Source organism: Physeter macrocephalus, chromosome 11 (assembly GCF_002837175.3).
Source record: "Physeter macrocephalus isolate SW-GA chromosome 11, ASM283717v5, whole genome shotgun sequence".
Lineage (NCBI taxonomy): Eukaryota > Metazoa > Chordata > Mammalia > Artiodactyla > Physeteridae > Physeter > Physeter macrocephalus.
This window is the reverse complement of record NC_041224.1, coordinates 43024224-43091689: the sequence shown is the minus strand read 5'-3', so window position 1 is coordinate 43091689 and position 67466 is coordinate 43024224. Positions and strand designations below refer to the sequence as shown.

Below are 67466 nucleotides of genomic sequence, written 5' to 3'. Positions count from 1 at the left end.
GACAACCCTCAGAATGGGAGAAAATATTTGCAAATGAAGCAACAGACAAAGGATTAATCTCCAAAATATACAAACAGCTCATGGAGCTCAATATCAAAAAAGAACCCAATGAAAAAATGGGCGGAAGACCTAAATAGCCATTCCTCCAAAGAAGACATACAGATGGCCAAAAAGCACATGAAAGATGCTTGACATCGTTAATTAGTAGAGAAACACAAATCAAAACTACAATGAGGGGCTTCCCTGGTGGCGCAGTGGTTGAGAGTCCACCTGCTGATGCAGGGGACACGGGTTTGTGCCCCGGTCTGGGAAGATCCCACATGCCGTGGAGCAGCTAGGCCTGTGAGCCATGGCCGCTGAGCCTGTGCGTCCGGAGCCTGTGCTCCGCAACGGGAGAGGCCACAACAGTGAGAGGCCCGCGTACTGCAAAAAAAAAAACAAAAAACAACAACAACAAAAAAAACAAACTACAATGAGGTAACACCTCACACTGGTAAGAATGGCCATCATCAAAAAATCTACAAAAAAAAATAAAAATCTACAAATAATAAATGCTGGAGAGGGGGTGGAGAAAAGGGAACCCTCCTACACTGTTAGTGGGAATGTAAACTGGTACAACCATTATGGAGAACAGTATGGAGGTTCCTTAAAAAACTAAATATAGAACTACCATATGATCCAGCAATCCCACTCCCAGGCATATATCTGGGGAAAACTATAATTCAAAAAGATACATGCACCCCAATGTTCACTGCAGCACTATTCACAATAGCCAAGACATGGAAGCAACCTAAATGTCCATCAGCAGAGGAGTGGATAAAGATGTGGTACATATATACAAAGGAATATTACTCAGCCATAAAAAAAGAAAGAAAGAAATCCCATTTGCAGCAACTTGGATGGACATAGAGATTGTCATACTGAGTGAAGTAAGTCAGACAGAGAAAAACAAATACCATATGATATCACTTACATGTGGAATCTAAAAAATGGTACAAATGAACTTACAAAACTGAAATACAGTCACAGATATAGAAAACAAACTTATGGTTACCAGGGAGGAGCGGGGGAGGGATAAATTGGGAGATTGGGACTGACATATACACACTACTATACATAAAACAGATAACTAATAAGGACCCGCTGTATAGCACATGGAACTCTACTCAATACTCTGAAAAGACCTATATGGGAAAAGAATCTAAAAGAGACTGTATATGTGTGTACGTATAACTGATTCACTTTGCTGTACAGCAGAAACTAATACAACATTTTAACTCAACTATACTCCAACAAAAATTTTAAAAAGTAAAAAAGAAAGCCCACTCCACACCCTGGCTCCCAGGGTCTGCTGGGCGCTCACCTGGGTCATTGTGAGAGTGGGGGACCACAAACACCTGCAGGTCTTCGGTGTCCCAGTCATGCGGGCTATAAGAGATGTCAAAGCCTTGCTTCCACACACCGCCATCCACGTTGTCAAATGGTAACTCCTCTGATACAGTCAGCATCTGCCAGGCAGGACAGCAGCTCAGTGCCCCAGCCATGGCCACTGTGGGTCCCTGCCCACTGTGCGTCCCTGCCAGCTCTCTTACCTGCAGCTCTGGCTTCTGGCCCCGGACCCCCAAAGCAAATTGGCAGTCTTGAGGGGAGATGGAGAAGAAGCTGGGCCTGGGCTCTGGTGGCACCACCCAGGAGCCATTGGCCATATAGTACGGCAGCAGGGCAGGTGGGCCCTCCACGTTGGCCGTCAGCTCCAGCACAGAGTCCTTGATGTGGCTGATGATCTCATGATTCTCCTCCAACAGCTGCTCCAGCTGTTCAATGCGGTTCTGCAGCACAGAAATTTGACTCTGCCAAAAAAAACCAGAAAGCAATCACTCCCAGTTCCTTATGTCACAAGAAGGATCTCTGCATGGGGCCCACCACCTGAGGCCTAACTATGATCCTTCCCTCCCCAGTCAAAGGCAGGATCATGAGCCTACAGGGCTGGATTGTTCTGGTCAGATAAGGGAAGAGGGGTGAATCACTACTGAAGACTGCAATCCACTTGGGTTGGGAGTACCCTCACTCTCTAGCTTATGGATGGCAAAGATTTCACCTCTCATGCCTATTCTCAACAATCGGCGTTGCCTATCAGGAGCATTGTGCTGACAAGGACTGCACTGGGGCTTAGTGGGAAGGGATGCTGCAATCCATTAGCAATGTCTGCCAATAATTCAGGAGGAGAGAGCAGCAGTACATATTGCCATTTTCCCTCCCTCCTTTCTTTTTGCCATCACTGCTTTCAGCTTTGAGTTTCTAGAAAATCTGCCTATTGGGAAGGAATGTTCTTGCCCTGGGCTGACATGACTCTCCAGCTGGGGCAATAACCCGATCCCAGATGATTTGTGTATGAAGAGATCAGCAATCAGGCATGACTCACCCGGGGGAAGTTCCCACCGTTCTGGTGTCGGGTGGGATCATGCTGCACTCGATCCAGCATGAGGTAGAGTGAGAAGACAGCCACACAGAAGATGGCAGCCCCACACACTGTCACCTGCTTTTTCAGCTTCATACTGGCCTCCACACACACCTGGCCAGAAGGACACCAGATGTAGCTCCAGCAGGCAAAAATCCCTTTGGTGGTCTTTCCACCAAATGCCCCAAGGAGTTCCTGAGGGCTGCTCCCGAGGAACACCAAAGAAAAGAAAGCTTCTAAGCACCGAATCCCAACACTGGCTATGGATCCTGACCCAACCTGGATCGTATTCTCTTGGCTGAGACACAGAAAGCACTAGTAAGAGGCACATCTGAGGCCGATCCTGCCTGGTCCTGGTAGCAGCTTTGCCCCTAGGGTGGAGATGATGCTCTCTCCCAGGCAGATGCTACTAAAAAACACGCCCGGAAAACAAAACTTCCCAGCTGTGACTCCTGAGTTCGCCATACAACTTCCTGATTATAACCAGCTGCCCACAGAGCTTGCCTACAAGAAAGACACAGCCAGTTAAAGGACGTGGGTGTCCAAGCTCCCTGGCCATGTGCCTCTATTTTCAGAGGAATATACTGGTATCTATTTTGATTTAAAGGATATAGACAAAGCCCCAAGAGACTAACAAGAAAGCCTTTCTCCCTGCCCGCTTGCATCAGACTGGTACTCACCAGAAAGAGTGACTGGCACAGCGGCTCTCTTATTCAGAAATGCAGAATGAATAAAAAAAGAAGCCACAGCTTATGTTTCTAACATAAAGAGTCCTCTCCGTTAGCTCTGACTCCTGCAGTGGGTAACTTTCAGCCTCTGCTTACAGAGCATTTAGGGGACCCCCTGGAAGCCAGCACTGATTGATGTCAAAGATAACCTGGGTAGGGAGAAGCTAGGCATAGCTGCTCGGCTGTGGGGCAACTTCAGAGAATCAGTGTCCTCCGCCACCGCCCGCGGCCCGCACTTGCCTGCTTGCTGGGCGGAAGAAGACAGCTAGCTGCCGGGCGGCAAGAGCGGCAGCTCAGGAGTCTTCCTCCAGCCCTCGGGCTGAAGAGCTCTGTCGCCTCTGCAGCGTTGTGCCCTATTTAGCGCGATCTTATTCCGCTCAGGAGCCTCCGGGCAATATTTTTAGCCCTGGGAGGCTGAGTCCAGGCCAAAACAGGTGGAGCTGGGGAGAGAGAGTTGGATCTCAAGAGGGGGGCCGGCACCTGCCGCCGGGTCTTCGGCTGCTCGCCCGCTCGCCGGCCCAGCCCCCTCCCGGCCCTCGACCCTCCCCGGCTCTGCCGGGCCCCGGGACCGCAACGGCAACTGCCCCGTGCGGGAGCTCGGGCCGCCTCCGACTCCGAAGCGCCGCACGCGCTCCTGCCGCTCAAGCCCGGCCTCGGCCGGAGCAACCGGAGCCCTACCCGCGCCCGCCCAGCGCGTTACCGTCTGCGGCCGGCTTCCGCGCCGCTCCGGGCCCCGCCGGCCGAGCTGCGCCCCTCACATCCCCGGGGGCGGCGGCGGCCCGCGCGGAGGCAGCGACGCAGGCGAAGGCCGGCGTCCGCCCACCCGTCGCCCCCACAGAGGCCAGGCCACCGGCGCCGGCTACCCACGCTGGAGGCCGCCGGGCAGAGCGGCGTGCGGGGCGGGGACAGCCTCGCCGCGCCCCCGCGCCACCCCAGCCCCGCCTCCTCGTCTCGGCCCCGCCTCCGCCTGCGGTGCGCCCCGCCGAGCCGGGCGAGTAGGGCCACTGGCGTCCCTAGCTCAGCTCCGGCGGGCCGGCCCGGCGCTTCCGGTGCGGTCTGCGCCGTGGCCCACGGCGCCGGCAGAGGGTCCGCAGTGCGCAGCCGCAGCCGCAGCCCGTACCCGGCGTGGGAGAGCTGCGGGTCCGCGAGGAGGGGCGCGCAACTTGAGGTTTTACTGAGTCTTCCTAGAGTAAGCTCATTAATTAGCAGTAGTAGAAACATTCCTCCTCCATTTCACCAACCGAACGGTGAAGTACATTTTCCAGCTCCCTCCCGGTTCTGGTGTAGGTATCCTTAATTAGACGCAGTTAAGCTCCTCAGGCAAAGGGGTGCTGCCTCCTGTTGGTACCGTGCGTTAATCACGGTCCCTTTCCGTGTTTGCCTCCTGTAAGGCCTATAATTTTCTTGCTTGTTCTTTTACTGGACATCTGGGTTGTTTATAATTTTGCAGCATAATAAGCCACGCTAGTGAACATCTCCATGAATTCCACATGTCTTCTTTTTAAACTATTCCCTTAGGACAAACTTTCAGCGGTGAGGTTACCTGGGCCAAAGCTAAGGACTGATATGACTGATGATACTTGGCATTCTATTGCTCCCCAAAAGGGTTGTGCCAGTTTCCACCGCCATATACTAACTGTTGAAAATTGCTTAAGCAACTTTTTGGTTGATTAACCAGATTTACAAACCCATCTCATTGTTTTAACTCCCATTTCCTTTATCACCATCAGAAACATTTTTCTAGGTTTATTTGCCAACCAGCATGCCTGTTACTAAGGTGGTAGACCTAGGCTGGGTTCGTCATCCTCTGTGTCTCTGTGTTTTGTCCTGTGTTCTGGGAAGTTTATCTTCCGACCTGTCTACTGAATTTTCCATTTTGGCAATCATAATCTTATTTTCAAGAGCTCTTATTGATTCTCTGGTGGTTCTTTTTTCTTAACTGAGATACAACTTACAGTATATGGCACAAGTCTTAAGTGTGCTGCTCATGTATATAAATGGATATACAAGTATAATCACCACTCAGATCAAAATATCACTTTCTCATCACTCCAAAAAGTTCCCCTCTATCAAGAGGTCAAGCATTCCCTAAGTGCAGCCTAGTAGCTAACAAGGCCACAAATCCTTTTGCACAAATCACTGTGCAGCTGCCAGGTGTGCCTACCACACTTCCATGAGACCCAGCCAGTAAGAGGATGACAAGCCCCAGTGGATCCAGACAGCTATTACTCACACAGACAGCAAAAGCAAGACCAGCATGGTGTCGGCTTTCCCTCGTCACAGGACAGCACTGAACCAGAGGGACCAGATGACAGGCAGCACGGTGGTAGGTTTGTCTGTGTCTGAGAAGCCAACTCAACTGCAGTCAGACAATTTTATGACCTGCAGCTACACTCTCTAAGTGGGGGGAGGAAGGTGGGGCAAGGTGGAAAAGACTACGCTTAACTGAAACTAGGAAGACGGATGAGAAGTGGCCTTGTGGGGCTTCCCTGGTGGCACAGTGGATAAGAATCCACCTGCCAATGCAGGGAACACGGGTTTGAGCCCTGCTCCGGGAGGATCCCACATGCCGCGGAGCAACTAAGCCCGTGCGCCACAACTACTGTGCCTGCGCTCTAGGGCCCGCGAGCCACAACTACTGAAGCCCGCGCTCCTAGAGCCCGTGCTCTGTAACGAGAGAAGCCACCGCAATGAGAAGCCCGCACACCAAAACGGAGAGTAGCCCCCTCTCACCTCACCCACGCGCCTAGAGCCTGTGCTCTGCAACAAGAGAAGCCACCCAATGAGAAGCCCGTGCACCACGCGAAGAGTAGCCCTGTTCGCCGCAACTAGAGAAAGCCCGCGCGCAGCAACGAAGACCCAAGGCAGCCAAAAATAAATAAATTAATTAATTTACATATTACATTTCCTTTATTAAAAAAGATCTCATTTCCTTGAGCACCCCTAAATCTGATAGTTCCTTGATCAACACTGTGGTTCCCCCCCACTTCCCCATCCATAGCCCTCTGCTTCTTGGTAACCACTTGGCTAGGTCAGGAGAGGTGACCAGTTGTCCCTGTCCTAATCATGACACTTCTCCATTGGGAACATCCCTTACAATCAAAAGAAGTCTTAAACATACTTCAAACATCTATTCCCACAATCCATTCAATAATGTTATTTACAACCACTTGGGTGTGTATTAGCTTAAAAAGTCTCACCCCAGGGCTTCCCTGGTGGCGCAGTGGTTGAGAGTCCACCTGCCGATGCAGGGGACATGGGTTTGTGCCCTGGTCCGGGAAGATCCCGCATGCCGCGGAGCGGCTGGGCCCGTGAGCCATGGCCGATGAGCCTGTGCATCCGGAGCCTGTGCTCCGCAAAGGGAGAGGCCACAACAGTGGGAGGCCCGCGTACCGCCAAAAAAAAAAAGTCTCACCCGGGGACTTCCCTGGCAGTCCAGTGGTTAGGATTCTGCACTTCCACTGCATGGGCATGGGTTCAATCCCTGGTCGGGGAACTAAGATCCTGCACGCCACACGGTGCAGCAAAAAATAAATAAATAAATAAATAAAAAAAATTAAAGGTCCCACCCCCAAACTACCTGAATCTGTTGTCCAATTTGAGAGCTATTTCCAAATCTAGTAAAAGTGAGTTTTTAGCCATGCCTCTGGGCACATCCCAGTATCCCAGTGGCCTGTGCCACCATGTTCAGGAGGGCTGAGAAGGTTTGGCAACCATGGTTGCTGTTAGTTCCCAGCACACTGCATAGGGCCTCTGGTCTCCCCTGGGGATGGAGGGACCTTGGCCTCTAACCTAGTTTGTCCTGTTTGTCTCTGAAGGGGTTCAGGGGGTAGTGCTGAAAGTGTTGGGTCAAAGAGTAAACAGAACAAACCCCATGCTTCTACAGGAGTTTGGGGCTCTCTTGGTGCTCCTCTTCTTGGCCCCCAGGAAATGCCAAAGCTAGCCCAGTTAAAGCCCAAATCTCTTAAGCCCCATGGCCTTCCCAGAGCCCAATAAGAGACAATTTTTCTTCATGGAAAGACTATCACTTTCTTCTTTTGGGACCCCTGGCATAGTAGCCAAGCCCACACGGCCTTATGGCTGGTTTCTTCCCCTACCTTGGCCTGTAGTGCATTACCTTGACCTTTGCCAAGGTTTCCGTTCTGGGGAAATGATTGCGCAGTAGCTGAAGAGTTTCCCAGAGACATCCCCGAAGAGCAAGAGAAGACTTGGTTTCAGCCATAGGCTGCTGGTGTCGAGCAAATGTTCATTCTGACTTTGGGTGACTGTTTCATCATCTGGGCATGCATGATCTCCATATGAATCCAGACTGAGGTCACAGGGGACTAAAAGGAAGTGTTAGACTCTCCCATTATTGTCCAAGGGTGCTTATCAGAGGACAGGAATTTATCTTGGACAGGTCACGGTTTCATTATAGCTGTAAAGACCCACTGCAACAAGCCCTGATTTGTCTGTATATTTTCCTCCTCCGTATCCACTTCACTGACCAGGATGGTTGTGGCCAAAGTGGCTTGGAGCATGGGGTCAGTTGTTAACACCCCAATGACTTCCATTCCTTGTCATCTTACATCAGAATTTGCATAGCACTCGCCTTTGCTAGTCGGATAAGCCATGCTTCTATGGTTTCATTGGACTTTTGCCCAAGTCTGTCTCTAAATTTCCTCCTTTCTTACTCATTGTAAGAGTGGATCTCAGCCCATTTCTGAGTGGCAGACTGCCTTTACTCACCAGATAGTGTTCTATCTGTAGTCACAGTAGGAGGGTGAGCAATAACCAGCATATGCTTTCTTTAACTCTGCAAGACCCTCTTTGATTTCCAACGCTAAACACCAATGGAGCTCATTGGGGATCAGGAACAATCGTCATAGACCACTTGTCTCTGATGTCACCAAACAACTTAGCAGTAAGTGGACATTTAGTGGACGCTAAGTCCACCAGAGTTCTAGCCCATGCTTGACTTGACAGCCCACATTAAGAGCCCTGTCTCTTTTCCAAAAAAAGAGTTGTGACCTTATCAGCCCCACATTAAGTGCCAAAGTGGTCAAGTGGTCAAGCAGTCCCTAAGTGCAGCATGGTGGCTAACAGGGCCACAAGCATCTACTACTGCAGCCACTGGGTGGGCCTGTCACACTTCCACAGACTCAGCTGGTAAAGAAACAACAAGTCGCAAGGATCCAGACAGCTCATTACTCACACTGACAGCAAAAGCAAGACCAGCATATTGTCAGCTTCTCACATCCCTCCCTAGTGCCGCAGGATGACTCTGAACTGGAGGGACAGGTGACAGGAGGCATGGTGGTAGGTCACTCTGTGGCTAAGGAGCCAACTCTAAACTACGGCCAAGCAGTTGTATGGCACCTGGACTTACTCTATGACAGGAGGGCGCCCGATGGAAAGCCCTGCACTCAACTGAAACTAGAAAGATGGATGAAAAATGGTCTTCCATAATACAGGGAGTCTCCTCTCTAGGCTGCTATGTCCCCTTGCTCCAGGAATAATAGTGCTGTATTCTGTCAAGGCTCAAGTCACCCTACTCAAGCCTTGCCCACGTGGCCAATGTAGAGACATGCAAGGTTGTAAGGATGCCACAGCGGAGCTGTTCCCCTACATGCTTATACTGCTTCCTGTCGGAACCCCTCAGACATAACCACTATTTTCATTTTTCTATAGCTTAGTTTTGCCTGTTCTTGAACTTCATGAAATGGAATCATAAGTATGCACTCTTTCACATAACGTTTCTTTGCCAACCTGTCTTTGAGATTCATCAGGGTTGGTACATGTACTTATGGCTTGTTCTTTCTTATTCCTGTATAGGCATTTGGGTCATCTCCAGTTTATTCTGGTCCAAACATCCCTTTTTCCTTCTGGAACTTCAATTACACATATTTTGGAGTCGCACATGTTTCTTAGGCTCTGTTCTTTCCATTTCTTTCTTTCTCTCTCTCCATTTTAGTTTAGACTCAATCTATCTTCAAGTTCACTAGTTCTGTCTTCTGGTTAGGGAACTAATCCTGAGACTGTGTGTTTAGTCTCTATGATTGTGACTTTATCCTTTAGCGCTATGAATTTTTAGAGTTTGTAATTTCAGAGATGGCATTTTTCAGTTCTACCTGCTCCTTTGATTCTTTTAAAATAGATTCCAACCCTGTTGAATTCTCTATATTTGCACCTATTTTGTCCACCTTTTTCTCCATTTAACATATTAAGCATAGTTATTTTAATTTTATTTTATTTATTATTTTTAAGTATTTATTTATTTATTTATTTAACTTATTTTGGCTGTGCGGAGTCTTAGTTGCGGCACGTGGGATCTTTAGTTGCAGCATGCGGACTTCTTAGTTGCAGCATGCAAACTTTTAGTTGCAGCATGCATGTGGGATCTAGTTCCCTAACTAGGGTTGAACCCAGACCCCCTGCATTGGGAGCATGGAGTCTTACCCGCTGGACCACCAGGGAAGTCCCAAGCATAGTTATCGTTTGCGGGTCTGCTTCTACAGTTTATTTTTTCTCCTGTGTATTGGCCCCATTTGTCTCCCTTTTTGCATGTATTAAAATATTTGCGTGTATGTTGCATATTGGATATAAAAGAAAGGTAAAATATGATGTTATTCTCTTCCCCAACTTGTCCCTGAGGGTTCCCAGAGGAGCCAGTTACCTTAATGTAATCAAGCATTGAGCTGAGTTAGGGCAGAGTTATAGTTCTGATAAAACTCCGTCCTCCCCTGGATCGCCCCCGTCCTCTGAGATTTAGGAAAGCCTGGCCAGTCTCTGTCTCTTCCAGCCCTCCAAGTGCTGCTTTAAAGAGATTTTGAGGTTAGCTCTTTAGCCTCCCAACCCACACAGGTTCAAAATCTGGCCAATGGGACTTGCCTGGTGGTCCAGTGGTTAACAATCTGCCTTCCAATGCAGGGGACGCGGGTTCGATCCCTGGTGGGGGAACTAAGATCCCACATGCCATGGGGCAACTAAGCCTGAACGCTCTAGGACCTACGTGCCACAACTAGAAAGAAGCCTGCACTCCGTGACGAAGAGCCCGAGTGCTGCGACTAAGACCCAGTGCGGCCAAAATAAACAAATAAATAAATACTAAAAAAAAAAAAAAAAAAAAAAAGAAAAACAAACAAAGTCTGGCCAATTTCTTGAGGGGGAGACCAATTATTGTTTGTTTCAGGCCCCCTCCCTCTAAACACCTGCCTTTCCAGCCCAGCCCCTTCCTAGTTGCCCATACTGCTCCAGAACTCAGCAAATGTTCCATGGGGGAAAACTGGCATTGCATTTTGGGTTCTTCCGGATACCAGTCCATAGCACTGTCCCTGTAAGCACCAGAAACTCCATTTCTTTTTTTCCCCAGTAGAGTCTTTCTGTTTGGGACAATTCTGATCATCAGAGATGTCCCGTCTCAGCAAATGTCTCAGGGAAGAAAACAACTGCCCATCATCAGTTCACCTCGAAGGGGCTTTCTCCTCCTTGAAATTTTAATTCATATGGTCTTTCTTTCTTAACACCCCTTGCCATTGTCTTTAAAAATTATTATTTTCATCTTACGTTTCCTCCTAGTTGTTGCAATGGGCGTGGGGACCTGCAGGGACCTACCACATTCTACCCAGAAGCAGAAGTTCTTCAGTTCCGCTTTTTACCACTTCTAATGGAGATACAATTTGAATTGTTAGGATTTTTACTTAGTCACACTCTTACTTGATTTCTTCTTTTTGAAACAAGTATTGTCTTTTATCTCTTTGAAAATAGATATCAACTACTTCATGGCCATTTTATCTCAAAGTTCTTACTGCTTTGCTCTTTGGTGCTATAAATCTTTCCAGGTTTCTGTTTTTCAGTCTATTCATACTTCTTTGTCTTCTTCTTCTTTTTTCTTTGGCTGCACCATGCGGCATACAGGACCTTAGTTCCCTGACCAGGGATCGAACCCGCACTCCCTGCAGTGGAAGCGCGGAGCCTTAACCACTGGACCGCCAGGGAAGTCCCTCTTTGTCTTCTTGACCTTCACCGTTGCTGCTAGAAAAGTTTCAGATAACTTTGTAGGTTTCGGGGGAATTTAAGGGAGGAGGTGAGGGCTTCCCGCTCTGCTACCCATTGCTCAGTAAACTTGTCTTGAGAGATTGGAATAGTTTTCTTTCTCTTCAGCTACTCCAGTCCCCTTGGAGTGGAACTCTAACTTCCCCTGACACTCTCCTCTTCCTGTTTCTCATGTGATTGTGGTACACAGACATAGTGTCTCTGACATTTATAAGCTAATGACTTTCAAACCTCAGTTGCCAGCCTTTACTTCCGTCTGAGCCTCCAGACTTATATGTCACACTTACATCCCCACAGGCCCCCGAAACACAACATCTCCAAACTCACCATACTTCCTGCAGCTCTGCTCCTCTGCCTGGGATCCTAATTCAGAAATAACACCACCATCTGGTCAAGAAGCCTGTGTATCATCCTGATCTCTCTTCCTCTTCCCCAAGTCGCACACCCAACAGCTACCAAACCATGTCAGATCTGCCCTGTGAACACTGCCCGTCCTCCTCCTTCCCCACGGCCACGGTACAGGGCCTCTTTTCCTTCTAAGACCTGCCCTCCAGAGGAGCACGCGTGCCAAGAGCACTTGATGGGCACAAATGATTTTTATTATTTCTGCCTGGAAGAGGAATCCCTGGCAGGAACAGGGATGCACCGCAGACACGGGGCTGCATCCCTGCCAGCAGCATAGATACCGCTGGCTGGAGTCCAGGATGATGAAGAGCTGTCCAGCGGCGTGACCTGGAGCTGGTGAGGAGGTATAATCTTGCCTACAGAGGCCACTGGCTTGAGAAGTGGGGCCCCAGTCTCACCGATGCCGCTTTCGGATGCTCTGCAGCTCCTGGTAGATGGTGCTGAAGCTGGGTCGCTGCCCGGGCTCGGAGGCCCAGCACTGCTCCATGAGTCTGAACACAGCGTCGGGGCACAGTTCAGGGCAAGGCAGGCGGCCCCCTGTGAGGACAGGCACAGCACCCCAGGCATGAGGAGGGGGTCTGAGGGGCCCTGGCAGCCCCTGGTACATGCCATGAGCAATGGGAGCTGCTTAAGGTACAGTGTTCTTAAGGAGCCCCTTTTCTTCACCAATAAACACAGAGATTCTGATCTCAAGCCACCATGTGCTAGTTGTGTGATCCCTGCAAACCTCAGTGTTTCCTTCTGTAAAAGGGACCTATTAATCCCGACCTCACATGTTATGAAGAGTAAATGAAATAAACGGATGGCCTGGCACACAACAGGGTTTCACTGGATGGTGAAGCTCTAGGATTATTCTTACTCTGCCTCAGTGGGAAGGATAGGGCATTAGGAGGCCTGGAGGAGTCCGGCTGGAATGCTGGGAAGAGGGCTTGGCTCTGAGGCCACTGTCACACCGCAGGGTTCCCTTACCCTTTTCCACAAACTCCCGAGTCTGCTGATTGCTGAGGTTGGGGTAGGGGGAGGCCCCCAGGCTGAAGGTCTCCCAGAGCAAGATGCCAAAGCTCCACACGTCGCTCTCGGAGGAGTAGCGGCCTATGAAGAGGTGAGGCGGCGTGAGTGGGCCACACCCATTGGCCAGAGAAGGGCAGGTGGCGGGACCCATGCCCAGCCTTGGGCCCTGCAGCCAGAGCGGATCAGGCCCAGGTACCGTAGTTCAGGGCCTCCGGTGCGGTCCACTTCACGGGAACTTGTCTGAGACCCCCCGAGGCTGCGTAGATCCCGTCGGCTTCCTCCCGGGACATCCCAAAGTCACTGATCTTCAGGACGTTCTTCTCTGTCACTAGACAGTTCCGAGCGGCCAGGTCCCTGGGTGAAAGCAGGACAGGGGCTCATTTAGCCAATATCCACGCAGCACCTGCCACCTGCCCGGCCTGGGCTCCCTAGACACAGCCACGAGCCAACGCTGCCCCTGCTCCTGGGACGCCTGGTCCGTCAGAGAGGCAAACTCCACCCCCGGAGCTGGTGCCTGCTGGTGAGGGGCAGCAGCGCCTGCATCTGGTGCGGGGGCGGGACTGCCTGCCGCGCCCACCCCCTCACCGGTGGATGCAGCACTTGCTCTCCAGATACTCCATGCCCGCAGCCGCGTCCCCTACCATCTGCAGCAGAGTCTTCACCCTCAGGCGGGCTCCCTCTGTCCGGAGGAAGGTCAGGAAGTCGCCTCCTGGGAGTGGGAGGTGGGGACGGGGAGCTCGATGAGCCTTCTAGGGGTCGGAGGCGGCGGGGAGACCTAGCCCAGCGGCGCACCCCAGCCCTGGAGGTCAGCTTGCTCTGCTCACCCTGCACAAGCTCCATGACTATGTAGATGGGCTGCTTCTGGGTGCAGACGCCGATGAGACGCACGATGTTGGGGTGGCTGTACTGCTTCAGGATCCTGGGGGCGGGGGCGCAGGGCTGCTCAGGCTCCCACCTCGGCCGGGCGGGGGGGTCTTACACATTCACCTCGTCGCCCCGGGAGCCCAGGGAGCCTGAGGCAGGGTGAGAGCAGAGCAGCAGACCTGGAAGTGTAACTTTGGGTGGGTCCCAGGGCCCCAACCCCTCCCCACTACGCGGGGGCGGAGCTGTGAGGATGAAACGAAGTCAAGCACTCCCGAAGTCAAGCACCCTGCCGTGTGCAGAGGAGCCCTTCAAATGTGGAAACTCCAGGGGTGGGTATTTCATCACCCACCTCGCTTCCTGCAGAAACTTGGCCTTGAGGTCGGGTGGGAGCGTCTCGCGGCAAGATTTCACGGCCACCAGGGTGTTGTCCGCTCTCAGGCGTCCGCTGAATACTTCGCCAAAGTTCCCCTGAAACGGTCTGGGGCTCCTATCTGTCTTCCCTGGACTGTGGTCCTCTCCTGCACTCGGGGCACAGCCCACCTTGTCCCCACCGGCCCTTGCCTCAGTGCCCCCGTGCTCAGACCTGCTCATCCAGGCTCTCTGGTCGGGGGACCAAGTGTACACGTGGGACAGGCAGGGAGAGTCACCTCTGACTTACCATGTTCACTGAGAAGTGACACGGAAGTGCAACAATCACTTTTGCTTGGGTTGGTAAAGCATTCTGGTTTTTAGGAAAGTGACTTCTTTCCTGAGTAGGTATTTTATTTTATTTTTCTTTCTTTCTTTTTTTTAATTTTTATTTTTATGCCACACCACGCAGCATGTGGGATCCTAGTTCCCTGACCAGCGATCGAACCTGCGCCCCAACTCACCGTCGCATTGGAAGCGCGGTCTTAACCACCGGACCGCCAGGGAAGCCCCCTAAGCAGGTATTTTATAGCTCATGTGAACAGAGGGTGTCTCTCTTCCCTGAGGAGGCAGGGGTGGGGCGGGAAGTGTGTGCGTGTGAGTGGCGTGGGGTGGGTGCTGGTGGCAGAGCCATCTCTGGGGAGCTTCCAGGGCAGGTGCTTTTCCCCCAGTTTCCTGCAGGACAGCGTATGGCGGTGGCTGGGCAGGGAGTCAGCGGTCCAAGTTGGAGCTCAGACTGAGGCGGGGAGGCTGAGAGCCCTCTGTGGGTGGGGCCCTGGTGTGACTCAGCCTTTGGGATGGAAGGAAGCGATACTGGGGGAGGGGAAAAGCAGGCGGCCAGGAGCCTGGCAGAGCCCACTCAACTCACCCGCCCAATCTGCTCACCCAACACCAGGTCCTCGTGGCTTAGTGCCCACTTGTCCTGGGGAAGGGAGGAGTCGGGGGGGGGGGTGGTGTCAGAAGTCAGTGAAGGGAGGGAGTGCTGAGCCCTATCAAGGACTGAATACCCCCTCCCAACGCTGTGTCTTTCATTTCTTGGCACCTTGGTTCGTTGGTCTGCAAAATGGGGGTTGGACACAGGATCACACTTAGATGACTCAGGGACCAGGCAGGGGCACTAAATGGGTGAGCACCAGCCGGGGGTGTGTGGCCCAGGGAATGGGATTGACCTTGACATTCCAAACCTAGAGGGAGGCCGGCCCCCTGGGGAGTGTGTAGGACCCGGAAAGCCCTTCCTGCTCTGATTCTGTGTGGGTCCCAATCCTGCCACAGACTCACCTTGGGCACAGCCCTGTTCAGGATGATACCGCTCTTCTTGGTGAGGGGCTGCTGGGAGCGCAACAGGTGGTCTACGAGCAAGGGAATGCTGGGAAAGCCATCTCCTTCCAGTCGGTACAGGTTCTGCGGGGTAGGGGGAACTGGTGTCAACAGCCTCCATTGCTGAGGGGGGCGTGAGCCCTGGGAGAGGAGAGGAAGAAGAACAGAAGGGAGAAAGGGCCTGCCTGGGATAAGAGGCAGAGACCTGATGCTGCACGACAAGTCTGCTCCCCTGTCCTATGGGAGGACGCACACCTCTGTTTGGTTGCAGGGACTGGGTGGTCTCTGGGGCCCCTTTCAGCTCTGCCAGGGAGACATCTAAGACATTGCAGCTCCTTTCTACACTCCCTGGTGAAGGGGAAAGGAGGGGAGGGAGGGGAGGGAGGGGAAGGGAAGGGAAAGGCTGGGGTTCAGGCCCCACTCACATCAGCATACTGGATGATGAAGTGTCGGGGCTGGCCGTCCCACAGCACAGACAGCACGTACTCCTGCTTGCCCTGGCTCTCCCGGACCACGAAGTCCCCAGAGTGTGTCAGCAGCTCAGCCACCTCTGCCCGCGGGATGGCTCCGTGGTACCACAGCTGCTCATGCAGGGGCTTCTGCACCTCTGGAACGAGCTGCAGCAGTGGGGGGAGCTAGACAGGGACAGGGGAGGAGCAAGGAGGGGTCACTCAGCCAGTCCGTCAGGGGAGGCCACTAGGCCGGCCAGTTGGGGGGTGTCCGGCTCTCTCTCATAGACTCCTCGTCCTCACAAAGCACGCGAGTGCCACAAAGAGCCATCTGCAACCCTTGGAGCCAGCAATAAACTCACCCAGGCTGGGTGATCCCAAACAAAGCTTTTGCCTTTTCCTCTAGGCCACAGCCCCCAACCACTCCTGGAGCAGAGAGAGCCGTGGGGTGATGAGGCTGCAGGTCCCTTCCACACACGTGGGTGGTGGAGAGGAAGAGGGTACGGGGGGTGGCATGGAATCCCAGGGAAGAGAGGGGCTCCCCAGCAAAAGTGGCCTGGGAAGAGCCTCCTCTCTAGGACAACCCCGTGACTAAACCCAAAGCACCGTGGTTGGAGGGGCTTAGGGAGACGTCCCTGAGACTGCTGGCCTGGCCCACCCCTTAGAGAAGGGCAGAGGTGCGGGTCCAGGCTGGGCTCCACTCACCGAGAACTTGGGGCGGAAGATTCCTGAGATGTGGCTCTTAAGGATCTCCAGGGTGGGTGTTCTTCCCCCTTCTCGCTCCTGCTCCTGAGGCCAGGGACAGACGTCAGCGGGTGGCCAGGCTTGGGGAGGGGGAGGGCGAAAATGAGGAGCGCGTCCCCGGGTGGGCGGGCAGGGCTGGTGGTGCAGGCTGCGGGTGGGCGGCTCACCGAGGACGAGGTGGAGTGGCGGTCGTCCTGCAGGAGCAGCACAGGCAGGGGCTCACCGGGGCCTAGCTGCTCCAGCTTGGCCTGCAGCAGCTCCTGCTGGGCTTGCAGCTTGGCCTGGCTGCACAGCGCTACCTGCAGCCCCTGCAGTGCCTCCTGCAGCACCTGCTTCTTGCCCAGCAGCTGCACCCTGCGGGCAGGGGCGGGTGGTTGGGTGGGGGGAGAGAGGGGCTCAGCCTGCAGCTGGCGGCCAGCAGTGCGTCAGGCAGGCCGGACGGAGGGAAGGGAGGGCCAGGAGGCTGCTGTAGGCGGGCCCCACTCACCGCTCCCGGGGGTGGGTGGTCTGCTCCTCAGTCCAGAGCTCGTGCTGCAGCTGAGTGACCACCTCCTGCCGGCTGAGCACTGTCTCAGTGGCCACGGCCAGTTCTTCTGTCACTGAGGTCAGCCTGTGCCCAGAGGAAGGGCAGTGTTAGAGCCACGCCCCTCAGATGCATCCCTGCGGGGCCAAGCAAGCCTGCGGGCTGGCCACAGCTCTGTGTGGACGGCGTGCACCCCCGACCCTGAGCCGAGCCACCACACACGTGTGCTGCACGCTTTCCACAGTCAGCTCGTTCAGCTGCAGCTCCCCGGGCTCCAGCAGTTCAGCCTCCTCAAGCAGCGACTCATCAAAGGTGACACAGGGTGGGACGTCAGGCGTGGACCTGCGGGGGACAGTGCCCATCAGTGCACGGGCCAGCAGCCCCGGCACCCGGCTGCTGCAAGGAGGGGCTTACCCATACTGTTGCAGGAAGCCTTGGTACTCGGCCTCGGGCTGGATGTGGGCAACCGCTGCAGCCATCTCCTGGTGAATGGCCACCACCTCGTCCTGCACCAGGCTGCTAATCTCCAGGTATTCCTGCAGGATCTCCTTCCTGCCCCCAGACGGGACCCCGGGTCAGGCGGGCCTCAGGCTGGACAAAGCTAGGAAGCTTGGGGCCCGTGGCACTGGATTTGGACCCACCCTGGGGTTGATCCCCCCCACCCATCATTTACCAGTCAAATGACCACAGGCAAGTTACTTAGTGTCTCCCGGGAGTTTGTAATAAGGCCCCAGTGAGAGCCTATGTGCAGAGTGTGTGGTTTGAGGAAGTGCTCGGTTAATGTGAGCTACCAATGTGCCTGCCCTGGGCATAGCCCCACAGCTGGGGCTCTGGGGCTCTGATACACACATAAGCCATCGATGTGCTGCTGACCCTGCGTTTATACCTCCCAGAGCTCCAGTCTCATGTAACTGTCCATCTACTCTAAATGTCCTGTTGGACGTCTCTCAGACACCCAAACTCCACCAGTTGAAAAATGAACTGCTGGGACTTCCCTGGTGGCACAGTGGTTAAGAATCCACCTTCCAATTCAGAGGACACGGGTTCGATCCCTGGTTGGGGAACTAAGATCCCACGTGCCGCAACTATAGAGCCCACGCGCTCTGGAACCCGCACGCTGCAACTAGAGAGACGCCTGCACACCACGACGGAAGATCCCGCGTGCCTCAACTTAAGACCCGACACAGCCAAAAGTAAATAAATAAATATTTAAAAAAAGAAAAATGAACTCCTATTCTTATCTCCTGAACCTGCTTCTCCCATCTCATTCTCCATGTAGCCTTCACCAGCCGGGGGCTCCAGGCCAAATCCTTGGAGTCATCCTTGACTGCTCTATCCACACCCCACTTCCAGTCCATGAGGAATTTCCACCAGCTCCACCTTCAAAGTATGTCCAAGACCTGACCACTTCTCCCCTCCATTGCTACTGCCCATGTCCAGTGGCATGGTCTGTGGTCTGGATCACTGCAGTAGCCCCCTGCCTGGTCTCCCTGGTCCTGTCTTGCCCCCTGAAGTCTGTTCTCAACACAGCAGTCGAACTGACCTCATTAAGATGGCTCAGATCATGCCGCTCTTCTGGTCCACCCAGAGCCAAAGTCCTCACAACGGCCTGCGGGACCCTCTATCATCCCTGGACTCCTCCAGCCCTGTGTCTGACTCTACCCTTCCCTCACTCTGCAAAGGCTACACTGGCTTCCTTGCTATTCCTTGATTTCAGGCACTCTCCCACCTTGTGGCCTGTGCGCCTGCGATTCCTCTTTTGGAATGGCCCTTCTTCAAAATCCCCCTGGCTCACTTCTGCACTTCTGAGGCTTTCTCAGACCACTCCATTTAAAACAGCAAACCTGGGACTTCCCTGGTGGCACAGTAGTTAAGACTCCACGCTCCCAGTGCAGGGGCCTCGGGTCCGATCCCTGGTCAGGGAACTAGATCTCGCATGCATGCTGCAACTAAGAGTTTGTGTGCCACAACTAAGGAGCTGGCGAGCTGCAGCTAAGGAGCCCGCCTGCCGCAACTAAGGAACCCGCCTGCCGCAACCAAACAAATAAATAAATAAAAATGAAAAAAATAAAAACAAATAAATAAATAAAAGAGAGAAAGAAAGAAAAAATGACGGAAAAGAAAGAAAGAAGAATGAATGAAAGAGAAAGAAAGAAAGAAAGGTACAAATATCAATTTGTCATACATTTTAGAAAATAAGTTTTAGAGAATGTAAATTTTCCACAGTAAATATACTGTGGTGTATTTCTCCCTATAAATATTGGTGCATTTAAACTTTCTCTAATTTTTCTTAGAATAACTAATACTATTAAAGCCCTTCTTCATGAAGAAAGCATCCCTCTCTCTTTCTCTCTTACTGTCAATCTATTTATCCAGATATATTAAACTTTTAATCTGATACAGATATTTTTGTCTACGTTCTCTGCTGTATCACACAGCAGAGCCTAGAATGGTGTTCAATAAACATAATAAAGCCCTGCAATAAGGGGCCCAGAATAATGTAATTTGGATGTAAACTGACTGGCCCAGGGCATGTTCTCACGTGACTACACGCCTGTCACTTTTACAGGACTGCGTTTTCTGGACCCTGCCTCTGGGCTTCAGGGCTGTGACCGGGGTCGGGGGTGTGGGCTTACAAGATGCACGCCATCTCCTGGTGCAGGTCCTGCAGGGACTGGAGCAGGCCGGGCAGCATGAGCCGGTGGTGGTGCTGGTGGTGTAGCTGCGCGGCCCGCACGCCCAGCACGTAGCGGTTGTGGTGAGCGAAGAGCTTCCACAAGCTGCGCACGTACTTGTCCTTGGCCTTGTCACGGTCTTTGTCTGCCAGGTTGGGGGAAGGAGGCGTGCGTGACAGCACAGAGGCCTGGGTAGCACCCCCCTCCCCGGGTACCTGTGGACAGGTCTGGGCTGGCTTGGGATTCCCATCCTGCCAACGAGGGAAGCCCCGGACCTTTGCTGGCCTCCTGGTACTTGCGTCGGGCCTGGGCGCTGTCCCGTACCAGGGCTCGGTACTGGCTCTTAAGCTTCTCAATGTCCTGGCTGTGGGTCTGGAGAGAGAGGAGAGACCAGTGTGGGACAGCAGGTCCCCAGAGGATTCCTGCCCGAGGTGAAGCCCTGGACAGGTTCTGCAGTCCAGGCTGGCAGCACATCCAAGTTCATCCTTCAGGAAGGGCCTGGAGACCTCTGGGACTTAGCGATTGCTGCTGCGGTTAAGGTCAGAGGAGTCTGGCTAAGGACAGGCCCCCGGGGGCAGCAGAGAGCCAGACTGGGCAGGCGACAACTGTCCTTCCTTGGCCTAGAGTGGTATGTGGTGGCAACTAAGGTCCAGTAGCAGGCGTGTGTGCTTGGTTTAACACTGTTGATGCCATCTTGAAATTCTTTTTTTTTTTTTTAATTTTATTTATTTATTTATTTTTGGCTGTGTTGGGTCTTCGTTGCTGCACGCGGGCTTTCTCTAGTTGCGGCGAGCGGGGACTACTCTTAATTGCGGTGCGTGGGCTTCTCATTGCAGTGGCTTCTCTCATTGTGGAGCACGGGCTCTAGATGCGTGGGCTTCAGTAGCTGCGGCACATGGGCTCAGAAGTTGTGGCTCACGGGCTCTAGAGCACAGGCTCAGTAGTTGTGGCACACGAGCTTAGTTGCTCCGCGGCATGTGGGATCTTCCCAGGCCAGGGATCAAACCCGTGTCCCCTGCATTGGCAGGCGGATTCTCAACCACTGCGCCACCGGGGAAGCCCTTGAAATTCTTAATAATTTTTTGACAAGGGGCCCCGCGTTTTCATTTTGCACTGGGTCCCGCAATTATGTTCCTGGTGGTCAAGACCGGAGTTCTCCTCCCAGCTGCCTGTTTCTGCACTGGGGTACTTAGGGCAAACTCCACTCCTCTCCTCTGAACCTCAGCTTCCCCATCTGTAACAGCTAAATGCACAGACTAGATCAGCCCTTTTCTTAAGGGCCAGGTGGTAAACATTTTAGGCTTGTAGGCCATGCAGTCTCTGTTGAACTTGCTGGGCTCTGCCACTGTAGCTCTTTAGTAGCCACAGATAATATGAAAACATATGGGCAAGGCTGTGTTCCAGTAAAACTGCGTGCAAAAGCAAGCTGACCCCTGAATTAGATGATCGTCTGGGAAGAGGAGTGGGTGAAGGCTGGCCACCAGGGGCCGCTGTGGGTCTGCAGCAAGGCTGGGTCTGCACTGGTAGAAGGGGTGTGGTGCAGGCGGCTTCCCAGCACGTTGAATAAGAAGGCTAAAGCATCCGCGTAAATAGCTCCAATCAAACAGCCTCTAGTCAGAGGAGCTGGGCAGGATTCAAATGCAGGCAGACCCACTTCACAGCCCCAGTCCTTAACCTCCGAGTCAGGGGGCCACGCTGCTGCCTTGTGGAGTCTCTGGGTCCCTGGGAGGAGCCAGCCTGGGCCAAGGGCGGGCAGAGTAGCCCTCATTCCTCTCACTGTCTCTCGGACCCGAGGGCCAGCTGGTGCAGTGCAGGAGGTGGGTCACAGGTCCTGCGCTCCTCCCAGGCACTGGCTGGATCACTCATCCTTATATTCCCAGCACTCTGCTCAGGCACACAGTAGGGTGACAGAAAAGGCGTGGAGAGGCCCTGCTGCAGCACGGCTGGGGAGGTGGGTGAGGGAAGGAAGCTGGGCTGGAGCAGGCGCTGGGGGAGGGCCTGTGGTCGGATACTTACACTTCTTCAGTGAGTCCAGGGGTTCCTTGCAAAACCAGCCCTTTTCAGCTCAAAATGTAGGCAGAAATGACCAGGTGAAGCCCCGGTGCCACCCACCCACCCACCTACCTTGTTGAGCTCCTGCTGGAGCTGCTGCCACTGCTCGTTGTAAGTCTTGCGCAGCTGCTGCCGCTCCCGGATCAACAGGCTCAGCTTGCTCAGCGGCCCTGAGTTCAGATCTTCTGCGTGCTGCCTCAGCAACCGGCTCAGGCCCTCCGTCTGGCTGGTGATCTCTGCCCAGGACTACAGCATGGGGCGGGCAAGGCAGGGAGTGGGGGACAGTGGCTCCCACACCTGGGCCTGCCCAATCTCCAACCCTCCCCAGTGGGCTCCGGGAAAGGAAGGGGCAGGCAGATCTACCCGGCACCCACAGGACTTCGTTGGTCGAGGGCGGGAAGGGCAGTGAGGAGGCCTAGGGCCCTGTAGAATCCCACCTGACTGATGGGGCTCTGGGGGCTGATGCCCCGGCTCTGGCCCCCGCTGTCCTGCAGTGACATGTGGTGCAGCAGCCCAGCGTATTCTCTGTCGCTCTTGACCCGCTGGGCCATCCACTTCCTCATGCCCTCCAGCAGCCGAAGCTCGGCCTCCTGCATCTGCTGCACTGCCCCGTGGCCCTGGGGACTGCACAGCTCCGAAGAGAAGCCCATAGTGTGCTCCTGGGGACCAAGAGAGGAGAGGCCACCACTGGGGGCAAGGCAGAAGCTGGAGACGGGCGGGCAGGACAGGGAAGCTAGGGGCTGCCGGGCCAGGAGGAGCCGCAGACAGGCAGGAGGTGGGGGCCTGTCCCGCTGAAATGCAGCCATGGGTACAGAACACGGCCTGGCCTGGGAAAGCCCTCATTGCTTCCTGTGTCCCAGGTCGAGGCCTGGTGCCAGGGGTCTCCTTCCCAGCCCTGGAACAGAAACCTCCCGGAGCCTCCCTCCCTGGGCCCTTCCACACAGCACCCGCTGCAGGGGTAAGGTGTGCACAAGGCTGCCCCTGCCGGCGCCCCAGGCAGCCGCCGCCCGGGGCCCTGCCCTTCCGCGGCCCCTGCCCTACCTGGTCCCGTGTCCCGCTCTCTGATCGCCTGCCGGACCCCTGCCCACCGCCTGCTGACCCCGCTCCCCGTGTCCGCTGCCGCTGCCTCCTGGGCCTCGGGGCAGGAGTTACCCGCGTGGGTAGCTGATCCTGGGGCCGCCGAGGACCGACTCAGACTCAGGCCCGCACCACCCGGGGCCAGTTCCTGATTCCGCGTTTCCTCCTCCTGCGGTTTCAGTTGGCCCCGGCCCCGGGGCGGGCCGGCTGAGGGGAAGGGGCGGGCGGGAGCCCCCGACGCCTGCCCGCCCCCCTGCCCAGTGCAGGCCGCTGCCTCAGCCGGCCACACGGCCACGGAAACGGAAGGGAGGAGGGGGCTGGGAAAGAATGGCCCAGAAGAGAGCAGCCTGCGCCCGGCACTCCCCAGGGCCCGGACAGCGCCCGGGAACACGGGGAACGGCCCAAGGGGGCGGCGGTGGGCGCCTGGCACAGGGCCGGGCTGCAGGATTGCGTTGGGCCGGGGAGTCTGGGGGTCCAGAGCCTGGGGGCGGGCGGGCAGTCCGAGCAGCAGGCCAGGGCGGCCCCAGAAGAGGAAGGGGGAAGCCTAGTCCAGGCCTTCCCCACCCCACTGCATTCCCCAAGGAGAGCTCAGGCGCCAGCCTCCATTTGAATAAAATTTCCAAGTAAATATCCCGAGGAGAGGCCTGCTTCTCAGGCACAGATCCTGGTGGAACTGGCACGGCTCCTCCACCCCGAGGCAGGGGCTTCCTGTCCCAAGGGAGACCTATGGCAGGCGAGGGGCCTGGGCTGGGGAGTGGAGAGGTATGGCGTTCCCAGGGTGGGACTCAGGATCTCCCCAGCAAAAGCCATCTTGGTCCAGTTAGGCCCCACCGAAGGCCTCAGCCCTACAGCTGGCGGCCGGGCTACTTCAGCCAAGGGAGACCCTGAGCAACTGGACACAGGCCATCACTCTCCACCCTGCTGGAGTCCAGGCCTGTGGGGGTGGAGGTGCTCAGCTAGTCCCACCCCTGGGGCTCATTAGTCCCACCCCTGGGGCTTGTCTCCAGCTGCTGTCCCTTCCACACCCCACCTAAAGAAGGCTCTGAAAGCCTCCGGAGGTGGACTTTGGGCACTTACAGGTAGGCAGGACATCATGTGGGCACATAACTCGCCCCAGCCCTCACCCGCACCCCATCCTGGACGCAGCCCCAGGTCCTGGGAAGAACATCACACTGGAGACCAGGCCTGGTTTGCATAGTCTGCACATTTAATCACTTTAAAACCTCTAACATTATCTCGTGTCCATTAAATAGAACCAACAATGCTGGGCCTGTTTAAATTACAAGAAAAAAAAAAAAAATGGCGGCCAGCAGTGCGTCAGGCAGGCCGGACGGAGGGAAGGGAGGGCCAGGAGGCTGCTGTAGGCGGGCCCCACTCACCGCTCCCGGGGGTGGGTGGTCTGCTCCTCAGTCCAGAGCTCGTGCTGCAGCTGAGTGACCACCTCCTGCCGGCTGAGCACTGTCTCAGTGGCCACGGCCAGTTCTTCTGTCACTGAGGTCAGCCTGTGCCCAGAGGAAGGGCAGTGTTAGAGCCACGCCCCTCAGATGCATCCCTGCGGGGCCAAGCAAGCCTGCGGGCTGGCCACAGCTCTGTGTGGACGGCGTGCACCCCCGACCCTGAGCCGAGCCACCACACACGTGTGCTGCACGCTTTCCACAGTCAGCTCGTTCAGCTGCAGCTCCCCGGGCTCCAGCAGTTCAGCCTCCTCAAGCAGCGACTCATCAAAGGTGACACAGGGTGGGACGTCAGGCGTGGACCTGCGGGGGACAGTGCCCATCAGTGCACGGGCCAGCAGCCCCGGCACCCGGCTGCTGCAAGGAGGGGCTTACCCATACTGTTGCAGGAAGCCTTGGTACTCGGCCTCGGGCTGGATGTGGGCAACCGCTGCAGCCATCTCCTGGTGAATGGCCACCACCTCGTCCTGCACCAGGCTGCTAATCTCCAGGTATTCCTGCAGGATCTCCTTCCTGCCCCCAGACGGGACCCCGGGTCAGGCGGGCCTCAGGCTGGACAAAGCTAGGAAGCTTGGGGCCCGTGGCACTGGATTTGGACCCACCCTGGGGTTGATCCCCCCCACCCATCATTTACCAGTCAAATGACCACAGGCAAGTTACTTAGTGTCTCCCGGGAGTTTGTAATAAGGCCCCAGTGAGAGCCTATGTGCAGAGTGTGTGGTTTGAGGAAGTGCTCGGTTAATGTGAGCTACCAATGTGCCTGCCCTGGGCATAGCCCCACAGCTGGGGCTCTGGGGCTCTGATACACACATAAGCCATCGATGTGCTGCTGACCCTGCGTTTATACCTCCCAGAGCTCCAGTCTCATGTAACTGTCCATCTACTCTAAATGTCCTGTTGGACGTCTCTCAGACACCCAAACTCCACCAGTTGAAAAATGAACTGCTGGGACTTCCCTGGTGGCACAGTGGTTAAGAATCCACCTTCCAATTCAGAGGACACGGGTTCGATCCCTGGTTGGGGAACTAAGATCCCACGTGCCGCAACTATAGAGCCCACGCGCTCTGGAACCCGCACGCTGCAACTAGAGAGACGCCTGCACACCACGACGGAAGATCCCGCGTGCCTCAACTTAAGACCCGACACAGCCAAAAGTAAATAAATAAATATTTAAAAAAAGAAAAATGAACTCCTATTCTTATCTCCTGAACCTGCTTCTCCCATCTCATTCTCCATGTAGCCTTCACCAGCCGGGGGCTCCAGGCCAAATCCTTGGAGTCATCCTTGACTGCTCTATCCACACCCCACTTCCAGTCCATGAGGAATTTCCACCAGCTCCACCTTCAAAGTATGTCCAAGACCTGACCACTTCTCCCCTCCATTGCTACTGCCCATGTCCAGTGGCATGGTCTGTGGTCTGGATCACTGCAGTAGCCCCCTGCCTGGTCTCCCTGGTCCTGTCTTGCCCCCTGAAGTCTGTTCTCAACACAGCAGTCGAACTGACCTCATTAAGATGGCTCAGATCATGCCGCTCTTCTGGTCCACCCAGAGCCAAAGTCCTCACAACGGCCTGCGGGACCCTCTATCATCCCTGGACTCCTCCAGCCCTGTGTCTGACTCTACCCTTCCCTCACTCTGCAAAGGCTACACTGGCTTCCTTGCTATTCCTTGATTTCAGGCACTCTCCCACCTTGTGGCCTGTGCGCCTGCGATTCCTCTTTTGGAATGGCCCTTCTTCAAAATCCCCCTGGCTCACTTCTGCACTTCTGAGGCTTTCTCAGACCACTCCATTTAAAACAGCAAACCTGGGACTTCCCTGGTGGCACAGTAGTTAAGACTCCACGCTCCCAGTGCAGGGGCCTCGGGTCCGATCCCTGGTCAGGGAACTAGATCTCGCATGCATGCTGCAACTAAGAGTTTGTGTGCCACAACTAAGGAGCTGGCGAGCTGCAGCTAAGGAGCCCGCCTGCCGCAACTAAGGAACCCGCCTGCCGCAACCAAACAAATAAATAAAAATGGCAAAAAAAGAACATATTCCTTATAAATAAATGAATGAATAAAACAGTAACCTCCTGCCCTGTCCCCCTGCCTCCCTATCCTCTTTTCTTGTTTTATTTTTCTCCATAGCACCTATCACCTCTAGCATGCTTTCTACTTTACTTATTGATTTCCTTTTCTTTCTCCACAAACGAATGATCCTAGAGGACAGATATTTTTGTCTACGTTCTCTGCTGTATCACACAGCAGAGCCTAGAATGGTGTTCAATAAACATAATAAAGCACTGCAATAAGGGGCCCAGAATAATGTAATTTGGATGTAAACTGACTGGCCCAGGGCGTGTTCTCACGTGACTACACGCCTGTCACTTTTACAGGACTGCGTTTTCTGGACCCTGCCTCTGGGCTTCAGGGCTGTGACCGGGGTCGGGGGTGTGGGCTTACAAGATGCACGCCATCTCCTGGTGCAGGTCCTGCAGGGACTGGAGCAGGCCGGGCAGCATGAGCCGGTGGTGGTGCTGGTGGTGTAGCTGCGCGGCCCGCACGCCCAGCACGTAGCGGTTGTGGTGAGCGAAGAGCTTCCACAAGCTGCGCACGTACTTGTCCTTGGCCTTGTCACGGTCTTTGTCTGCCAGGTTGGGGGAAGGAGGCGTGCGTGACAGCACAGAGGCCTGGGTAGCACCCCCCTCCCCGGGTACCTGTGGACAGGTCTGGGCTGGCTTGGGATTCCCATCCTGCCAACGAGGGAAGCCCCGGACCTTTGCTGGCCTCCTGGTACTTGCGTCGGGCCTGGGCGCTGTCCCGTACCAGGGCTCGGTACTGGCTCTTAAGCTTCTCAATGTCCTGGCTGTGGGTCTGGAGAGAGAGGAGAGACCAGTGTGGGACAGCAGGTCCCCAGAGGATTCCTGCCCGAGGTGAAGCCCTGGACAGGTTCTGCAGTCCAGGCTGGCAGCACATCCAAGTTCATCCTTCAGGAAGGGCCTGGAGACCTCTGGGACTTAGCGATTGCTGCTGCGGTTAAGGTCAGAGGAGTCTGGCTAAGGACAGGCCCCCGGGGGCAGCAGAGAGCCAGACTGGGCAGGCGACAACTGTCCTTCCTTGGCCTAGAGTGGTATGTGGTGGCAACTAAGGTCCAGTAGCAGGCGTGTGTGCTTGGTTTAACACTGTTGATGCCATCTTGAAATTCTTTTTTTTTTTTTTAATTTTATTTATTTATTTATTTTTGGCTGTGTTGGGTCTTCGTTGCTGCACGCGGGCTTTCTCTAGTTGCGGCGAGCGGGGACTACTCTTAATTGCGGTGCGTGGGCTTCTCATTGCAGTGGCTTCTCTCATTGTGGAGCACGGGCTCTAGATGCGTGGGCTTCAGTAGCTGCGGCACATGGGCTCAGAAGTTGTGGCTCACGGGCTCTAGAGCACAGGCTCAGTAGTTGTGGCACACGAGCTTAGTTGCTCCGCGGCATGTGGGATCTTCCCAGGCCAGGGATCAAACCCGTGTCCCCTGCATTGGCAGGCGGATTCTCAACCACTGCGCCACCGGGGAAGCCCTTGAAATTCTTAATAATTTTTTGACAAGGGGCCCCGCGTTTTCATTTTGCACTGGGTCCCGCAATTATGTTCCTGGTGGTCAAGACCGGAGTTCTCCTCCCAGCTGCCTGTTTCTGCACTGGGGTACTTAGGGCAAACTCCACTCCTCTCCTCTGAACCTCAGCTTCCCCATCTGTAACAGCTAAATGCACAGACTAGATCAGCCCTTTTCTTAAGGGCCAGGTGGTAAACATTTTAGGCTTGTAGGCCATGCAGTCTCTGTTGAACTTGCTGGGCTCTGCCACTGTAGCTCTTTAGTAGCCACAGATAATATGAAAACATATGGGCAAGGCTGTGTTCCAGTAAAACTGCGTGCAAAAGCAAGCTGACCCCTGAATTAGATGATCGTCTGGGAAGAGGAGTGGGTGAAGGCTGGCCACCAGGGGCCGCTGTGGGTCTGCAGCAAGGCTGGGTCTGCACTGGTAGAAGGGGTGTGGTGCAGGCGGCTGCCCAGCACGTTGAATAAGAAGGCTAAAGCATCCGCGTAAATAGCTCCAATCAAACAGCCTCTAGTCAGAGGAGCTGGGCAGGATTCAAATGCAGGCAGACCCACTTCACAGCCCCAGTCCTTAACCTCCGAGTCAGGGGGCCACGCTGCTGCCTTGTGGAGTCTCTGGGTCCCTGGGAGGAGCCAGCCTGGGCCAAGGGCGGGCAGAGTAGCCCTCATTCCTCTCACTGTCTCTCGGACCCGAGGGCCAGCTGGTGCAGTGCAGGAGGTGGGTCACAGGTCCTGCGCTCCTCCCAGGCACTGGCTGGATCACTCATCCTTATATTCCCAGCACTCTGCTCAGGCACACAGTAGGGTGACAGAAAAGGCGTGGAGAGGCCCTGCTGCAGCACGGCTGGGGAGGTGGGTGAGGGAAGGAAGCTGGGCTGGAGCAGGCGCTGGGGGAGGGCCTGTGGTCGGATACTTACACTTCTTCAGTGAGTCCAGGGGTTCCTTGCAAAACCAGCCCTTTTCAGCTCAAAATGTAGGCAGAAATGACCAGGTGAAGCCCCGGTGCCACCCACCCACCCACCTACCTTGTTGAGCTCCTGCTGGAGCTGCTGCCACTGCTCGTTGTAAGTCTTGCGCAGCTGCTGCCGCTCCCGGATCAACAGGCTCAGCTTGCTCAGCGGCCCTGAGTTCAGATCTTCTGCGTGCTGCCTCAGCAACCGGCTCAGGCCCTCCGTCTGGCTGGTGATCTCTGCCCAGGACTACAGCATGGGGCGGGCAAGGCAGGGAGTGGGGGACAGTGGCTCCCACACCTGGGCCTGCCCAATCTCCAACCCTCCCCAGTGGGCTCCGGGAAAGGAAGGGGCAGGCAGATCTACCCGGCACCCACAGGACTTCGTTGGTCGAGGGCGGGAAGGGCAGTGAGGAGGCCTAGGGCCCTGTAGAATCCCACCTGACTGATGGGGCTCTGGGGGCTGATGCCCCGGCTCTGGCCCCCGCTGTCCTGCAGTGACATGTGGTGCAGCAGCCCAGCGTATTCTCTGTCGCTCTTGACCCGCTGGGCCATCCACTTCCTCATGCCCTCCAGCAGCCGAAGCTCGGCCTCCTGCATCTGCTGCACTGCCCCGTGGCCCTGGGGACTGCACAGCTCCGAAGAGAAGCCCATAGTGTGCTCCTGGGGACCAAGAGAGGAGAGGCCACCACTGGGGGCAAGGCAGAAGCTGGAGACGGGCGGGCAGGACAGGGAAGCTAGGGGCTGCCGGGCCAGGAGGAGCCGCAGACAGGCAGGAGGTGGGGGCCTGTCCCGCTGAAATGCAGCCATGGGTACAGAACACGGCCTGGCCTGGGAAAGCCCTCATTGCTTCCTGTGTCCCAGGTCGAGGCCTGGTGCCAGGGGTCTCCTTCCCAGCCCTGGAACAGAAACCTCCCGGAGCCTCCCTCCCTGGGCCCTTCCACACAGCACCCGCTGCAGGGGTAAGGTGTGCACAAGGCTGCCCCTGCCGGCGCCCCAGGCAGCCGCCGCCCGGGGCCCTGCCCTTCCGCGGCCCCTGCCCTACCTGGTCCCGTGTCCCGCTCTCTGATCGCCTGCCGGACCCCTGCCCACCGCCTGCTGACCCCGCTCCCCGTGTCCGCTGCCGCTGCCTCCTGGGCCTCGGGGCAGGAGTTACCCGCGTGGGTAGCTGATCCTGGGGCCGCCGAGGACCGACTCAGACTCAGGCCCGCACCACCCGGGGCCAGTTCCTGATTCCGCGTTTCCTCCTCCTGCGGTTTCAGTTGGCCCCGGCCCCGGGGCGGGCCGGCTGAGGGGAAGGGGCGGGCGGGAGCCCCCGACGCCTGCCCGCCCCCCTGCCCAGTGCAGGCCGCTGCCTCAGCCGGCCACACGGCCACGGAAACGGAAGGGAGGAGGGGGCTGGGAAAGAATGGCCCAGAAGAGAGCAGCCTGCGCCCGGCACTCCCCAGGGCCCGGACAGCGCCCGGGAACACGGGGAACGGCCCAAGGGGGCGGCGGTGGGCGCCTGGCACAGGGCCGGGCTGCAGGATTGCGTTGGGCCGGGGAGTCTGGGGGTCCAGAGCCTGGGGGCGGGCGGGCAGTCCGAGCAGCAGGCCAGGGCGGCCCCAGAAGAGGAAGGGGGAAGCCTAGTCCAGGCCTTCCCCACCCCACTGCATTCCCCAAGGAGAGCTCAGGCGCCAGCCTCCATTTGAATAAAATTTCCAAGTAAATATCCCGAGGAGAGGCCTGCTTCTCAGGCACAGATCCTGGTGGAACTGGCACGGCTCCTCCACCCCGAGGCAGGGGCTTCCTGTCCCAAGGGAGACCTATGGCAGGCGAGGGGCCTGGGCTGGGGAGTGGAGAGGTATGGCGTTCCCAGGGTGGGACTCAGGATCTCCCCAGCAAAAGCCATCTTGGTCCAGTTAGGCCCCACCGAAGGCCTCAGCCCTACAGCTGGCGGCCGGGCTACTTCAGCCAAGGGAGACCCTGAGCAACTGGACACAGGCCATCACTCTCCACCCTGCTGGAGTCCAGGCCTGTGGGGGTGGAGGTGCTCAGCTAGTCCCACCCCTGGGGCTCATTAGTCCCACCCCTGGGGCTTGTCTCCAGCTGCTGTCCCTTCCACACCCCACCTAAAGAAGGCTCTGAAAGCCTCCGGAGGTGGACTTTGGGCACTTACAGGTAGGCAGGACATCATGTGGGCACATAACTCGCCCCAGCCCTCACCCGCACCCCATCCTGGACGCAGCCCCAGGTCCTGGGAAGAACATCACACTGGAGACCAGGCCTGGTTTGCATAGTCTGCACATTTAATCACTTTAAAACCTCTAACATTATCTCGTGTCCATTAAATAGAACCAACAATGCTGGGCCTGTTTAAATTACAAGAAAAAAAAAAAAAATCACTGTGCACCAACCCAGTATCTTACAAAACCAGCTGGGCTGGCCACAAGGGTGGGGGGCATGGGAGAGGCGGGGGTGCCCCTGGGCAGGTGGCTGGGTGCCAGGAAAGGCTAGGGGAGAGAAAGAAAAGGGGGCTCCCAAACGGGAGGGGACTGATTGTCCTAATGGGAGGGGTACAAAAGGCACGTCAGAAGAGGGGGCCTTGGGGGGCAGGACAGGTCAGTGCTTTCTCCACCAGGGCACAGTGTTGGAGGGGGCTCAGTGCCACTGCCTGCCCACCCCTGGCACTTGGAGAACCAGTGACCCATGAGCCCTTGGCACGAGGAGCCCCATCTGAAATGGACGACAGCCTGCCCCTTCTACCGTACTCCTTTCCTAGGGCCCGCCTGGCCTGGCCTGCCTCTTCAGGACCTGGGGCTCAGCTGCTCCTCAGCAACACGCTGCAGACCCCCACACCTCAGGGCCTGGGCAGCTGGGGGGAACAGCAGGGTGGACAGTGGGTGTGGGAAGGTGGATGGTCCAGCTGCTACCCCCATTAAAAATATCAAAAAAAAAAAATCAGCATCTAAAGTGAAATAATCACAAAGTGAAAATATATCCTCAAACAGCCCCTGAGATCCCCACAGGGGAAAGCAGCATCGGGTGGGAGGCGGGAGAGGCCGGCTGGGCCACCGTCCCTCCCCACCACCCACCCAGGGGCTCCGGGACTGTGAGTGCCAACAGCCCAGGCAGCCCCGGGCTCAGAAAACAGGGACTTGGGCCCTGGCAGGAGGAGAGGGTGCCAGAGAGGGGAGGGTGGTCAGCAAACCAGCACGGGGTAGGGCCAGCCTCGCTCAGCAGGCAGCCAGCTGTAGTGGAGGTGGGGGCAAAGGGACAAACCCACGTGTGCACAGACGTGCGCACCCTGGAAGTTCCTGCCTTGCCTTGGTCCCTTCCTTCGCTTCCTGCTTCCGCCCGAGGCTCACCAGAGGTGGGGGACGGGGTCAGGGATGCAAAAGCCCTTAGAGAGGTGGCCTCCTCCTTCAAATACCCCCTAGGCCAGCCTCCCTGCTGCCTGGATGGGGACCATTATTGCTTTAGAGGGACAGGGAAGGGGCGAGAACTGCAGCCCGGGTCAGGAATCCCGTAAGGGAAGGGCTGCCCCTCTTCACTCCGCAGGGAACTCTGGCTGGGGCCTGGACCTTGGAAAGCTACCCTAAAGGTTTCACTCCTTTCTCCACACACAGGTGTGCTGGGGGTGCGCAGAGGGCCTCCCCTGCTCCCCAGCTGGTCCTGGGGTCCCACCTCAGGCAGCCGGGGGGCCCAAGGGTAGGGTGGGAAGCCGTCTCTGCCTCTCTTGCCTCCCAGCAGGGGTCCAAACCCAGTCCCAAGATAAAAAAATACTTTGGTGAATTAAAAAGTGCCCCAGGAGGGGATGGGCTCGAAGGGGCGGGCAGTAGGCGCTCGTCAAAGGGCGCTCTGGTCTTTGATAAAGGCGGTCCTCTCGCCCCGGCCCTCGTCCTCTTCTGAGTCGGACGGGCACTCCTCCTGCCAGGCTTCGGGGGGCAGCCCCTTGTAGGAGATGAGGCCACGGTCCATGGTGTACACCTTCACCCCTCGAAAGCTGAAGCCCGAGCGCAGCTGCAGGACCAGGAAGACAGTGACGAAGACCAGCACGATGAAGGCGCAGCTGAGGCCGGCCACCACCTCGGGCAGGTGTGAGGGCAGCAGCCCCTCCCGCAGCCGCGGCTCTGCCTCCACCTCCGCGGGCGGCGGCTGCTGCGGCTGCTGCGGCTGCTGCGGCTGCGGCGACTCACGGCTGCTCTGGCTTTGCCGGGAGCACGTCTGCTCCACAGGGTCCAGGGAGGCGTGGCTGGGGCAGCTGAGGCAGTCCGAGGGGGCTGGCCCCTGGCACGTGGCACACGAGGCGTGGCAGGGGGCACAGACGCTGGCCCGGATAATCTCCACGTTGTTCTCAGCGCTGTAGTGCGTGTCGAGAACTTGGGGAGCGAAGCCTGGAGGGCAGCGCTGGACACAGCTCTTCTGGTGCAGGGAGAAGCCTTCCTCGCACACTGCCGGCACGGGGCAGAAGGTGGGCGTCAGCCAAGCCGCCCATGGCTGTTGGGCCCTGAGCCCCACGACAGTGACAGCCTGTGGACCTGCAGCCCCAGGCAGTCACTGCCATCTCCAGGAGCTCCCACCCGACCCAGGACTGTGGTCACCCTAGAGGTCCCAGCATCCCTTCACACCCCTTTTCCTCCTTTAGGACAGGCGCCCTCTGTCCCCAGCCCCAGGTTCCCAAGCCCTCGCAGCACCCACGACTGACCCACACAGGCCTGGCTGGACGTGAGGGTCTTGCAGCCGATGCTCTCAGGAGGTGTGGGCAGCCCCTCGGGGGCCGTGCCGTACAGCACGAGGGTGAACTTGGTCAGTGTCCCTATTGAGGGGGGAGGCAAAAGTCAGAAGCCACGCCCGGCACCCCAGACTCTGCCGGCGCTCCTCCTCCATCCCCAGCCCTTGAGCACCCCCAATACCATAGTTGTTTGCTTCGCTGGTGTTTTCAATCTCCAGGACCCACTCGCCAGAGGGGTCCTCGTCCCAGGAATGGGTCGTCATGAAGGCCCAGTCGTTAAACCCATCTGCAGAGTAGTCGTGCGGCCTGGGGAGGAAGGTGCACGTAGCTGTCTGAGGCCTCTGGGGGACCTCAACCAGGGGACACCGAGCCCACAGCACATGGACCACACACCCTCCCCCCGGTGCAGCATAACCCCGCTGGGCTGGAAATGCCTGCTGGGTGTTTCCCAGGAGGACAAATGTTCTGAACCAGAAGATTCTGGAAACGTGCAAGGGTACTACACATGGGAAGGCACACAGACATGGCATTTAATGGGCAGAATTGGGGATTCCTGCAACATGGGACAGTCCCATAGGACAAAAACCATCCTTCCCAAAATGCCAACAGTGGAAAAGCATTTGGTGCCCTTCAGGGCTGTGTGAGTGAATGAATGAATGCACGTGGATGCGAGGGACAGGACAAGCTGGACAGAGGAGAGGGCAAGCACCTGGCGGCCAGCAGGGTGGAGCGGGTGCCCATGGGGCTGACCAGGTGGATGGCCAGGTCACCGCGGCGGTTGTAGGACAGGGTGAGCCGCGCCTGAGTATGTTCCAGCCGCGTGATGTGGCTGGGCTCCCCCAGGCAGGCGGTCACAGTCTTCCGCACCTCCAGCCGCTTCCCGATATCCCTGCACGGAGAGCACCGTGATGGTCTATCAGCCTGGCCCAGGGGGACCAGCGGACACCCCTGAGCCCCTCAGGTCCCACCTGCCCCCTCCCAGCCAGGGTCCAGCCCTCACTTGGGCTCAGTGAGGATGTCGATGATGCACTTCTGCTGGGGGGTCACCGTCGTCCAGTTCCGGGCCAGAGCCACCATGGCACCTGCGTCCAGTAACCCGTAGCCATACGAATGGCTCACTGTGGGGCAGGGAAGGCGGGGTCAGCTGGGAGGCACACAGGGCCCCCGCAACCCCCAATCCAGTCCTGTCCTCACCTTTGCGGCCCACACCATTGGTGGCCCAGTCGTTAGCATTGAGGTGGGCTGGCTTTGAGGTCTGTACCACCAGGTGCTGCATGTCCCGCCAGGTGAGGTTCTTACTGCAGAGGAGGGACGGAGAGGCTTGGGGGCTGTCTCTTCGGAGAGAAGCTGGAGACCAAGGCCTGCCTTGCAGGGGGGCGCTGGTGGGGACAGGGTTGCGCCTCAGCCCCCACCCACTTACTTGGCCTCCAGGGTGAGAGCGATGATGCCCGCTGCCAAGGGGGCAGAGGCAGAGGTGCCTGTGTGAGACTCCGTACACTTCTGCCGCAGATCAGTGGTCACCTACCAGGAGGACAATGATGTTGGGCCTGTAATGTGGGGAGGGCACCGGGGGGGCCAACCTGCCTGCCCGCCCTCTGCCCATAAGCCCTGAGCACCATCAACAGGAGTGGGGAGCCAGGGCCAGGAAACCTTGGTCCCACCTGCTGCCTTGCTACTTTGCTGTGAACAGGCCGATGCCTGGCCCTTTCCGGGCCTCAGTTTCCCAAGGAATGAGAGGACTGAACTAAAGGTTGGCGATCATTAAGAGCAACACATGTTTTTAGGGAGAGTCTTCTCAGGGACTTCACCAATGGCTCCACAGTCCCCAAGAGTCTTGGAGAGCTCCCTAGCCCCCATCCCATGATGCCTTAGCCACCACCACCCAGCCACGTGTGGGTGGAAGGCAGATGGGGTCAGAAAGGGGGCCCCGGGCAGAGCCAGCAAGCAGCCCCGTTTCCCCAGCTGCCACCCGGGGCAGGACTCACGATCTGCTTCTCATTCTGGTTTCCACTGCTGTAGGTTGTGGCCAGCGTGGACGAGCAGGCCTCACTGTACCAAGGCACGTTGCCAGACTGCGTGGCGCTGCTGATGGACAGCGTGTAGATGCTGTTGGTGTAGCCGTCGCAGTTGCAGCTGTCATGTTCCCGGCCCCCGTTCCCAGAGGCCCAGACAAAGATGGAGCCCAGCCCCCCGCGGCCCTGTGGACAGAGTGGGCTGGGGTCACTCGAGAACAGGACTTGGGGGAGGCCTGGCAGGAAGATGCTGCTCGAGACTGGGAAGGCTGGAGCCTCCTTCTCGGGGGACTCTCTATCCAGCCCCTGTTCCCCTGGGAGACCCCTGGTGGATCTCATCCTTTTTTGCAAAAAAAAAAAAAAAGAGACCCAGACCACCAACCAAAATGCTCAGAGTGGTGATTCCAAAGGGTGGAATTATGGGTAATTAATATTTACTTTTCTCTTTTTCTGTCCTTCCAGTTCCTTAACATTTTAATAACATTTGATAAACAAACTTTGTGTAAATTAAAATTAAACACAAGAATAAATAAATAGAAACAGAAAAACACAAAGAAGTATGGAAAAGGTAGCGCCTAGTTTGCCCCCAGAGGCTGGGCCTGGTTTCTAGGGCGGGGCCAGGACCCCCACCTCACCTGGCTGACCCCCCGGAAGAAGGCCTCCTCAGCAAGGCGGGCTGGCCCATCCACGGTCTTGCCGTCGTCCTCAGGGCCCCAGCTGGCACTGTAGATGTGGATGTGGTTGGGATTCAGGCCCAGCGAGCGTGCCTCTACCGCATCTGTCACTTCACCGTCCAGCATGCGCACCCCTGGCCATGGAGGGGGGCGGGGAGAGGGATGCTGCGTGGGTCCAGCTGCCAGGAGCACTCCCTGGAGCACACCCAGCATTGCACCCAGAGGATGGGCAGGGGAGGGTAGAGGATGGTGCTGGGAAACCCTGAGCCCCTAACTCCCTGGCCAGCCTCTGCCTTTCGAAGACAAGATGCAGGGGAAAAGGGGAGATCTCCCTGGGCCCCAACGACACATTCTGGACTAGGATGAGTCTCTGGGGCCCCAAAGGAGCATGGTGATCAAGGCCTGCCCATGTAAGGACTCAGAGTGGACAGTGAGGATTTAGGGAGACTCCTGCTAAGAAACACTCCCTCCACCCCACAGCACAGGGCCACCAGCACAGGTGGTTCAGCTTTTTGAGTTACTAAGAACACTCTAAAGAAGAGCCATGCGGTCAAAAGGATCCACAGCGGGAAAGTGGCAGACACTGGCTAGATGGGAAGTGAATAGAGAAAAATCCCACTGGAAGGGTCCTCCCAAAGACCGGGTGGCCAAGGCCCACACCCACCTCCAATGCGGGCATTGTAGGCCACGCCTACGCCACAGACACCGTTGTTGGCCACTGCGGCCACCTCGCCTGCACACCGTGTGCCATGCCTGCCGGGGCCAAGAGCACAGCATTAATAGTGGACAGAGCATGGTGGGTGCAGCCTGAGGAGCAGGAAGGGCCACATGCATGCCCCTCTACCTTTGCTGTCCCACATCTGTACACAGACCACATACCCCCGACTCCTCTTGGCCTATGGCCACCTCCACTCAGACCAAACCTTCCCTCAGAGCCCCAGCTAGACCAGGACTATGGAAAAGACTTCAGCCTCTCGGGAAGGGCACATCTGCTTCCTCAGTGGAAAACAGAAAGGAAGCAGAGGCCAGGGACCTGCCAATTCTTACCTGTTGTCATTCATCTGCGTGTACCGAGGCTGGGGGTCAGGGTCCTGGTCATTGACATCAAAGCTGGCCCCGGGATCCTGGAAAGGACATGGCCATCATCAGGGTCAGCCTGAACACACCGGCAGAACAGGACCATCCCTAGACTCCCCTCGCCAGGGACGGCTGCCTCCCTCCGCGACCTCCTCACATAATTGCCTGCCAAGTCTGGGTGGTTCTTCTCGATGCCATCGTCCAGAATGGAGACCACGATGCCACGCCCCGTGTAGCCCTGGGCCCAGGCCTCCTTCACGTTCAGGTCCCGCTGGGTGACACCAGACTGCAGAAACACCCACCCCCGTCACCCAGCACTTACGAGATGTGGTTGCTGGGGGAGGTTATGGGAAACTTGGAGAATCCCTTTGCCACCCCCAAAGCTCCTTCTCCACCCGGTCCTGCTCCTCAAATGCCCCCACTGGTTGTGTGGGCTCATGGAATTATAAAGAACTCTGGAAGGGCACTCCCCAGGGCTCAGCAGGATGGGCTGGAGAAAGATTACTCAGCAGACAGAGGAAGACTGACAGGAGGCCTCGAAGTCAGCCTCACCCACTCACGGGACCCCTCAGTGGATGGATGGATGCAGCCAGGGAGGCAACATACCAGGTACCACTGCTGGGGAAACTTGGGGTCCGTGGGCTCCTGGTACACGTCCCGTTTGGTCCGTCGCTTTGCCACCTGCTGCTCCAGCCACTGTACCTGTGAGGGAGTGAGGGAGAGATGGTGTGGGTGGAGGAGCGGGGAGGGAGAGCAAGGCCTCCTGAGAACTGAAAGGGAAGGATGGCAGCAGGAGGGGCTGGGGCCGCACTCACATGAGGTTCCCGCTGCAGCCGGCTGTGCCGCGGGCGGTGAGGTGACAGGGACCGCTTTATCACCGCTCGATGCCAGAAGTGGTAATAGTCGCCGAAGATCTGCAACAGAGCAGGGAGACTGAGCCGGGCTTTCTATCTGCCAGTCCCCATGGAGGTGGGGGATGGGGGTGGACAACTGGCTACGAGGGGAGGCTCACCACGGCAGGGGGTGGTGGGCATCTGCTCCCCGCCCAGGACCCGGCAAGGAGGTGCAGGGGGCCGAGGGGGACTCAACCCCCTGGGATACACTGGTCCACTGAGCAACCTAGGCTAGAAGCCCAAGGGCAGGACAAGCCACCCATAACATGCCTACTACCCAGATGCCCCTGAGAAGACAAGCCCCAGAGTTCCTGCTCTGGGTCCGGAACCCCTGCCCTCACTGGCCCCACCCCCTGGCGATGTCCTATGCCTCGGCCAGCAGGAGGGAAGAACACCTACCTGACCCAGGTTGAGGAAGCCATGCTTGCGTGCCACACTGTCAGCCACGGCTGGGCCTCCAGGAATGTGCACGGCCCAGGTATTGGTGAAGACCTTCTGGCCATGGGCATCGGCCGCCAGCAGGACCAAGGCTCCTGCTGCTGCTACCACCCATAGCAACCAGGGCCTCAGCTCCATGGGGGGACAGGTGGCCGGGACCTCGGAGCCCCCGTCTCCTTGGCCTGGTCACAGGGCCTCGGCTCCCGCGTGCCTGCTCACTGCCTGTGGCCCGGGGCTGACTGGCGGGGGCATGGGACCGAGACGGGCAGGACTGCGCGGGGAGGATGAGGGCTGCCGGCTCTGAGAGGAACAAGGGAGGAGAGGGAGAGTCAGTCGCTCCCCAGCCACGCACTAAAGCTGCCTTCCCACCCCACGGCTCACTCCAGGCCTGAAAGGGGCTCTACGGGGGAGGGGTGAAAATCCAGCCCCCCAAGGTGAGCCGGATAGATGGACAGAAGGACCGCCTCCACACGCAAGAATACGGAAGTGGGATGAAGAGGACCAAGGCTTGAGTCCCTCAAAATCAGAAGCAACAACTGAATAAATGCTTGCCAGAATCAAAGTCAAAAAGGTGGGTTAGGGACTTCCCTGGTGGCGCAGTGGTTAAGAATCCGCCTGCCAATGCCGGGGACACGGGTTCGAGCCCTGGTCCGGGAAGATGCCGCGGAGCTACTAAGCCCGTGCGCCACAACTACTGAGCCTGCGCTCTAGAGCCCGCGAACCACAACTACTGAGCCCGCGTGTCACAACTACTGCAGCCCATGCACCTAGAGCTCGTGCTCTGCAACAAGAGAAGCCACTGTAATGAGAATCCCGCACACCACAACGAACAGTAGCCCCTGCTCGCCGCAACTAGAGAAAGCCCGTGCGCAGCAACAAAGACCCGATGCAGCCAAATATAAATTAATTAATTTTTTTTTTTTAAAGGTGGGTTATAGGGACTTCCCTGGTGGCGCAGTGGTTAAGAACCCACCCGCCACTGCAGGGGACAGGGGTTCGAGCCCTGGTCAGGTAAGATCCCACATGCTGTGGAGCAACTAAGCCCGTGGGCCACAACTACTGAGCCCTCGTGCCACAACTACTGAAGCTTGCACTCCTAGAGCCCAGGCTCCACAACAAGAGAAGCCACCGTAATGAGAAGCCCTCGCACCACAACGAAGAGTAGCCCCGGCTCGCCACAACTAGAGAAAGCCCGTGCACAGCAACGAAGACCCAACGCAAACAAAAATTAATTAATTAATTAATTATGTTTTAAAAAGGTGGATTATAAAGCAGTAGGTACCTATAATCCTGTTTTGTTTTTAAAAAACTATTTATAGATGTATATTTATATAAAACCACAAAACATAATCTGGAAGGACACATGCTAACAATGGTTCTCTCAAGGTGGTGAGAATTATGAGTAATTGTTATTTTACTTTGTGTCATGTATATTTTCCAAATTACCCAGGTATATTTTATAAAGGAATAAAATGTTGGCTTTTTAATGTTTTTTAATGGGTGGTGTCTACACAGCTCACTAGGGCTTCCTAGTTCAGCAAAGCAGAACCAGCCATAGGGAGTTACCTGAAAAGACCCACAGCCCCTGGCAAGAAAGAGTGGGTAACCTAAGGTGGGATGGGGGCTTTGGGGGCTGAGCATGGGGAGGGGGGATCGCAGTGGCTTCACCCACCCTCTTCGGCCCAGACCATCAGCAAAGTCAGGGGCTCAGGCTCTTTTTTTACACAGTTTCCTGGGAAACGCTGAGGCCACCCAGCCCTGGCCTGCAGGCCTCCAGCAGCCCCCTCGGTCGCTCCACACCCACCAGCCTTGCGTAACCTGAGCCCGGGCAGCCAGGGCAAACACTGGCTGCTGAGCCAGGAGCGCCAAGGTGAAGCTGAATCAATAGTCCGAGTGTTGTTTTTCCTCCTTCAGCAAACAGACAGCAGGACCTCTCTGCCTGGGGCCACATAACTGTCCCCACATAGGGCCCCTGGCTAGCCAGAAGCCAAGCCCCTGGGGTGGGGAGAAACTGGGGAAGGTCCCGGTGGGGCTGCCGGAGGTGTCCCGCCTCAGTGCCAAGCTTGTTGAGCAGAGCGCCTGCCCACACGGCCCCGGATGCCCCCACCACTCCCAGGGCCCAGCCCCAAAGGAGGCCACTCTGCTGGACGGCAAAATGAAGCTCCCCATCTCACCCGGGCCCCGGAGAGCTGGACAGGCGGGCTCACCACTGGGAACACTCCTTTTCCAGAGACTGCCCTCAGCCACAGTCAGCCTCCCTGCCTGCTCCTGCTGCAGTCCCACCCTGCAGGCTGGAGAGACTCAACACACAGTTTCTGGAGTATTTTCAGTTTACACCAAAATAACCTGACAGCTGATGGCAGGAGGCATCCACAATGCAGCTCCTCCTCACCCTGGATGGGCAGAGTCCATAGGGTTCCCGGACAGGCCTGGAAGCCACAGCCCCATGATGCCTTGGGCGACCAAGTTCCGGAAAGCTGGTCTGAGCAATGGCTGGGCAGCCAGACATCCAGCCCTAGGGGGTGAAGGAAACCCAAGCCCCTCATTTAACAGAGGATGTGGAGCCCTAGGGGCAGAGCCAGATAGAAACAAGCCCTCTTCTCCCCTTCTTGCCACAAGAGCGGCCTCTTGGGTCCAGATGTCAAGAAAGGCCATCTCCTGATCACAGTGCTGTGAGCCGTACTGGAACTCCCAAATCAAGACTGGGTTCATCTGCGTCCAGCCCAAGTTCCGGGACATTGTGGATGGAGCTGCAGCTGCTGGGTGGTAAAGGTGATTAACTATTTAATTATCTTGCAGCACCCAGAAAGAAAGTGGGCTTCAGGCACAACCAAACAAACCCCCAAGAAAGGACCAGGCTTCGTCTGCTCAGCATCCCCAGCCATAGTGAGCCGTAGATATGGCTTCCACAGAGCCTGAAGCCTCCAGACAGCCCTGCCTCAGCATCCTGGAGGGAGGGAGGACCCCCTCCCAAAAGAGCAGGCGCTGAGAACAATGAATGAATGGGCTTCTCCCCACCCCCATCCCAGACTCTGACTCACCCTCTGAGTCCCAGTTCGGCTCAAACCCGGAGGCTTGCAGTATTTCCAGCCTCCTGTGAAGCCCTCTCACATGGGAGTCAGCTCCAGGCTGTGGCCACAGAGAGACCTGTGGGTGCTCTTCGTGGCTGTGTTCTAGGTCAAAGCCCTTTTCTCCAGTCCCAGGAACCTCCTGACACAGCCACCCACTCCGAGGCACCCAAACTGAACCTCCCCCAGGTCCAGCTGCTGTTTCCCAGGCACTGGGGGTCTGGTGTGGACAGGGCTGCCTGGGAAACATGGTCCGGTCTCTCTTTCCAGCAGACACCAAGCCAGGTCCTGTAACAGGCACTGAAGGCTGCGCTGAAATTCTGAATTCCAATGTTTACTCATTTTCTGTGTGATCTTAAGTCACTTCCTCTCTCTGGGCCTCAGTTTCCTAGATGGTAAAAACTGCTAGACCAGAGGTTTTCAAACTTTTTTTTAAAGCCACAGAATCTTTAAAAAAAAAATCAAATCTTATGTGGAAGCCCAATATAGGAAATTGTAAAACTTGGGCCACTCTGGTTGAGACGGGTCAGGCTTGGCTACTCTCCTATGTTGTGTCCACACCTGGCCAGCAGCTGCCCAGACCTCACTAGGCCACATCACCTGGGTTCCCCTCCCACTTCCCAAGTCACAAAGAATTCTGACACCCTCCGGTGGAGGAGGGTCTGCACCCCCAGGGACAAGGGGCTAAGGGATGGCAGGGAAAGCAGGTACTGACCTGACAAGTGACTGCTGTAAGACCTGTCTGGCAAGCAGGCCGCCCCTCAGTCCAGCCACCCCACGGGGGCAGCAGGGGTCTCGGCCAGGCCTCTGCGGGAGCCAGCCTCCCAGCGCCCGCGGATCCCGCACCTGAGTGTCTCGCCGCTCAGGTGTGCGGGCGGGGACGAGGCCCGGGCGGTGAATAATCCCCTCCGCCTCGCAAACAGCCGCTCCTCCCCTACCCCGGCGGGAGCGCAGGCCCTCCCCAGCCGCGGAGTGGGCGAGCCGGCGGCGGCCCCCGAAGGACGGCGGGGAGGCGGGAGCACCCGGCGCCTCTGGAATTCTCTCGCCATCCCGCCCCCAGCGGGGGCCCCGCTGGCGCTTCCTGAGGTCAGAGGGCTTGCCCCGGCCCCAAGCGGAAAAGTACCGGCACCTACAAGGGCTGGGAGCCGAGCCGGGCCCGACGCTCTCAGGTGGGCTGCGGGGCGCCCTTCCTGCTCCCCGCGGCTTCACCCTCGGGGCCGGCCCGGGGGCCAGTTTCGAAAGCCGGGCGGGCAGCCGGGCCCGGGCTGCCTCCGCGCCAGCGACCCCGACCCTCCCCCGCCTGGGCGCCCGGGCCGCGGAGCCCGCTCCTCCGGCACAGCGGCCCAGTCCGGCCGGCTCTCCTCGGGCCCGGCTCCCGGCGCGCTACCTCCACCGGGCCCCGCGCCCTCTCGCCGCTTACCCTAGGGAGCCCGGGCGGTGAAACTTTTCCAGGCGAGCGCCGCGGCAGCTCGGGAGCCCCTCGGCCGAGCGGAGAGCCCGGCGGCGGGGCCTGGGCTCGACGCGGTCCCCGCGCCCGGCAGCAGCGTCACCGCGCGGAGGCGGGGAGGAGCGGCGGCGCGGCCTCGGCCGGGCCGGCGACCAGGGCAGGGCTCGGCCTCGGCCTCGGCTCCGGCTCCGGCGCGGGCGGGGGCAGCGGCCGGGCCGCGGCGGCGGCGCGGCTTGTTTACTCGGGCCGCTGTCAGCGGCTGCGGCGGCCCGGGCTCCTCCTCCTCCGCCGCCGCGCCCCCTCCCCCTCGCGGCGCCACCTCCGCGCTCCCCAGCAGCTGCCGCAGCAGTCCCGCTGCCCTGGCCCGCCGCGCTGCCCATGCCGCCCGGCCCCGGGCCCGCGTTCGGAGCTGGAGCGCCGCAGCCCCGGAGCTCCGGGCCCCGAGCGGCGGCCTTGCGGGGCGCCCGCTGCCTCCGGCTCCCGGTCGGGGCAGGTAGGAAGTGGGGCCAGCGATCCCAAAGTCTTCGCCCAGGCCCCACTGCCCGCACCCCGGCCCCGGGCTCGGCTCTTCGCGCCGCGAGCTCCCCGGGCCGGCGGCCGCGGAGACCCGAACTCGGAACCCCCGGCAGGGGTTGGGAAGGGCTCGAGGCGTCACTCCGAGCCCAGTCTCGGCCGGATTCTGGGGAAGCTGGCCTTCTCCCCCCACTTCCCCACTCCTAAGCCACGAGTTTGGGCACGACCGAGTTAAGCGCCCTGGGATGACGCACCTGGGGTACCCCATCTGAGGTCGGGCTTCACCGCGCCTGGGCAAACCTCCTCGTGGCCTACAGTTAGAGGACTCACGATTTTATTTGCATTTATATAGACAGGTGAATAACAGAACAAGTAGCCCATCCCCTTTTAATTTTTTTTAAACTTTTTTTTTTTTAAACTCCAACCGCCTGCCAGGCACGAGGCCAGTCATTTTATATTATCTCCTTCTCATATACATTATTTAATCTACATAATCCTTTCAGGCTGACATTATTAATCCCATTTTACAGGTAAGGAAACTGAGGCGCACAAGGTTTAAATAATTTGCCCAAGATACCACAACTAGCAGGCCTCAGAGCCTGGAAGAGATCTAGGGCTTTGGCAGAGCCTGAATCTGAGCTACTTGCGATATACCAGCCGGCTCCTCTCCCTCCCTGGGTCTCTGCCCTAGAAAACGTCTGTGCTACTTGGCCGAGGCCAGCACTGCTTGAGCTGAGAGAGAAAAGAGGGGAAATGTGGCCAAAAGCTCCCCAGGCTGGGTTATTCCAAGGTCGCAGAGCAGTCTCTGCCCATCCTTTCCTGCTCGCTTTGAGATAATTGGCAGAACAGTATTATCCTGTGACCTCTTCAACACCGGTTTGGGGATAATGACAAAAACGAGCACCGAACACTGCAGAGCATGTTCTCTGAGCCAGGAGTGGTTCTCAGCTCTTTCCGTGTGTTAAATTATTTCATCCTTAACACAAACCCTGTAAGGTGGATACAATTTTCCTTTAGGGATCTTTCATGTATCACTATCTACAGAAGAGGAAACTGAGGCCCAGAGAAGTTAAGTAACATTCATAAAGTAACTCAGTAGGTGATAAGTCAACCAGCAAACCTGCGTTCAAAACCCTGCAGTACTATTTTATACTATGCCACCTTAGACAAGTTACCTAATTCTCAGAGCCTCAATTTACCCCTCTGTAAAATGGAGATAATATTCAACTAGTGGGATAAGGTACTGTTTGGGCACCTGTACAAACAGTGCAAAAACCGGAAACTCAGGGAAGAATGTGAGCCGGGAGGTAAGTCCAGTTGGCCCCCTCTTGGAATGGGAACTGCCCCCCACAGGGAGCAAAGACTCCTAGGGGCCACCCTGGGGTGTCCCAAGTAGCAGCACCAGCCACAGTTGGGAAAACAATACTTCTTCAGTCAGACCTAGGCAGGAAGTGAGTCACGGTTCTTCCTAAGTCTGTGAGCAAGAGATCCCTATTGAGGGGAAATAGGGACATGGTTGGTCCCATCTAGCCTCGGAGTCCCCCAGTGCCCTTCCCCCCCCCTTGTCCTCGGACTTACAAGAAAGGTCAACCCGGAAAGAAAGCAATCCTGTCTGCCTCTAGGTGCCCCACCCATCCTGGAGGCTGGCCCCAGGGGAGCCGCAGTGGGTCTGAGGAGGAGGAGGGGCTAGCCCTGTCTCAGACGGCTGCCACCCAGCAGAGGCACTGGAGCTTCCCAGTTTCTCCCGCCAGCCTGCCCCTCCAATCCTGCCTTTGGCATAAGGAGAATTCTTTCAACTGTTGCTCAGAGGTGCATCACTGAGGGGAGGAGAGAGGAGAGGACGGAGAGAGTGAGCCCTTGCCCTGGAGGATCTCCACCTTAGTCTTGTTCCTATTTTAGGGTTTCCCATACAACTGTACTTTACAACGATTCGGTTGTTAAAAAGAATGTGGGAGGAATTCCCAGGTGGTCCAGTGGTTAAGACTCTGTGCTTCCACTGCAGGGGGCAAGGGTTCAATCCCTGGTCAGGGAGCTAAGATCCCTCATGCCATGCGGCATGGCCAAAAAAAACTCCAAAAAAACAAAAGAAAAAAAGAATGTGGAAGACACCCTCCTTGCGAAAAGCCCTCTGGAGAGAATCCCAGGTTGCCACAGCGGGTGACTGCTAGCCAACTTCTTTCTTTTTCTCCTGGAACAAGTCCTGTGGGCAGGTTTTGTTCTCTTTATCACTCCCAACAATTTGTCTGAGGCCTTAAAAGCCAGAAGGAGCTAAACTGCCTGCAGAACCCAGATCCACTGACTTGGGGCCCTAAGAGCCCATGGGCCTCTGGATCACAGTTATCAGTTTTACACAGCAGTTAATAGGACAGGAGGCACCACGTGACAGAAGTCTGGCAACAGACTTGTTGGGGGGCGACCTGTGGGGCGGAGCAGGGCCTGATGGGTAAGGCCTGAGGGAGGAAGGGGCTGTGACCAGTTCCCACCTTCCCAGCAGGGGGCCGGAGGAGCCGTCCAGCCAGCCAGGCCTCTCTTTATCCTTGGATTTGGGGCTAACCTGGGAGACTCCCAAGAGCAACCATTGTCCTATGGTAAAATCCACCCAGTCACCCTTACCTCAGGCACTCCCATTGTCCCCTTGGAGTGCTCCGGGGGTCCCTTTCTCTCAAAATCTCTGCCCCACTCTCAGGCACCTCAAACAAAGCCTTCGCAGCAGCACCCACACCTGGGCTTTTTCTTTTTTCTTCTTTTTTTTTTTTTGGCTGTGCCACTCAGCATGCAGGATCTTAGTTCCTGACCAGGGATCGAACCCACGACCCCTGCAGTGGAAGCGCAGAGTCTTAACCACTGGACCGCCAGGGAAGTCCCCCCACACCTGGTTTTAATCAAAATGTCTGCACCACATCCACACATGGCATAGAAGAGCAGACAACAAAATTTAATTGGTATTTTCTCTAAAAGGGTGGGATTTGAGAGCTTTTTGTTGTCTTCTTTTTGCTTACCTGCATTTTCAGGAATTTCTACAATAACTTTTAGAATAAGATAATTAAAATTTTCAGTCATGCAAAACTGAATAAAGCATGCCCATACTTCACCATCTAGCTCCAGAACACCTGGGGTCCCTCCTGAACGCTGCTGGGGCAACAGTCAGCCTCCTCCTATCCCATCACTGGGCGAGGCCCTTCCAGTTCTGGCTAAACCACTTTGGGAAAACCTCCTTTATAGGACAGGCAAACAGGGTGTCTGTGTGGGTGGGGGGAGGAGCTAGAAGTGATGTGGTGGTGATGTATCTGGTCACGCTGGGACAGGATTGCTGCATGGTCAGCCCTTCTCATGTTCGCAATTACTGGGCTAGCTCCACACTTAACTTTTACCTGCTGGCTCTGCCGCCTCCCCAAGTCACTGGTCAGCTTAATGTTTCCCTTCTGCTGGCTGTGTCTTCTGCCTTGCCTTCAGTGCCCAGGCAGTGCTACCCACAATTGGGCACCAAATAGGTGCTTTGGGTGCAGTCTAGTCTGGCAGACATTCATTGAGCACCTGCTGAATGCCAGGCCCTGGGACCTCAAGCTGAGTCCCTTAGAACTTGTCCTCAGGAAGCCAGCGACCACCTCTGGGAGACTTAGGAGGTACCTGAGACATGACAGTATCTTCCTGAAGCTTCACCCTCCCTTCTGGCCTTGCAGCTCCAACAAGCTCTGCCCGTCCTTCTCCCTCTTGATACAAAAAAGTAAAACAGTCAGTTAATGTGACTTCTTGTTGAATTTTCCTATCAGTTTTGTTACTGGAACAGGGTTTTGCAACCTCACACTATTGACATCTTGGGCCAGGTTATTCTTGTTCTGTCCTTTGCATGGTAGGATGTTTAACAACATCCCTGGTCTCTAAACACTAGGGGCCAGTCGCACCCCACCCCCATTATGACAACCAAAAGTGTCCCCAGACATTGCCAAACATCCCCTGGAGGGGGCGTGTAAAATTGCCCCCGGCTGAGAACCACTGGTCCAGAGTGAGGACTGGGAGTGGTGCGGGAGATGGTAGGTGTGCCAGGGTTTCAGGCATCAGGGGTTGTCTGCTGGGAACTATGCACTGAGACAGCAGACAGCAAGGGAGAAAATTCCCAAACCCCAAACCGCCTGGCATGGCAATGCAACAAATGGGGCCATTTAGTGTTGGGGCAAACTATCTTATGTATCTCCACGACACCTGAGGACATCGCTCTCAGGAACGTTAATGATAATGCTGAATTGAGGAAAGGAACAATCACGTTGATCACACTCTGTTTACTGAGGTGGGGAAGTGAGTGAGCCAGCTTCCGTTAAGTTAAATATGTATTTAGAAAGCAGATCAGTGGTGGCTGGGGGCAGAGGGGCAGGGCAGGAGGAGACTTTGGGGAGTGATGGATATGTTCATTATCCTGATTGTGGTGATGATTCCATTGGTACACACAAACGTCAAAATGGATCAAGTTGTACGTTTTAAATATGTGCAGTTTATAGCGTGTCAATTATATGTCAATAAAGCTGTTTTGTTTTGTTTTTGCGGTACGCGGGCCTCTCACTGTTGTGGCCTCTCGCGTTGCGGAGCACAGGCTCCGGACGCGCAGGCTCAGCGGCCATGGCTCACGGGCCCAGCCGCTCCGCGGCATGTGAGATCTTCCCGGACCGGGGCACGAACCTGTGTCCCCCCTGCATCGGCAGGCGGACTCTCAACCATTGCGTCACCAGGGAAGCCCAATAAAGCTGCTTTTAAAATGTATTTCATTGTTTAACGTTTTAGTGCTTGAAAGGCATTATTTTGGAAATTTACTAACATGAAGTAGCCATTTCTTGACTGTGCCAGATGAATGGGGGGAGGGGTGGTGGTCACTGCAGTACTTAAAAAGGAAACAGCAAAAAAGAAAATGATCACGGGCCTTAAGGCTGATCTAAGGAAGGAGGAAAAGGGATGCCGAGAACATTCAGCTCCGACGTCTTTCCATGAAGCCAGCGAGAGCCTGTCCGCTGGTTTAGAGGAAACACTGGAGAGTTTTTCCATTGGATGATGCTATTCAAACCAACGTGTCTGGAACGGTATTATCAGGGGCTTGGGGGGAAAAAAAAAACAAATGTAGTGCTGGCTGCCAGGAAAGGAACAGATGAATCTGGAAATTACAGGCTCCTCCACTACCATTAATCCCTAAAACAAACACTGCTGGGGGAAAAGCCAGTTAATACCTGGAGGAGGGCGGGTGCTATCTCTCAGCGGGGCTGGTACAGCTGGGAAGCGGAGAGCCTTTATAGGAGCTGGGTGCACGGGAAAGTTGCCAGAATCGACCGTGCCCAGGGGGGTGCACTCAGCAGGGAGGGGTGCCAAGATGCCCAGGAGGGAGACCTGGGGGCGGCCAACAATGAGGGGCGTCTCGCGGACAGTTCAAGTGCTTTTTAGCTGATGGAGTCCTCCACCGAGGGTCTCAGAAGTCCGGAGTGAGGAAGGGGAGCAAGAAGAGGCCTAGCATGGGGATGTGTAACAATAAAAATCTCTGTGCAGAGTTGATTGTGCACCAGGCATTTCAATAATTCCTTCCTCAGATATTGACTGGGTGTGGTGCAGGACCTCCTCCAGTGCTCCAGTTGTGAGGGAAGCAGACAGCAGGTAACTAAGCCAGTTTATAAGAGAAGTTCAGATCCTGGTAAGCACTCTGGAACAAAAATAACAGAGGGTGGTGTAGTAGTGCCTGGGAGAGGGGAGGGTACTGTCCCTGGGATGGTCAGGGAAGGCCTCTCTGAGGAGGTGATATTTGAGCAGAGGCTTAAGCAAGAGACAAAGGAATGAAGATCTGGAGAGAGGGAGTCCCAGGCAGTGAGCAGAGGAAACCAGGGTGCATGGGCCTGGTGTGTGAGCTCGTGCACTTGGAGAGCAGACACTTTTCCGGAGCGCCGTGGGAGAGGGGGACAGTGGGAAGAGATGGGATGAGAGGGTAGGCAAGGCTAGACCATGCAGCATCTGGCAGGCTGGACTGGATGCGGAATTGAACAATGGGCAGTTTGGAGGAATTTTACTAATCTGGGCCTTTTCAAAGGCCCCTCTGACTACCATGGGGAGAAGACACATCATGGGAGGGTGAGGGTAAGAGTGGGAGCCCCACGACTGTTCTATGCAGGAGGCACCATTTGTGACCCTCCCATGTTACATGTGGGGTGAGGGGTCTGGCTTGGGGACGTCGGGGTGACTCTCATAACCCACTAAGCGGGACTGTGGGCTCCTGAGCAAGGAGCAGGCCTGGGAAGGATGGACGGGAGCCATGCCACTTGTCTGCCCTGGGAAGGCAGAGCCTCCTCAGGCCAAGAGCTGGCCAGGGCAGCCAGGCCTGGGGCCCCACTGCCCAACCACTTGGGTGGGTTCAGGTGCTTCTCCCTAAATCACATCCCTGTCAGCATCTTTAGCTTCAGACTTGGCAAAAAGGGATTGCCCTGAGTTAACAGTAAAATTCCCAGAGCACTCACCGCTCATTCCCTGGCAGGCACCCTGCTATGTGCTTTCCTCTCATTGCCCCCTTTACTTCTCATAGCAACCCTGAGCCGGGCACCATTGTTATTCCCATTTTAAAGATGAGGAAACTGAGGCCTTGAGAGCCTGCTTGGAGTCACAGGAAGAGGAAGATCCAGGATTTGAACCTGGGGAACACACACACTTAAACCACTCAGCTTTCTGCCTCTAGAAGAGGGTGAACAAGGGCTGAATCAGATGCCGATGCTCGAGGCACCGTGATGTGGGTGACTCAGCTGTGATTCACCTTTTACTTTTTCTTGGACAAGGCTTGTTCACCTGCACTCTCCCAGTCCTAATGTTGATGTTTCTATAGGGTGTGTGCTGCAGAACCACAGAGCTGCCCTTCCCACCATAGTGTGCTGTTACCAGCCCAGCCCTGGGCTCAGATCCAGCCCTGACACTCTCTTGAATGCTACCCCCAATCCCTGGGCAAATTACTTAACCTCTCAGGGCCTCAGTTTCCTCATCTGTAAACTGGGGTAAAAATACCCAGCCCATCAGGTGATACCTGTAAAGTACTCACTTAGCACAGCGTCTGGTCCGCAGTGGTAGCTACTATGATTAAATTACACCCTCCTTCCTTCTGAGGCAGGCACACTCTTCCACTGGGCTGGCTGTGGAGGCTTCTAACTCTTCTGCATTGGCCCAAACCCAGGCGTTCGTGGATGAAATCTCTGCCCTCCCTGTGGCCCTTCTTTGGTGCCATTAGGTGATTTTTTTTTTTCCTAGGAGGAGAGCAGCCAGTCTCCTTGCATTGCTGCTGTGCTGAAAGCAGCCTTTGGTGTGGCCTGGTCCCTGGGTGGCACATGAGGTGCCTTGTAACCATTTTGCAAGCTGTCTGCTCCTTTGAGGTCAGAGGTCAGCAGACGGTCCTCTGAGGCAGTGCTTCCCGACATGTTCACATCATGACATGCAGAAAATGTCGGCAGCCGCTGGGGCAAAGGGACCAGGCTGATTGAGGCTGGTGGGGTCTTGGTGGCAGCTGCCACCCCACACCCCAATGCCTGCTTGGGGACTGGAGGCTCTAGAACCCATTTCAGGCACATGAGTGGGCAGTGCTCGCTAAGGGGTGCCTGGCGGTCAGGCCACGTCACTGACAAGTCCTCTCATAGAGTCCTGGGCAGTGCCAGTCTTCTTAGTTCCCTGACCAGGGATGGAACCCGTGCCCCCTGCAGTGAAAGCGCACAGTCTTAACCACTGAACCGCCAGGGAAGTCCCTCAATAGGGCTCTTTTTTTTTTTTTTTTTTTTTTTTGCTGTACGTGGGCCTGTCACTGTCGCGGCCTCTCCCGTTGCGGAGCACAGGCTCCGGACGCGCAGGCTCAGCGGCCATGGCTCACGGGCTCAGCCGCTCCGTGGCACGTGGGATCTTCTCGGACCCGGGCACGTACCTGTGTCCCCTGCATCGGCAGGTGGACTCCCAACCACTGTGCCACCAGGGAAGCCCCTGGCAATAGGGCTCTTTATCATGGACATGGGTCTCAAATCTGAGTCCTGTACATTCCCTTCATGGGAAAGAGACCCCTGCAGCCTCCCCAATGCTGATTGAGGTATAAATTATTTTTGTTTTATTAGGTATACTCCTTATAGTTGTCATGCAACCATCAGGCCAAAATGAGTCAAAGGTCAAAACTATACAGAAAAATACACATAAAGCAATCTTGCTCATACTTCTGCCCCTTCTGTGCAGTCCCCTTCCACACTTGAGTACCAATTTTTAAAAAATAATTAATTTATTAATTTATTTTGGCTGTGCCAGGTCTTAGTCTCAGCATGTGGGATCTTTTAGTTGTAGCATGTGGGATTTTTAGTTGCTGCATGTGGACTTCTTAGTTGCGGCATTCGTGTGGGGTCTACTTACCCAACCAGGGATCGAACCCAGGCCCCCTGCACTGGGAGCGTGGAGTCTTACCCGCTGGACCACCAAGGAGGTCCCTTGAGTACCAATTTTTATTAGATCTGATTTATCCTTCCAGTATTTCTTTCTGCAAAAAAACAAACCAAAAAAAAAAAAAACTCCCAAATTATATGTATACACACATTTATCTCTCTCTATTCTTGTACTTCCCTTTTTTTAATCAAAAGGTAGCATATTACAATTTGTTTTTTTACTTAGCAGTACATTCTGGAGAAGTTTACGTAATAAAAATAAACAAGGGATTAAAAGATACACACTATTATATATAAAATAGATAACAAACAAGGACCTAATGAATAGCACAGGGAAGTATACTCAATATCATTTAATGACGTATAATGGAAAAGAATCTAAAAAAGAATATATAGGGACTTCCCTGGCAGTCCAGTGGTTAAGACTCTGCACTTCCAATGCAGGGGGTGTGGGTTCGATCCCTGGTCAGGGAACTAGTATCCCACATGCTGTGCAGTGCAGTCAAAAAATTTAAAAATAAATAAATAAAATAAAAATTAAAAATAAGAAAAGAATATATATATATGTATATATATATTGTATATATATAATTGAATCACTTTGCTGTACACCTGAAACTAATACAACACTGTAAATCAACTATATTTCAATAAAAAAATTTTTAAAAAGGACAGAGAATGCAAAAATAAACAAAACTACAAACCCAATACAATTCAAAGTGACAATATTAGTTTAATGGGAAGGATGATGTTGTTTGGCTGAAACCAAACTGCCACTTACAGTGATATTGGACTGACCAATAAGAGTAGATTTCCTTTTGAGTTTGACATGCCTGTGGATGCTGCCATGTGCTGGGGAATGACTTAGTTCTCCCACTACTTTTCTCTATTTGAATTACTGCAATACTTCTGTTTGCACAGTGGGCTGTTACATCATTTGGGCTGCACTTGGCTTCAATGCATCATTTATGCATTAAATCCACCTCTATTCTTTTCTTGTTAGCCAGCAGCAATTAAAAAGGACTGCTTGATGCCAACACCATCATAAACACAAATGCAAACTTGGGCAGTGAAATCCTGTGTGAACAGTAGATTGTAAGGTGGTCATGCCGACAGTAATGATGATGAAAATAATCATGATGGCTAACATTTACCAAGTACTTGCTATGAGCTGGCACCGTGCTGTGCTTTTTATATATATTTATTTATTTACTTTGGCTCTGCTGGGTCTTAGTTGCAGCATGTGGGTTTCTTACTTGTGGCATGTGGGCTTCTTAGTTGCGGCATGCATATGGGATCTAGTTCCCCGACCAGGGATTGAACCTGGGCCCCCTGCATTGGGAGCTCAGAGTCTTACCTACTGGACCACCAGAGAAGTCCCTGTGCTAAATGCTTTACATGCAGGATTTTATGTAATCTTCCAAACAACCCTATAAAGTAAGCACTACCCATTTTACAGATGAGAACATTTAGTCTTAGAGGGATTAAATATTAACTTGCTCAAGATCACATGTATGGGAAATGGGACAGTCAGAATTTGAACCCGTGTCTGACTGACCCCAGCGATCACTGGAAGGGCTGGTAGCTGGGACAGGGACCTTACTATGCTCTTTGCCATCAAGTGCTGGCCATAATTGCTCACCTGGCTAGGCGCTGCTGGACCGGGCCAGGCCGGATATATGGGGTCTGGGGCAGAGGGCGGAAGGGGAGTGTGTGGGTGACAGTCCCTGTGGGGGCTTGGACCCCCTGGGACCCTCTCCCTGAGTCCTGGGTGAAAGTGTGCTGAGCCTGTTATGTGACCCTGCCTCCTCTCTCTCAATATCAAAGTGAATAAACACACACACACACACACACACACACACACACACACACACACACACACCAAAAATACCATTTCGACGATAATGCTCTATGTCCATGACGGGTGACTGTAACAGTGACACTTTGTCAGCTTCTGGTGAAGGACTGAGAGTTCTGAGTGTTCTTCTACGGTCCCTGGGCAGCTGTGCCAGGCTGGGGTTGGGCCAGGCTCAGGGTGAAAGTGTGGACTCTGTAGCCATCACCTCCCCGTGGCCTTCCACCTCCCTCAACTCCTGCCCTGCCTCACTTTCTCTCCTAGCCCCTCTCCTGGCGATGCCTGTTTGCTCATTCCCTGCCCCGGGCCTGTCCGTGTTCCCTGTTGCAGCCTCAGCCTGTAGCTCCAAGTCCAGGAGAAACAGGGTGGTCAGGTAGGCCTGAAGCTGAGGCCTCAGCCCAAGCTTAGCTTGCAAGTCACAGAGCATGTCTGAGCTTACCATGCTTCCTGGGCAACGGAAGTTGCATATTAGTTCAATGACAAACACGATGACCCAGTTGAGTCCTATTGGGAGCTGGCTGCCATCCTTTTGAATGGCCCTCAAGGATCAGGACACACAGGGCCTACCGGACTGCTGGGGCTGACTCACACTAAGGCTTGTATAACAAATGCCTTGGCCCTCAATGCCTGGGCACTCCCATTGCCTGCTAGAGACCCTCTCCTTGTGAGGGTCCCGGGAGGCATACACAGGCCCAAGGGAGCAGGGGAGGGCACACTCCATGCCCACCTTGGAGCCAGGCCTGAGAATGCAAACACCCTTCCCCTTCACACCCTACTAGGCCCCAGGAGCCCAGCCCTTTCTGTTATGCCTCTCACCCCGCACAGTAATTTGTTTTCTCTTTTCGTAGATTAATACGGTTATAAAAACTAAGTTAGGCTTTCCTTGGTGGCGCAGTGGTTACGAATCCGCCTGCCAAGGCAGGGGACATAGGTTCGAGCCCTGGTCCAGGAAGATCCCACATGCCGCGGAGCAACTAAGCCCGTGCGCCACAACTACTGAGCCTGCACGCCACAGCTACTGAAGCCTGCAAGCCACAACTACAGAGCCCGCATGCCACAACTACTAAAGTCCACGCGCCTAGAGCCCGAGCTCTGCAACAAGAGAAGCCACCACAATGAGAAGTCTGTGCACCAAGCAAAGAGTAGCCCCTGCTCGCCGCAATTAGAGGAAGCCTGCGCGCAGCAACAATGACCCAATGCAGCCAAAAATAAAATAATAAATAAATTAAAAAAAAAACAACTAAGTTAGCCTGTCCCTATGGCTCCAGGTGACATGCCAGGCACTGTTAGAGCTCCAGAAATATTGGTCCCATCATGCAGTTCCCTGTGTGGTTTTTGCTTGGCTCATCATGATTGGATTTGGGTACTCTTTTCATCTGGGTTTGTGCTTCTACTAGAATCTAACCCTTTCCTGTTTAAACAATGTCTTCTTGCATTACAAAAGCTATACATATGTAAGCACCATCCATCCCACCCTGTGCCATCCTGACCTGATCTCATCTCATCAGTCCTCCTCTGGCTCACTTGGCTGCAGCACATGGCCTCCCTGCTGTTTCTCTATCCCTCCAATTACATTCCTACCTCAGGGCCTTTGCACTGGCGGTTCCCTGTCTGGCCCTCTCTTCCTTGACACCCATGTGACCATTCATCTCTCAGGACTTTGCTCAGATGTCACCTTCACTGCCTCCAGTATGTTAAGATGCAAACAGCACTCCCCACTCCCCCTCCCTTGCCTCACAGCACTTTTCGCCATTGGACACACTATATTCTCCTCATTTGTTTGTTTGTTGCCTTTCTTCTCTCACTAGAATGTCAGCTCTATGTGAGCAGGGATTTATATCTGTTTTGCTCATTGCTGTTCCTCAATGGCTATAACAGTGCCTGGTACATAGTAGGTGCTCCATAAATATTTGTGGGTTTTTTTTGTTTTTGTTTTGTTTTGTTTTTATACAGCAAGTTCTTATTAGTTATCCATTTTATACATTAGTGTATATATGTCAATCCCAATCTCCCAATTCATCACACCATCACCACCACCCCCGAATTAAATAATTTTAAAGTTTATAGTGCGTATCAGTATGATGTCTAATAGCTCTATATCAGCCAATTTCAGGAATAAAATCATGTAACAGTTAGTAGATACAATAGAAAGCTACAAAACAATAAACAGAGGTTTTAAGGCAGTCCCATTAGTTATCCATTTTATACATTAGTGTATATATGTCAATCCCAATCTCCCAATTCATCACCCCACCATAAATATTTGTTGAATGAATGATTTCATTGTAGAAAACTTGAATCTACCTAAAAACACAAAGAAGTAAAAGATGCCTAGAATTTCCAAACCTTCCAACTGAGTTCCCTGTCTCTGGAGGCATGTAAGTGGAAACTGAGCATCCATTTCGTGAGGGGTTGTGGAAAGGCCACATATAGTAGGTGGAAGTGGGATTCCTTCTCTCAGCAAAATTCTGGGGTCCTGTAGAAGGCTCCCCACTGTGTTACCTCCTAACTGGGATCGCCTCTTGGTGGGTGTAGAGCCAAAAGACCCAACCAAGTCAAAGAGGGAAGGATTTATTACTTGCAGCAAGTGAGGAGAATACCGGGGATCTTTCCCAAAGCAGTATCTCTTCAAATAGCAAAACTGGGAAACTTCTAAGCTAAGGGGACATGCATATTCATGAAGGGGACTGAGCAGAGGAGAATTTAGCATAGAATTGGGGCAAAGGTGGACGGAGTCCAAGCTTTAGTTGACTGAAGTCACGAGGGTCAGAAAAAGTCATCATCGTTTCTTAGGTTCTGACCAATCTGGGGGTCTCAGCATGTAGGTACCATCCTCCACCTGGGTGGGGGCCTTAGTTCCAGCAGAACTCAAAGATGTGTATCAGGTTGTGGTGTATATCCCTTGAGGAGGGACTAGGACTCTGTTTTATCGCTGAACTATTGTTTCTTGACTGCTTTTCCTTTGTTCCTGCATTCCCTCACTTCCCTTAAGATCATTAATTACTGAGACCTGTTCAAGGGCAAGCACTGTGGCCAGGCTTAGATCACTAAATGGCTTAGGCCAAAAATGGCTTCTCTTATGTCAAGAAAGCCATGCCTGGTTCTTTTTCTCCAGGGAACCCCTACCCTATCTGCTTACAACTGCCCAAGTCATTCTCCGCGATTTAGAGCCACTGACCAGCACAGGGCTCTTCCCTTGGCCCTCAGCACTGGGTGGGGAGCCCTACAACCCAGGAGGCTTGGGAAACAGGGTGGAGTGGAATCATCTATCAGGGCCAAACAAGACTGTCCCAGGAGGAAATACAGCAGAGACCTGCTCAGGGTTGGGTAAACAGTGACAAAGGTGGGGTGAAGCCACTCACTGGCTGGGCTGATTCAATCAATGTCAAACCATCCCCGCATCCTCAGATGTGTCCCCATCTACCTGCCACCATGTCTGGAATTCCACCGCTAGATTTAAGTTTCTGCTTTTAGCATGCACTCCTGGGAGGGTCAGGTGTTCTGCCATCTCAGCCACATAAATCAGGTCTGAATTTGCATGTCAACCGAGAATGCGTCACGAGGGGGTGTAAGTTTTGGTAATGGGGGCATTTAGAAGCAGGGGCACTGCCAGGAAAGTAGGCAGCCTACGAACACTGTTCTCTGTGACAGGAGTCCTCGGAATTGGAGACCTCAAAGTAGCGGTGACCTCACAAATAAACCCCAGTGCAGGCATTGGAGCTGGTTATCTGGGACAGGAAGTGGCTAAGGGAAGCATGAACCAATGCAAAATCCCCTCTCAACAGTTGCGTAATTTTTCCAAGGACTCGGTCTTCCCAGAAATGAGGTTATGGGGGCAACTCACCTGTGGGGAACATTTCCCCAAATGAACTCCTTGCAGGTTCACTTGGGACAGACACTTGGGGGATGATATCATGGCAAACACACATCACACATGCTGCCACGTCTTTGTCCTAGCCCGTGGCAGACATTGCTAATCCATCACCACACAGCTGTGGACTCCTTTCCACAGTGTTCCAGTCACTACTAGTCTATCAGAATTCACTGATGAGGTGAGACGTAAATGGCTATTGCTGGTGGAAGAGCCATTCCTGAGTGTGGGGCAAAATAAATGTGTCTACACCATCCCTGCTCCTTGGGAATCACAGGGTTAGGATTCCTCAGATGAGGAGACCGAGGCTCAGGAAGGGAGTGAGACCCGGCCAAGGTCACGCAGGGCATTCTTGGGGGAAGGAGGGTCTGAAGCTCTGGTCTTCCCACTCCTGGCCCAGAAGCCTTGGCCTGTGACTGGACAGTTGGTCTGGGAGACAGAGCACACACGTGTGTGTCCCTGTGCCCACACACCCAGCAGAAGAAGCCTTTATAGCTCCTCACGTCAACAAGCGCAGGGGGTGAAGTCCCAGGGTGGTTGGGTTGACCTTACAAAATTTGGACTTTCTGGGCTCCATGAGTCAGTGGGGCAGCAGTGGGCAGATGTCGGGGAGGCCTGGTGCCTGGAACATGGTTGTGGGCCCGACATGTTTGTTTGAGCCTTAGTCTCTGGCCTGTGTCCAAGGCAAAGTTCCCAGTCCTCTCAGACAGAAGCAGCCAGGCTCAGTCCAAGGGACAAGACTTGCTTTAGGCTGGTCCCCACTCTGGGCAGGTTATCTCTGCTCTCTTGGCCTCAGATGCCTGATGCATCCAATAAGGAAGCTGACCTGTGGCTTAACTGGGTTGAGCCTCAGTTTCTTCATCCATTAAATGGGGATAATACCTCCCCTGCTGAGATGTCACATGCATGGGATGAACTAATTCTATAAAATGTTTGGCATGAGGCCCTGCACACAACAGGTCCTCAGGGAGGGCAGCTAGAATTACCCGAAGACTTTTCCAGCTCTAAGAGCCCAGCCTGTGACCCATCCATACCCTCCTGCAGGAAACTGTCCATCTCACACTGGCTCTGTAGTCACCAGAACTCAAATACCTTGGCCAACCTTGGAGGGTGAGAAAATTGGTTTCTCCTCAAGGGAGAAAGGGCAAGAGGGATGAGGAACAGCCCAGAAGTTCCCAAACAGTAGCCCCCAGCACCCATGTCCTGTGGCCTCCTTTGTGTGTTAGTGGGGGGAGCTATGGACAGAGGCACCCTCCCACTCATGGAGGGAATTCCCTGTGTGGCCGGGGACTTGGTGGGTAAATCAGCAAATCTCCTGCTTGGAAACAGGTTCTGGAAAGGAGTGCCCACCTTTGGCTTCCTAAGGGCCATTCCTGGGGACCACCGCTCTCTGTGCTCACCACATCACACGGGTGATGCTGGGGAAGGGGACATCGGTGGAACTGGGTGGGAGGAGGAAGAGTTGGCATTGACTGATCTATAGTGTTTTAAAACAAAAATAATATAGTTTTAAAATTTTAAATGGAGCTGTTTATAAGATAGTATGTACAACGAAGTTTGTATACACACACACACACACACACACACACACACACACACACACACGGAAAAAACCGGAAGGAAATATGCCAACAGGCTGAGAATGGTTGTCCTAGGTGACCGACTGGAGGCTGGATTTTTACTTCTTTGTGCCTTTCAAACTTTTGACAGTGAGCACGATTTGGATTTGCTTTTATCATCAGAATAGCGACAACAAAACCTACTATCTTTAAACAAAGGTACACAAAGCCTAGGGTTTGGGCTCCAGCTGTGAGCAGAGGGCCGACTTCCTGACCTGCTCCCCAGGGTGGTGACCCTCAGGCTGGGTGGGGGTCAACTCCCAGGAATGACCCCCCAGGTCAACCCCCCGGAATGGTGAGGTCTGGTTCTCTGTCCCTCAGGCCTTGGGTGGGGGGGAGGGGACACACACGTCCACCCCAGACCTCTCCATCCCCCAGTCCTGAAGGCAGCACGTGTCCTGCCAGCCATGTTGCTGGCCCGCTGGTGGGGCTGTGGCTTTGGCCACAGGGGGCTGCTGACTCCCTGCCTGCTGGGAACTGGGCCAGCGGACGGACGTGGTGACAGGCAAGCAGTGACGTTTGCCCCACTTCCTTTCACCTGTCCTGCGTCTGCTGCTGAGTCAGGATCCCTTTGGGGACAGATGGTGGGATGTGGCATGACACAGCAGGATGTGGTGGGACGCTCTGGGCTGCCCTCCCGAGGGCAAGGCAGGCTTCAAAGAGAAGCAAGATGCTCCGAGGAAAACCAGTGCACAAGCACAGAAGCTCTGTGTCCCCACTTGCGTGCACCTCCTGGTCCTGTGGTTGGTTTTTTGCAGAGTCTCTTCTTGGCCATGAGGCCTGGCAGGGTCCCAGGGGCTCTGGTCTCAGAGGGCCTCATCTGCAGTCTCTGGGCCCTCAGGGGACCCCAACATTTGCTTGTGCCTTCTTCTTTTTTTTAAAAAAAATTTATTTATTTTTGGCTGTGTTGGGTCTTCTTTGCTATGCGCGGGCTTTCTCTAGTTGCAGCGAGCAGGGGCTACTCTTTGTTGCAGTGTGCAGGCTTCTCGTTGTGGTGGCTTTTCTTGTCGCAGAGCACGGGCTCTAGGTGCATGGGCTGCAGTAGCTGCATGTGGCTCGCGGGCTCTTGAGCGTAGGCTCAGTAGTTGTGGCGCACAGGCTTAGTTGCTCCGCAGCGTGCGGGATCTTCCCTGACCAGGGCTCGAACCTGTGTTCCCTGCATTGGCAGGTGGGTTCTTAACAACTGCACCACCAGGGAAGTCCCTATAACCCACCTTTTTAAAAAAAATTAATTAATTAATTAATATTTGGCTGCATCGGGTCTTCATTGCTGTGTGCGGGCTTTCTCTAGTTGCGGTGAGCAGGAGCTAACCTTCATTGCGGTGCACAGGCTTCTCGTTGTGGTGGCTTCTCTTGTTGCGGAGCACGGGCTCTAGGAGTGCAAGCTTCAGTAGTTGTGGCACGAGGGCTCAGTAGTTGTGGCTCACGGGCTCTAGAGCACAGGCTCAGTAGTTGCGATGCACCGGCTTAGTTGCTCCGCGGCATGTGGGATCCTCCTGGACCAGGGCTCGAACCCATGTTCCCTGCGTTGGCAGGAGGATTCTTAACCACTGCGCCACCAGGGAAGTCCCTTGCTTGTGCCTTGACCTGAGCACTTACCCATGCGCCTCGCAGCAGCCTCTGTCTGTGTAGTGGGCTGGCGGACCCGCCCGCATTTCCCACCCTTCCTTCTTCATTGCCCCCGCAATAGAGACCAGAAGAGCTTCAGAGTTTTTCAAAGGGGGGACGCTTTTGGCATTGGGGGGAACAAAGCTTCATGTAAAACTCATCTGCCTTGCAGATGTCCAATCACTGTGGCAACCTGAAATGTCCCCACACATTTCCATAGGTCCCGTCGGGGGTGAGAGCCACTGAGCTGATGCTCCATCCCTCACCCTCACTCAGGGGTGTGGTTCACATGCCTCCACTCCGGACAATGAGTTCAAGGGCAGGTCTTCAGGGTGAAGAATCTATTTGTTCTTTTGTTTTTTTTAATTGAGGTATAGTTGATTTACAATATTGTGTTAGTTTCAGGTGTACAGCAAAGTGATTCAATTATATATATATATATTTTTTCAGATTCTTTTCCACTGTAGGTTATTACAAGATATTGAATACAGTTCCCTGTGTTATACAATAAATCCTTGTTGTTTATCTATTTTATATATAGTGCTATGTATATGTTAATCCCTTACTCCTAATTTATCCCTCCCCTCCCCTGAGCTTTTCTAAGAGAAGGGACAAAAATCCTCTGTCTGAGTTCCCCAACTAACACCAGCAACCACATACATCGGGGCTTTTCCAGATGAGGGGAACACAGTCGCCATTTTGCCAAAGCCACTGAACACTGGGGTCCTCAGTTACCTACAGCCAAACGCATTGCTAACTGCTACAGGTGGAGAAACAGAGGCACAGAGAGGTCAAGTCACTCACCCAGGTTCTCTTTCCTGGTGAGGAGTGGAGGCAGGAATCATACCCAGACATTCTGGGTCCAGCGGCCCCACCCTAACCACTGAGCTAGGCTGACTCTGAGCCTGCAGAAGACTTAGCCCAATTGCACGTGTAGGTGCCTGAGTGCATCTTTCTTCCCCTGAGGAGAGGGTTCATTCCTGTCATCAGATTCTCAAAGGGTCCATAATATGAATAAGAAACCTCCTTCTTTTGTTTATTTTTGTGCCACTCATTTTCCAGGTAATAAAGGTAAACTCCAAGAAGGGAAATGACTTGCCATGTTGGGGACCAAGCTGAGACGTTAAGTGGGCCTCACCTGCAATTCTGTGCCTTTTCTATTGCCCCCCACCCCATCCCCTCCTCCCAGCCCTTATGGCCCCACCTCACAAAGGCCTGGACTGGGTGCAGAAACCTCCTCATTGGCCTCCCTGCCTCTTGTTCTCCACTTTGCACATGGCCTGAGAGGCTCCTCTTCAAGGCCTGCTGTGAATCTGCCCCAACTCAGCTCTAAATACTAGTGTTTTCCTAGGTCTACTGTCTAAAAATGGCCAAAGAAATATTTCTGGTCCCACACGGTCTTCTAAAAACTTGCTGTTCCCTCTCCATTTCTCCTCTCCTTGAGATTGAGCAGGACTTAGTAGCTGCTTTTTTTTTTTTTTTTTTTTAAAGTAGATTTATTTATTTATTTTTGGCTGCATTGGGTCTTCGTTGCTGCGTGCGGGCTTTCTCTAGTTGCGGCGAGCGGGGGCTACTCTTCGTTGCGGTGCGCTGGCTTCTCACTGCGGTGACTTTTGTTGCGGAGCACAGGCTCTAGGCACGCGGGCTTCAGTAGTTGCAGCACGCGGGCTCAGTAGTTGTGGCTCGCGGGCTCTAGAGCGCAGGCTCAGTAGTTGTGGCACACGGGCTTAGTTGCTCCGCGGCATGTGGGATCTTCCCAGACCAGGGCTCGAACCCGTGTCCCCTGCATTGGCAGGTGGATTCTTAGCCACTGCACCACCAGGGAAGTCCTAGTAGCTGCTTTGATGAAGAAAATGCAGCAGAAGTGACGCAGTGTGGCCTTCAAGGCCAGGTCACAAAAAGTGATAAGTCTTCTGCCTCTCTCTCTCTCTCTCAATTTCTCCCTCTTGAACTTTGACCCCATCAGCCATGTTGTGAGGAAGCCCAGGACACACAGCAGGGCCTCATGTAGAAGTTCCAGCCAGTACCCAGCTAAGATCTCTGCTGATCCGTCTCCAGCATCAATCACCCCATGGGAATGAAAGTGCCTTCAGGGTTACAGCCCTTTGCTTTCAAGTCCTCCAGCTGAGGCTCCAGATGCTGTGGAGCAGACACAAGCCGGCCCCTCGAAGCCCTGTCCAAATTCTTGGCCCACAGAATCTGTGAGCCTAGTAAAAATTGTATCACTCCCTCAAATAGGAGACCACTAAGGGTTTGGACTTGGAGCTGTGGGGAGTTCTAGATGCTTCTGAGCAGGGGAGCTGTGTGACTATGGTGCTGGGCTAAGAAAGCCTCTGAGGCCACGTGCAGAGTGGAGAACAAGAGGCAGGGGGGCTACTGCACTGGTCCAGCCCTTTGTGAGGTGGGGCCATTGGATGGGGAGGAGGGGATGCGGGGCAGAAGAGAAAGAGCACAGAATTGCAGGTGAGGCCCACTTACCATCTCAGCTTGGTCCCCAATGTGGCAAGTCATTTCCCTTCTTGGAGCTTACCTTTATTACTTGTAAAATGAGTGAGACAAAAAAAAAAAGAAAAGAAAAGTTTTTTTTTCTCCCATTTCTTCATGTGTAAATTCTCCCCAGTGCTCGAGGCCCAGCCTGTGTCTCACCTCCCCATGGTCAGCCCCTTCAGGTGGGCTCTCTCTCCTCCCGAATGCTCTGGTTTTGCTCCCACCTCTCATGTCTTGCCTTGCACACATGTCCTGTTTGCTGTATCTAATTGATAATTCACTTCTATTTTGCTTACTTTAATTGCCAGGCCATTTCCACTGCATGACTGTCTCTTACTTTAATGATGTTTCCAATTTCACTCCCAGGGCACTCAGATGAGAGCTTCTGTAGAGTCTGTACTTGGGGGAGGAAAGGCTAGGTCATGGATATGCTTGCTTTCAACCTGGCAAGATACCACATCATGCCCCTGTCAAGTGGCCTTAACTGTTCCTCCATCAGCCGTGGGGTCCACATTGGGTAGCGCCAGTTTTGTTTTGTTTTTTTAAATTTTTGCCAATTTGATGGGTGAGACATAATATCTCATTGTTGTTTTAATTTACATTTCTCTGATACCAGCAAGGTAGAGTTGTTTTAATTTACATTTCTCTGATACCAGCAAGGTAGAGCTTCTTTTCTCACATGATTATTGGCCATACATACGGGTTTCTTTTCCTAGGACGTATTTGTTCACAACTTCTGCTGAATTTTCTGTTGGGTTGGTTGTCTTTCTTCTTGATTTGCAGAAGTCCTTTATATATTCTGGAAACCAATCTCCTGCTGGTCGTATGTATTGCAAGTATCTTCTCCCAGATTGTGGCATATCTTTCAATCTTGTTTATGGTATTTTTTGTTGAACTGAAGATTTGAATGTTAATGTCATCAAACTCATTATATTTTCCTTCACAGCTGATGCTTTTTGCACCTACGATATTCTTCCCTATCAAGAAGCCCAGGGAAGCTCTCCGAGTTGCTGGTTGCATCCTATTTCTTGGCGTGGGTGCAGAGTACAAAGCTGGGTTCACTTTGTGAAATTTTATGGAGCTGCACACTTACAATGTGCACTTTTTAAATGCATATTCTAATTAACAAAAGGTTTGTTTAAAAAAGAAATCATTCCTTACTCTGAGGTCATAAAAATATTCTCCTAGATTTTCTTCTAAATGTGTTAAAAATTTTGTTATTCACAAGTAAGCCTGGAATCCACCTGGAGTTGTGTGTGTGGTGTTAGTTGGGGATCTAATTTTACTTTTTCCATATGGATCACCACTTGTCCCAACACCATTTATAAAAGAGTCTGTCTTTTCCCCACTGGTTGGTGATGCCTCCCTGTCATATAGCAAGTTCTCGTTTTTGCACAGTTCCACCTCTGGGCCCTTCTTCTCTTCTTCTGTTCATTTTTTCTCTTTATAGCCTGATGCTGAAGGTGGTCTGCTTAATTTCCTTAAAAGGTTTTTTTAAAAAATAAATTTATTTATTTATTTTTGGCTGCATTGGGTCTTCATTGCTGCGCACAGGCCTTCTCCAGTTGTGGCGAGTGGGGGCTATTCTTCTTTGTGGTGTGCGGGCTTCTCATTGCAGTGGCTTCTCTTGTTGCGGAGCACGGGCTGTAGAGCGCAGGCTTAGTAGTTGTGGCGCATGGGCTTAGTTGCTCCGCGGCACGTGGGATCTTCCTGGGCCAGGGCTCAAATCCGTGTCCCCTGCATTGGCAGGCGGATTCTTAACCACTGCGCCACCAGGGAAGTCCCAAAAGTTTTAATATTTAGTAGGACACAATGGAGGACTTGAAGACAGGAAATGGTGGAGTCAGAATGATGCTGTGTCGAGGTCACTTTGATGAGTGAAGAAATGGATTTTAGAGGCCAAGGCAAAGGGTCAAGAGTCCAGCTGGTGGCTGCTGCAGTATCCAAGCCAGAGGGGAGCAGCATGGCCGAGGCGTGGGCTGATGTTGGATGTGTAATGGATGTAAAGCAGACGGGATTTGCTGATGGATCAGAAAAATTGGGGATCAAAGATGACTCCTTTTTTTTTGGCCAAAGTAGCTGGTGGTGCCATTTGCTGAGATGGGAAGGCCTGGGATGAAGCTGACAGGTGGGCCCTTAGAAAGTGCCTGACAAATGAATGAATGAATGAATGAATGAATGAGTGCGGGTTGGTGGGGGGAGTGAGCCGGCAGGGCCGCCCCACCTCCTGCAGCCCTTCCATCTGATGCCTTAGGGAGGATTAAGCACCATCCTCCTGGTTTAACACCATTAGCTGTTTCAGCACGTGTGTGTCATTTCTCCCAACCAGGACTGTCATCGCTGGTGGGGAGGAACATCCTCCCTGCCTGTGCGGTGGCACCTCCCCACCCCCACCCTGGCTCAGAGCAGGGACCCCAGATTCATGGTCCCAGGACACTGGCCTCCAGACTCACAGGAGGCACGAGGCACCTGGGGAGGACCGAGCTGGCCGCTGAGGCTGCAGGACCAGCTTTGTTACTCAACTCCCTCCTCAGTAAAGGAAGTGGCCTGGGTGAGTCTCCATGTCATCTGGGGGTGGGGGGGTGGGCGGGGCCTGTGCTATCAGCCAGGGTGAAGGAAGGAGCCCCTGGCACATGGGCATGAAGGAGGCCCTGCCACCACTGTGGAGAAGCTTGTAGCCTCAGAGGCCCTGCTTGTGTGTGGGGCCTCAGACCAGGGCGGGGAGTTTTGCTCTGTTTACAGCCTGCTTCTGGCTCATCATCCCCGGCTATTATGAAAACACCTTTAGTCCATAAAACGTGGAAAATTGCGTCTGAGCACTCAAGCTGAGTCATTTTTCTGAGCAAGCCTTCAGTCGGGGCAGTGTTTTGGGCCAGGCCCGGGGCAGGGCTCTGTGTAGGTCTGCGTTTAGCCTGTTGGCAGCCCCAGGTGGCCTGGCCAGCCGGCCAGCTCGAGGCCCAGGGCGCAGGCTTCGTTCTTAAAATCAAGAACGATTTTAAGCCTCTTGTGTGTGTTGAGAGTGAAGCCCTGTCACCAGGATGGCTGAAGAGCAGGGACGGACCCCTGGGTTCTCAAGTCGCCAGATAACCATGGGGGCGTGTTGGGCCGGGGTAGGGGGAAAGATGAGGAAGAGAAACGGCAGGGAGCGTCTCAGCTGGGGGTGGGGAGGAAGGCCAGGCTCAGCCTGCCTCCTTCGCTGCCCGTGCACCCGGGAGCCCTTGGCCTGAGCACTGTCCATCCCACCACAACCCTGGCCAGGGATGACCTTCACACTGGGGCCCGGCATGACTCTTGGCTGTAAGGGAAGGAGGGATGAGGGTGGGAGAGGAGAAACCAGTCTTTCTTAAGCAACTACTTCATGCCAAGCCCTTGGCTAAGCTTGTTCTTAGGGCCTCATGCCTGGTCCAAGAATGTTGGATGCTTGCCGGCTGCAAGGCCTTGGGCCAGTGACTTCACCTCCTAAATGTTCTGTCCTCATCTGCCTCATCTTCCTCATCTGGCCTCAGGCTTGCTGTGAGGATCAAGTGAGATGATGCAAAGGCACACTCAATAAATGGCCCTTTGTGTTTTTACAAACAGTAATGACATGGTTCACATTTGTTGAGTGCACCCTGTACCAGGCTCTATGCTAAGTGTTTTCCTCACAGTAACGGACCTGATCCCCCCCCAGCAACTTTGAAGTAAGTTTAGTCCCATTTTATAGATGAAAACACTGAGGTGCAGAGACATTAACTTGTCCAAGGCCACAGGAACACTAACGCTGGAGCCAGAATTCTGACCCAGGGGATAATAATTTATGTATTATTAAATACATCAAGTCAGTTGGATTAAATTGGTGTTTCTCAATGTGAATTCTCCAGAACCTTTGCCTTTGCTCCATTTAAAAACTTTGCTTCACCATCCGATACGCATGTACAATGCTGGAACATTGCATTCTCCTTCTGAGAGATTCCTAGGTCACTCTGATACATCAAAGGCTCGCAGATGTGCTGTGATGAAAAGGGAAAAAGCAAAGAAGCTGTTTATGTTTAACCCAGCATTTCCAAGC

General features: G+C 54.6%; 4 protein-coding genes across 16 annotated transcripts in view; all 4 read right to left on the bottom strand.

The window, feature by feature from the left end:
• The window catches only part of MAN2A2 (mannosidase alpha class 2A member 2), a 22676-nt gene extending 18639 nt beyond the window's left edge, over nt 1–4037 (bottom strand). For 5 of the 7 annotated variants that reach the window (XM_028495041.2, XM_007108347.4, XM_007108348.4 and 2 more), the window contains exons 1-5: nt 3887–4036; nt 3427–3626; nt 2423–2572; nt 1593–1850; nt 1364–1508 (exon numbers count right to left, since the gene is read on the bottom strand). In XM_028495041.2, the coding sequence (XP_028350842.1) occupies nt 1364–1508; nt 1593–1850; nt 2423–2554 (535 nt within the window). In that variant the 5' untranslated portion in view covers nt 2555–2572; nt 3427–3626; nt 3887–4036. Of the gene's footprint in view, nt 1–1363; nt 1509–1592; nt 1851–2422; nt 2573–3426; nt 3627–3886 lie in introns of those variants that run through there. The other 2 variants (XM_028495045.2, XM_028495044.2) reach the window with 2 other exon arrangements.
• A 7760-nt stretch (nt 4038–11797) lies between these two features.
• Nucleotides 11798–23271, bottom strand: FES (FES proto-oncogene, tyrosine kinase). Of its 5 annotated transcripts, XM_007108343.3 has the most exons (19): nt 22710–23271; nt 22106–22327; nt 21741–21914; nt 19892–19988; nt 19578–19761; nt 17356–17493; nt 17164–17283; nt 16906–17028; nt 16586–16772; nt 16380–16463; nt 15651–15860; nt 15187–15366; nt 14777–14830; nt 13850–13968; nt 13461–13555; nt 13222–13345; nt 12833–12990; nt 12595–12717; nt 11798–12162 (listed from the first exon to the last, which is right to left on the bottom strand). In XM_007108343.3, the coding sequence occupies exons 2-19, from the start codon at nt 22316–22318 to the stop codon at nt 12020–12022; spliced, it is 2526 nt and encodes an 841-aa protein (XP_007108405.1). In that variant the 5' UTR covers nt 22319–22327; nt 22710–23271; the 3' UTR covers nt 11798–12019. The 5 variants fall into 5 exon arrangements, with proteins under 5 accessions (XP_007108405.1, XP_054943895.1, XP_054943896.1 ...); XM_055087920.1 differs by lacking the exon at nt 22710–23271 and having other exon boundaries at nt 22106–22583; XM_055087921.1 differs by lacking the exon at nt 22710–23271 and having other exon boundaries at nt 15187–15309; nt 22106–22582.
• An 805-nt stretch (nt 23272–24076) lies between these two features.
• Nucleotides 24077–30337, bottom strand: LOC112062547 (tyrosine-protein kinase Fes/Fps-like). 3 transcript variants are annotated; one of them, XM_024117261.3, is made up of 8 exons: nt 29774–30337; nt 29170–29391; nt 28805–28978; nt 26956–27052; nt 26642–26825; nt 24575–24712; nt 24383–24502; nt 24077–24247 (listed from the first exon to the last, which is right to left on the bottom strand). In XM_024117261.3, the coding sequence occupies exons 2-8, from the start codon at nt 29380–29382 to the stop codon at nt 24121–24123; spliced, it is 1053 nt and encodes a 350-aa protein (XP_023973029.2). In that variant the 5' UTR covers nt 29383–29391; nt 29774–30337; the 3' UTR covers nt 24077–24120. The 3 variants fall into 3 exon arrangements, with proteins under 3 accessions (XP_023973029.2, XP_054943898.1, XP_028351390.2); XM_055087923.1 differs by lacking the exon at nt 29774–30337 and having other exon boundaries at nt 29170–29656; XM_028495589.2 differs by lacking the exon at nt 29774–30337 and having other exon boundaries at nt 24113–24247; nt 24575–24708; nt 29170–29656.
• A 658-nt stretch (nt 30338–30995) lies between these two features.
• FURIN (furin, paired basic amino acid cleaving enzyme) lies at nt 30996–43134 on the bottom strand. The gene is made up of 16 exons (XM_024117243.3): nt 43025–43134; nt 38498–38836; nt 38021–38119; nt 37812–37907; nt 37363–37491; nt 37176–37252; nt 36793–36881; nt 36090–36262; nt 35428–35640; nt 34863–34963; nt 34637–34740; nt 34443–34560; nt 34152–34331; nt 33624–33748; nt 33416–33526; nt 30996–33161 (listed from the first exon to the last, which is right to left on the bottom strand). The coding sequence occupies exons 2-16, from the start codon at nt 38672–38674 to the stop codon at nt 32557–32559; spliced, it is 2397 nt and encodes a 798-aa protein (XP_023973011.1). The 5' UTR covers nt 38675–38836; nt 43025–43134; the 3' UTR covers nt 30996–32556.
• Between the last annotated feature and the right edge of the window lie 24332 nt (nt 43135–67466).

Excerpts from the sequence above, each read along its gene's own strand:
- LOC112062547 (XM_055087923.1), bottom strand. The coding sequence starts at position 29,538 with ATGGCTGCATTTCAGCGGGACAGGCCCCCACCTCCTGCCTGTCTGCGG. Across the intron at positions 27,053-28,804 it reads TCCAGCAGGAGCTCAACAAG|ACCCACAGCCAGGACATTGA; the intron begins GTAGGTGGGTGG and ends CTCTCTCTCCAG. Across the intron at positions 26,826-26,955 it reads GTACCAGGAGGCCAGCAAAG|ACAAAGACCGTGACAAGGCC; the intron begins GTCCGGGGCTTC and ends CCAACCTGGCAG.
- FURIN (XM_024117243.3), bottom strand. The coding sequence starts at position 38,674 with ATGGAGCTGAGGCCCTGGTTGCTATGGGTGGTAGCAGCAGCAGGAGCC. Across the intron at positions 37,908-38,020 it reads GGCTGCAGCGGGAACCTCAT|GTACAGTGGCTGGAGCAGCA; the intron begins GTGAGTGCGGCC and ends ACTCCCTCACAG. Across the intron at positions 35,641-36,089 it reads TCTTCCGGGGGGTCAGCCAG|GGCCGCGGGGGGCTGGGCTC; the intron begins GTGAGGTGGGGG and ends CTCTGTCCACAG.
- FES (XM_055087920.1), bottom strand. The coding sequence starts at position 22,474 with ATGGCTGCATTTCAGCGGGACAGGCCCCCACCTCCTGCCTGTCTGCGG. Across the intron at positions 17,494-19,577 it reads CAGGAGATGGCGTGCATCTT|GAAGGAGATCCTGCAGGAAT; the intron begins GTAAGCCCACAC and ends GTCTGGGGGCAG. Across the intron at positions 15,367-15,650 it reads TCATCATCCAGTATGCTGAT|GGCTCACGCCCCCCTCAGCA; the intron begins GTGAGTGGGGCC and ends CTCCTCTCCCAG.